The sequence below is a fragment of the Globicephala melas genome, chromosome 1 (genome assembly GCF_963455315.2).
Source record: "Globicephala melas chromosome 1, mGloMel1.2, whole genome shotgun sequence".
Classification (NCBI taxonomy): domain Eukaryota; kingdom Metazoa; phylum Chordata; class Mammalia; order Artiodactyla; family Delphinidae; genus Globicephala; species Globicephala melas.
Genome location: NC_083314.1, coordinates 186,664,499 through 186,725,446, shown reverse-complemented (window position 1 = coordinate 186,725,446; position 60,948 = coordinate 186,664,499). Strand labels below are relative to the sequence as shown.

Below are 60,948 nucleotides of genomic sequence, written 5' to 3'. Positions count from 1 at the left end.
CGTGCTCCAGCGGCGGGGGTGGGGTGGCCTCCCCCACTCGCAGCGGCTCCCCACCTGCCACACCCAGCGCTACCTCTAGGAGCAGGCCTGCAGGCGCCACGTGCCAGGTCCCGCTGGCCCGACCCGTGGCCGGGCCCCCAGCTCTGCCTTCACCCACCGGGGCCTCGGCTCAGGGCCCGGGGCACTGCCTCCTGTCAGTGAGTGAACCCCATGGCAGGAGGGCAGGGCAGGGCCAGGGGGGGCAGCTCCGGACCCCCGCCCTCAGCCCCAGCCAGCCTGCCCCATCTGGCGGGCCGCCCACTCCCTGGGGGGCCTCATTAGCTCCCGAGGCTGCGACACCCTCACGGCGCCCGTTGGTCTAAAAGAATCAGCATCTTCACTACGAGCCTGTTTTACCAAACCCATTAATCACGACCTTACAGTCCTGTCGCGGGGCTGCAGGGTGAGGTCACAGGGCGGGCAGGGGTCACGGACGGGGCCTGCTTCCTAAAAGGAGACGGGAGGGGGGGCACCGGCACGGAGGTGGCAGGAGGCCAGGATCCTTGCCCGCAGGCTGCTTCCCGCTCAGCTGGTGCCCAGCAGGGGCCGGCAGTGCAGCGTGATGACACGGTGTCTGACTCGGGCTTCCAAACCGCTTGGCAGACGGCTGGGTGACCACCCTCCCCTCCTCTGATGGCAGAGCCGGGTCCGAGCTGGCAAATCGCGTTGCTTGTCTCCGTATGGCCTGGTGTGGACACGTAACCAAGCTCTGGCCAATGAGGTGTAAGCGGCAGTGGGAGTGATTCCCCCGGGAAGCTGCTTAGAAGCGAAGGGCCCCTCGCTCCTTATGCTCCCCCCTTCCTGCTAGCTGGAATAGGGGCATGATGCCCGGTGCTTGTGCAGCCCTCGAGGACCACGAGGGGGTGCACAGAGTAGCAGAACAGGAAACAGAAGTGGGAGTCCCTGGCAATCAGGGATGTCGCCCCTGCCTCTGAACTTACGTGAGCAGCAAACGTCGATGGAGTTGGAGCCACGGCTGTGTTGAGAGAAGCAGCGAAGCCTCGCTGTTAGCGTGTGGTCTGCCCAGGAAGAAGCCAAACGCAGCAGGCACGCGGTGAGCTCCGTGCCCTGAGTCAGCTGGAGAGACGGGCGACCACAGTGGAGCTGCCCGGTGAGGGCAAGGGGCCCAGGGACAAGGCCTCGGCGAGAGCCGTCCTGTGTCTGGCTCTGTGGCACGCGTCGGTCATGGCAGGCATTCAATAGCGCCCGCGACTCTGGGCCGAGAGGGAAGCCGGACGTTTCACTGGACTCCTCTGCGCGGGGGTCCCTGTAATTCGCTTCAGTAGAAACTGTCACCTCAGAGATTTTCTGGCCCAAGTTTATCTCAGGACTTGTGCTGAATTATCTTTCGATCTGAAACCCTCTGGGTCTCTTCGAGACCTGTCCGCGTGGGGATCCTGGCTGAGGCTGGTGCCCCGAGGGCGCGTTCCCCAGGCTTCCCAGGGTCCACGGCGATGCCCCCGCCCTTGGACTCAGCAGGGGCCGCCTTCTGCCTCCGCGTCCTGCACCTCACGGCCCTCGCGCAAGTTAGCACACAGGCAGAGACAGCCACCCGAGCCCCTCAGGCCCCGTGCTGGCTGGAGAAAGGGCCACAGCCGTGCCGGGGTGAGCGTGAGAGGGACGGGTTTATCTCTCTGGTTCTGAGAATACAGAAGTTCACTCTTATGAGGAAAGGACCCCTGGTTTTTGATCCCAGTACATGTGGGCCTGCCCCAGAACTCCGCACTCTGCTTTCCTTTAGGATGAGGGATAAATAAAACTTAAAGAAAAGATATCTGTCCCCATATAGTCATAGAATAAGCCATTGTATTAGAATTAGAAAAGGCTTGGGACTTCCTTGGTGTTCCAGTGGTTAAGACTGTGCTCGCAGTACAGGGGGCCAGGGTTCGATCCCTGGTCAGAGAACTAGACCCTGTGTGCCAAAACTAAGACCCGGTGCAGCCGAATAAATACATAAATATTAAAAAAAGAAGAAAGAGGGCTTCCCTGGTGGCGCAGTGGTTGGGAGTCTGCCTGCCGATGCAGGGGACGCGGGTTCGTGCCCCGGTCCGGGAGGATCCCACATGCCGCGGAGCGGCTGGGCCCGTGAGCCATGGCCGCTGAGCCTGTGTGTCCGGAGCCTGTGCTCCGCAACGGGAGAGGCCACAAGAGTGAGAGGCCCGCGTACCGCAAAAAAAAAAAAAAAAAAAGAAAACGCTTGCTCCCTCCCTAGCCCAGCAGCCCCGTGTCCCCCTCTGGCCACTTCGAGGCTTTGCTCTGCCCACCAGGGTCCCAGGTCCGACTGGGTGCCCCGCAGGCCTGCAGCCCAGGGTCTGCCTTCCTGCTGACGGGGTGCGGGGACCCGAGTTGAAGCCGTTTCCTCACTGGCGGCTGACCGCTCACCTCCTCACGGCAGGGCTGGAGCGTGCACCACAGTACAGACGGAGGACAGACAGACGCAGCGTGTTCACCACCCTGGGCCGACCTGGGCTCCCCGCAACACGTCCGAGGGGCTCGGGGGCAGGGCGAGTGTCATCGTGGGGGAGATGCTCTGCTGCAGCTGTGTCCGTGGGGGGAGACTTTCACCGGGAACGGTCCTGCGTGAACCCGCTCGCACGACGGGAAGCATCAGTGCTATAGGAGGAGCAAAAGCAGAAGGGAGCCCACCTCCCTGAGCTCTGGGCGGCGGGCCCTCTCCCTTCTCGGGGGCACTTTCCGGGTCAGACCCGAGACGGGGACGGAGTGGGGTGCAGGGGCTCTGTCAGCCGTCCTGGAGGTGGACGCTGTGACCACCTCATCTGGCAGAAGAGCAAACTGAAGCCCAGGGAGGGTCAGCTGGAAAATGATGGAGACTCCGGCCGGTCCCCAGATGCTCCTGCCGGGGACCCAGGGCCCTCCGACTTGGCGCCGAACACAGAAGGGTGACGGCCGGAACCCAGCGGGTCTGTGCCCCTCGGCTTCCCTATGGGGCACTTTCTACAGCTCAATGCCCGTGCTGAGCTGCGCTGAGTCCAGCCCGCAGGCCCGCACTCGGCGACGCGGGGCTCGCATTCCGCATTGCACTGAGCCCTCCCAGCGGCTCTGAAAGCCCTCCCAGCGGAGGGCCTGGCGCCCAGTGAGGGCTTTTACACAGAAATACAAGCACATTCCCCGACGACAATGCAGCCAAATTTGCTTCCATAAACTGAGGCGGAAGCAGAGATGGGGTCTCTGGCCAGGCTGGCCCCGCCTGCCCCGTGAGGGAGGCGCCCAGGGCTCAGTCTGGACGTGCCTCACCTCAGCACCGCACGGCCACCCTGTCTGGCTCGGCCCCGGACACGGCAAATCTGTGCCCCGCACCCACCTGGCGGCGCCCAGGGCTGGAATCCTAACTGGAGGGATGGGGGCCCCTTCAAGAGGCTGAGGAGAGGGACTTCCCTGGTGGCGCAGCGGTTAAGAATCTGCCTGCCAATGCAGGGGACACGGGTTCGAGCCCTGGTCCAGGAAGATCCCACATGCTGCGGAGCAACTCAGCCCGTGCACCACAACTACGGAGCCTGCGCTCTAGAGCCTGTGAGCCACAACTACTGAGCCTGCGTGCCACAACTACTGAAGCCTGTGTGCCTAGACCCCGTGCTCCACAACAAGCGAAGCCACCGCAATGAGAAATCCACGCACCGCGACGGAGACCCAGAGCAGCCAAAAGTGAGTAAATAAATAAAAATTTATTTAACAATAAAAAAAGAGGCTGAGGAGAGCATGAGGGCCCTAAACCGAAGTGTGCATGAGTCTGCCCGTCAGGGACCCCAGCCCCAGTTACCAGGCAGCCCTCACAGTGTCGAGGGCCCTGGGGACCAGGTGGGACCCCCAGCAGCTGATCGCTGACGCTCGGCCGGGACGCGCCCTCTGTTAACTCACATGCCCACTCTCCCCGAAGACGCGAGCCCTGGGTTTGCGGGAGGATTCGATCCCTGAGCATGAACTGCAGTGATTAAACCAACTCAGCCCGAGCTCCAGCACCAGCTTCCGGGAGTAATTCCAGAAAGACCCGTGGCGCAGCTAGGCCCACACTCCACGGAGCCAGGTCTCCCCTGCCCGGGCCTGGGGTGTGCGGGCTCTGCCCGACACCGGAGCCACATCTCCACGAAGAACCTGGAGCCAAGCGCACACGGAGGTGCTGCCGGCCCTGTGCTCCAGGCAGGGTGGAGTCGGTCGGAAAACCAGGCGAACACGTGTGACCATCGGGCCCGCAAGGTCCCCACAGAGCCGGGGGTGACCCGGGGGGCCTGGGGGAGGGCTCCTACGCGGTGTCCTGTCCGGGCCGACACAGGCCTCCTGCTGGCAGCGGCCTTGGTGGGCTTGCCACCCTCCAGGGATAGCCCTGAACAGAAACAGCCCTGAGACCAGCGGCCCGGGGGCCTCACCCGCTGCCAGGCTCACAGGGGACGAACAAACTGACTTCACTCTGCGTTCATGGCAACGAGGGCTGTGCACGTGGACAGGCCAGGACAGCGGTGCAGTGGCCCGGACCACTCATCCCAGCCCACCCTGCCCCTCCCCCACCGGGGGCCCTGGGTCTGCACGGCGAGCACGTCCAGCAGCCCTGACGCCAGGCTGGCAGCCCCCAGCCTGCCTTTTAACCCATCGCCACGGTGACGCCCCTCGGAGCTGTCTGGGATGTCTTCCTGGGACGCCCCGTGTCTCCCAGGTCCCCTGTTCTCAGGGATCGACTACACTTCCTCCTGCCCAGGTTCGGGGGCACCGCTGTCACCCCATGCATCCCTGAGCTTGCGCTGCCCGCTGCTGACCCCTTGGTTAACCCCACGCACCGGGCAGGTCGCAGGGGTCTCCCCCGGGGAGTGGGGAGCTGGCATCCGCACTTCCCAGGGCAGCTCTGGGCTCCAGGTCTCTGGACTTGGGGCCGGACAGAGGGTAGGGGATGCACTGAGGAGGGAAGGACAGGGCTGGGCTCCGCTCCACATGGAGCTGGGTGACACCTGGCTGCGGGGACACGGGGATCCAGGGGCCGGTCCAGGTAGGAGGAAGGGCTGAGGTGGCCGCTCGGAGACCAGGGTGGTGGGAAGGAAGGGGGGGCAGGCAGGGTGTCTCGCCGCAGCCCTGGCCTCCCTGCCTCCCTGCCCTCTGCCTGGAACCCCCTCCCTGCCCGGACCCCACAGTCAGAAGGCGCCTTGGTTCCCCCTCCGCCAGACAGAGTGCGTCGTGACCCCAGTGCCCGCAGTGTCCTGGCGGGAGCAGGAGGGGTGCGGGAGGGGCTCGGGGGAGCAGAGTCGAGGAGGGACCCCTCCCCACCCTCATGGGTGTCGCGCGGGGTCACCCTTACTCACAACGGGGTCTGGATGGGTGTCTCTCTGTGACCATCGTCCACTTTGAAAAAGCTGACCTCCAAGTAGGCTGGGAGCTGCGTGTATCGGACGCCCGCGGAGATCTCCACCACCCGGCCGTCCTCACCTTCCCGAAGGAGAGAGAGGGGCTGCCGAGGGCTGCAGGGGCGGGGCGGCAGCACCTGGGTCCCCCCAGTCCCCCATTCCGGCCTCCGTGAGGAATGTCTGCGGCAGAGTGTCCAGGAGGAGCAGGGCGCTGCCAGGGGCCAAGAGCACGGGCACCTCGCCCTCCGCTCACCTTCCTGGGCCCACCACTCCTCTTGGCCCGCAGCCGACTGTCCACCCTCTGCCTACCCGCTCCATCCCGTCCTGGGAGTCCCCACCTGAGTCCAGCTCTGGGCCGCAGAGCACCTCTGTGCCTCTGGCCCTGACTGGTCCCTACTCTGGGAGGGCCTCTCCTTGCTGGCCGGCCTCAGGGCTTCACCGGCTACAGGCTCAGGGCCGTGGGCCCGACTGAGCACACGGCCACCCAGCTCCCACCTCAGCCTGGGGGATGGGCTCCACCCACTCGCCTACATCCCCGAGGCACCCAGCACAGGCCAGGTCACACGCACTCGGGGGCTCGGGGTCAACAACGAGTGCTGACCAGCGCCAGGGAGGGCCCTGTGCAGCCTCGAGTTGCTGAGATCGTAAAAGGAGACACGCAGGGCAAACACCAGCACGTCGTGGACTTGGGGAGACAAGGAGCCAAGTGTAGAGACAACTGTGGTTTGATCGGCTTCTGGTTCTGGTCCAGAGGGCGTAACTGGGACCCACGGACCCTCCCACTCGGAGCAACCGAAGAGCAGATGAAACTGAATGAGACTGTGGTTTTCAAGACCTTGGACGTCAGGCAAGGACAGCAGTTCCCGAAGGATGGGAAACACACGATGGATCCCACAGTTGCCCAGTTCCTGCCCTGAGAGGACGTGCGGGGCTGGTACAGAGCGGGTCGGGTAGAGGCTGGTAGACAGGCCCACGCAGGAGCGGAGCAGAGGGGCACCTCAGGGTCAGTGCAGCACAGATCAGAGCATGAGTGAGGGGAGAACGAGAGGCCCCAGCAGGATGGGAGGCCTGCTCGTCCTGTCAGCCAGGCTGGAGAACTCAGAAGTCAGGGCATGTCGAGCAGAATTCTCAGTAATGGGGGGGTGACTGGTCTTAGACTGAGGCCCCCTGCAGACCCAACAAATCCAAAAACCAAGATCTGAGAGGATTAAACTGTCTCCAAGCAACTTAACTGCGCCCCAGAACATAGGTCAAGAATGCTTACAGGGACACAGGCGTCTCTAGCCCCCAAGGTAAAATTCACAAGGTCCGACATCCAGTCAAAGATTACCAGGCAGAGAAGGCAGGAAAGTATGGCCCATAACAAGGAGGAAACTCAATCAAACTGACCCAGAACTGACACAGTGGAAAAGGACATCATTTTTTTTTTAAGTAGGTTTTTGGGTTTTTTTTGAATTAATTAATTTATTTATTTTTGGCTGCGTTGCGTCTTCGTTGCTGTGCAGGTTTCTCTGTTGCGGCAAGCGGGGGCTGCTCTTCGTTGTGGTGCGTGGGCTTCTCATTGCGGTGGCTTCTCTTGTTGTGGAGCATGGGCTCTAGGCGTGTGGGCTTCAGTAGTTGTGGCATGTGAGCTCAGTAGTTGTGGCTTGTGGGCTCTAGAGCGCAGGCTCAGTAGTTGTGGCACATGGGCTTAGTTGCTCTGCGGCATGTGGGATCTTCCCGGACCAGGGATCGAACCCATGTCCCCTGCATTAGCAGGCAGATTCTTAACCACTGCGCCACCAGGGAAGTCCCGAAAAGGACGTTTTTGAAAGTTATTACTATAACTGTATTCGTGTGTTCAAAAGTTAAGTAGAGACACAGAAGATATAAAAGAGAACAAAGGTGGGGCTTCCCTGGCGGTCCAGTGGTTAGGACTCCGTGCTTCCACTGCAGGGGGGTGCGGGTTCGATCCCTGGTGGGGGAACTAACATCCTGCGTGCCACACGGCCAAGAAAATGAATAAATAAATAAATAAAAATAAAAAAGAACAAAGTTGATTCTAGAGGTGAAAACCATGAGATGAAAAAACACACCGGATGTGATCAACAATAGATTAGATACTGCAGAAAAAAAGAGTTATGAACTTGAAAACACAGCTATGGAAATGATCCAGAATGAGACACTGTGAGAAAAAAGAAAAAAAGGAAGGGAGGGAGGGTGGGAAAGAGAATCCATGGACGGGGGGGCAGCCTGATACATGGAAAATTGGGGTCCCCAAAGTGGGAGCAGAGGCTACCCACTGCTTTGGGTCCCCCAGATGGGGGCAGAAAAATTATCAGAAGAAATAATGGCTGGAAAATTCCCAAATTTGATGAAAATTATAAACCCACAGATCCAAGAAGCTCAACAGATTCCAAGCACAAGAACCACGAAGACAACTACGTCATGTCGCATCACAATCAAATTATTCAAACCAGTGAAAAAGAGAAAACCTGAAACACAGCCAGAGCAAAAGGACATTTGTACAGGGACATGAAAGCAGATCTCTCAGAGAAAACAACGCAGACAAGGTGACACCACAAAGCTCACCTGGAAGATGAGCCAGAATCCTGTATGCGGTAACAATGTCTATCAAAAAGGAAAGCAAAATCAAGATGTACGAAAGCTGAGAGAATCCATCACCAGCAGACACATATGACAAGAAATGTTAAAAGTTAAGTCCTTTGGGCAGAAGGAAAATGGTAGCAGATGGAAATCTGGATCCATGGGAAGGAATGAGGACCAGAAATGGTAACTCAGCAGATGAGACGAACAGGTGAGACTTCCTTTTCTGTTTGTTAAATACTCTTTAAAAGATAAATGACTGTTTAAACAAAAATAATAACAATGTATCATAAAGTTTATTATATACATGAATGTAAAATGTACTAAAACAATAGCATAAAGATTGGGATTGCAGAAGTCAGTTAATTAAATGACATAAAAATCCTAAATGTTTATGCTTCTAATAATAGAGCTTCAAAATACATGAAGCTAAAACTGATAGAAATGAAAGCAGAAATAGACAAAAACACAAGTATAATCAGAGATTTCAACATACCACTGTCAATAACTGATGGAACAAGCAGACAGAAAATCAGCAAGGATATAGCAAACTCGACAGCAGGGTCAACAAAATTCACCTGATTGACATTTATAGAATATGCCACCCAGTTCCACTCAGAAGCAGAATTCACACTCTTCTGAGCCATATTCTGAGCCATAAAACAAGTCTCAAAAAACTTAAAAGAATTCAAGACACACAAAGTATGACTCTAACCACATGGAATTAAGTTAGAATCAATAACAGAAAGATTTCTGGAAAATTCCCAAACACTTGGAAATGAAACAACACACTTCTAAATAACTCTTGGGTCCAAAAAGAACTCAAAAGGAAAATCAGGACGTATTTTGAATTGAATGAAAATGAAAGCACACCATGTCAGAATCTGTAGGATGCAGCTAAAGCAGTGTGAAGGGGGAAATTTCTAGCAATGAACTTCTATATTAGAAAAGAAAGGTCTGAAATAACGTCAGAAACTTTCCACCTTAGGAAGCTAAAAAAAGGAGAGCAAATTAAACCCAAACTAAGCAGAAGCAAGGAAATAATGAGATCAAAATAGGAATTAATGGGACTTCCCTGGTGGCGCAGCGGTTAAGAATACACCTGCCAATGCAGGGGACACAGGTTCGAGCCCTTGTCCAGGAAGATCCCACATGCCGTGGAGCAACTAAGCCTGTGTGCCACGACTATGGAGCCTGTGCTCTAGAGCCTGCAAGCCACAACTACTGAGCCTGCGTGCCACAACTACTGAAGCCCGTGAGCCTAGAGCCCACGCTCTGCAAGAGAAGCCACCGCAATGAGGACCCCGCGCACCGCAATGAAGAGTAGCCCCCACTCGCTGCAACTAGAGAAAGCCCGCGCGCCGCAACGAAGACCCAACGCGGCCAAAAATAAATTTAAACAAAATAGGAATTAATGAAATAGAAAATAGAGAAATCAATGAAACCAAAAGTTGGTTGTTTATCAATGAAACTGATAACCTCTCACTAGACTAGTCAGGAAAAAAAGAAAGAAGACCCCAATAATCAATATTAAGAACAAGAGAGATGGTATCAATTCATTAACTGGGGAGCAAGGGAGTGTTATGAACAAGCTTATGCCAAGAAATCTGAAACCTTGGAAGACACAAAACACCACACTCACTCAAGAAGAAATAGATAAACTGAACAGCTCTATATCCAAAGGAAACGGAATTAGCAGTTAAATATCCTCCCACAGAAGCAGCCGCACAGCACAGGGAGATCGGCTCGGTGCTTTGTGACCGCCTGGAGGGGTGGGATAGGGAGGGTGGGAGGGAGGGAGACGCAAGAGGGAAGAGATATGGGAACATATGTACATGTATAACTGATTCACTTTGTTATAAAGCAGAAACTAACACACATTGTAAAGCAAGTATACTCCAGTAAAGATGTAAAACAAAACAAAACAAAAAAATCCTCTCACAGAGAAAACTCCAGGCCCAGATGGGCTTCATATTGAATTCTACCAAACATATACAAAGATTAACTCCAAATAGATAATAGGCCTAACAGAGCTAAAAATATAAAATTCTTAGAAGAAAACATAGGAATAAGTCTTCATGACTCTGGGCTAGGCAGTCTTCTTAGATATGGCACCAAAAACACAAGCAACAAAAGAAAAAAATAGGTAAATTGGACTTCATCAACACTTAAACGTATGGGCTTCCCTGGTGGCGCAGTGGTTAAGAGTCCGTCTGCCGATGCAGGGGATGCGGGTTCGTGCCCCGGACCGGGAAGATCCCACATGCCGTGGAGCGGCTGGGCCCGTGAGCCATGGCCGCTGAGCCTGCGCGTCCGGAGCCTGTGCTTCGCAACGGGAGAGGCCACAAGAGTGAGAGGCCCGCGTACCGCAAAAAAAAAAAAAAAAAAAATTTAAAATTGTGCCCTTCAAAAGACAACATTAAGATTAAAAGATAAGCCACAAACTGAAAGAAAATATCTGCAAATATATATTTGCTAAAAGACTTGTATCCAGAATACATAAAGAACTTGTATAACTAAAAACTAAGACAAGCAACCCAATCCAAAAAAAAAAAAAAAAGAGGTGAAATATATGAATAAACATTTCTCTGTAGAAGACGTACAAATGGCCAATGAGCACATGAGAAGCTGCTCAACGTCCTTAGTTTTAGGGAAACGCAAATCAAAACCATGAGGAGGGACTTCTCTGGCGGTCCAGTGGTTAAGACTCTGTGCTTTCATTGCAGGGGGTGCAGGTTTGATCCCTGGTCAGGGAACTAGGATCCTGCATGCCGCGCGGTGCGGCCAAAAAATTTTTTAAAAACCCAAAAAACAACCAAAAGAAAACAACAAAGAAAACAAAAATCCATGAGGAGATGCCCCCTGACATCCTCAGGATGGCTACGCCCTGGCAAGGACGTGGAGAAATCGGAACCTTCGTACGTTGCTAACGGGATGGTAAAATGGCGCAGCCACTTTGGAAAAGAGTTTGGCCATTGCTTGAAAAATTTAAACACGAACCTACCCAACCACTGACCCAACAATTCTACTCATAAATATATACCTGAGAGAAATGAAACAGGTTTGCACAAAAACCTGCACAGGAATGTTCACAGCAGCCAAGTGCCAAGGACTGGACTGTCGCCCACGGGCGCAGGTGAGCAAAGTGCTGGGCGGGCAGGATGGGAGGCTAGTGGTCCACAAAGAGGAGAGCAGCACCGCGCACTGGGCGGGAGGGAGGAGCAGAGCGCGACCACAAGTGAGATTCCATCCACACTCAGTGTCCAGGAAAAGGCACTTGTGGTGCCTGGGATGGAGGGTGGGAACAGGGCAGGAATGAGGGGTCTTTCTGGGGTGGAGGAAATGTTCTGAAATGGAACTGCTGTAGCAATGGTCGCCCAACCCTGCAAGTGTACTAAGAGTCATTAAATCACTGGATATAGATGAATTTTATGGTATGTAAATTATGCTGCAATAAAGTTGTTAAAATCAGCCAATCGTGACTAAATATACTCGGCTTATGCTGCACGTCATGCTTCCTACGCGGAGCCGTGGAACCGAGCTGGACCACTGTGCAGGAACGCCTGTCTCCGGTGGTCCCGCCCCGTCCCTCTGGGTCTTCTCTGCTCATGGGGCGGGAAGCCCGGTCGTCCCTCTGCTTGGCCGCAGGGCTGACTGAGCATCTAGACGCAGCCCAGACGGATGGGCGTCTGTCCACCTTGGTCACCCCACGAGGAGCTTGAGAAACCCTCCCCTTGCCAGGCTGAGCGGCTGGCCCGGCGCCCACGTGGCCTCCTCTGTCCTCTGACTCTGAGTGTGTGACCGCCGGGAGGGCCGCCTGTGTGCTCACGCACATGCACACAGATGCACACACAGAGCCCATGTGCTCACACACGCACATGCACCGCACAGCGGCCTCCCACCGGCTGGAGGGCTCGCACACCCACTGCCCTTTCTGCCGAGGCTCCGGCAGCGAGGACTTGGGAACGGGGTGACCTGGGCGCAGCTGGGAGGCCAGAAGCCACCTGTGGCATCTTGTCTGCGTTTTTGCTACTTCAGAACCCGACAGCTGCTTATCCTTCTGAAAAGAATACATAACCCGGCCGCCTTCCTGGAGACACTGACTCGTGGCAACTTCCCCACCGTCCCGCTGCAGCTGGATGGTCAATGTGAAGGAAGATCCCTGGGCCACTTCCATCCCCTCCGGACCCAAAATCACGATCCCTGTGGCTTGTGCTGGGGAGAGCAGAGCGCATCTGTCGTGGGGTCAGGGCGGTGAGTGCCACGGGTCTGCATCCCGCATCCTGAATGCGCTGTGCAGCCGCTCAGGCCTGACCGTGTCCCAGCGGGGGTGGGGGGGCGCATGGATGGCACAGGTGTCAGGGCTGGGGGACCATCACTGACGCCGTGACCTTAACCTCGTCCTGAGGGCCGGCTACAGTGATTTGAAGTGGGTCATCTCAGAACTGACCTGATCACGGTAGGGGGACGGCAGAGCTGAGGTGACGGCCCAGCAGTGCCCAGTGCACCCGGGGCATGTTCCCGCACGGCCTCCCGCCCACTGCTCGGACCCGGGCCCTGCATTGCGTGCGTCTGAGTCAGCGACCTGATGTGTGCTGGACGAGGCTGTGGCTGTCTGCCAGGGAGCTGGCCTGGTGAGCAGGGTCCACCCGCAGCTCTGAGTGAGCAGCTGCACCCGTGGACCCGGCACCAAGGTTCTGATTGGTGACCCGAGTCCCTGGAGTCTAACAGAAGCCCCCATGCCCGGAGGCAACACGGGGAGGGTGAGGCGCCAGCAGAGGACCCTGCAGGCCACAGGCCACCTGTGCGCACACTGCAGAGCAGAGAGCTCAGGGTGGGGGGCGGGATGGAGGCTGTGCAGGGAGGCCAGACGCCCAGAGCCCCGTGGGTGGGAGACCCCGAGGCTGGGAGCCCTGCTTGAAGCAGGACCACTTGGGTTCAGGGTCTGACGGGGGCCTCTGCGTGTCACGAGCCCCGTGAAACCACAGCAGAGCATGTCTCTCCCAAAAGGGGATTCTAGGTTCCACTCCCTCCAGCCCCGCTTGGTCCACACCTCCCGCGAGACTGCCCAGGGCCACTTGAGAAAGGACACGGCCAGACCCAGACGTGACCCCACAAGAGGACCCCACGGGGCCAGCGGCAAGGCCGGGGGCACCTACTCACGGGGTGGCCATTGATCCACACCCCTCGGTAGACGCCCCCGGAGCAGTGGGCCACGCTGCCCTCTCCACTGAACACGTCACCGTGCCACTGTCCCCGTGGAGAGAACCATGGGCTCAGACGGGCTGGTCTCCCTGCCGCACAGCCCGGCGGCCCACCAGGCTCCGAAGGCCCCTGGGGACCTCCGCAGAAGGCGCTGCCCTTTGAACTTTAAGAAGCCAGGAAGTTTGGAGACAATGGCCCGAATACAAAATGCAAAGAAAATATGGCTCCAAAGGGCACACTTTTTAGCACGAAACCCTTTTAACACAAAGATACTGCATTTGTGCAGAGTCACGGGGGGCCGACTGTGCAGGCGAGCGAGCGGAGGCTCGCGGGGTCGAGGGGCTGAGCGTTCCGACACGCTCCTTGATAACAGAAAGGCCAATTAAAATCACACTGGGAACCCGCACAGCCGCACCCTGGGGGCAGTGCCAACTCGCTGCACACCCCGACTCTGCCACCCCATAATAAGCCTGCTTTGTAAACGATACGCACGACCGAGCGGAAGAACGGTGCCAAAGAGCAGGAAGACTGCTTTCCTGGAAAAGTTCGAGATCTTAATGGGGTTTTATTCAGCTATGAATTACTCCTAGTGGAAGAAGCATTAGCCACAGGCGCGTTTTGGTTCGATTCACTCTTTGGCAGAAGGTGATTGGGCTCCTGCTTTCCTGCCCAGCCCTCCGAGTGGCCCGAGGCCGCCCAGCAGCTGGGGCCGGACTCCGGTTGGCGGGAGCCCCTCAGGCCCTCGGGAGGGGCCGTCTGGCAGGTGGGGCCTGTGGGAACGGCCCCTGAAGAGCTCAGACACCCCAAGATCTGGGGGAACAGGTTCCACGGCTACTTGGAACACACGGTCGCTGTGTTCACATTACAAGGTGACAGGGAAGGGGCCTGGCCGCGGCTCCCCCTCCAGCCGGGGCACCAGACAACTGCGGCGCCCTGGTGGGTGCATGGCAGCAGCGGCAACGCAACAGCTCGCGGCTGCAGGAGGGGCCGGCTGCCAGCTGGGGGTGGCAGTTGGGCAGAGGCGTGGCTGTGCCCCCCACGGGAGGCCTGGAGCCGCAGGGCAGCCTCGTCCCTCCAGCCCCCAGACCCAGAGAGCTGAGCCCTCTGGGCCCACACTCGGGCTGCGTTCCCGGAAAGCTCGGTGCCAGCACGGCTGACATCGCAGACGGTCTATCGACGTCCCCTAAGACGTGGCTCACGTCTGCAGGCAGCGTGCCAGGCCAAAGAGGGGGCGAGGCCGCAGGTATCACGCCAGAGCGGGGGCCCCGTGCTGCCGTCCTGGGAGGGGCTGGGGAGCCCCAGAGTCACTAGCTGACCATCCCTGGAGCCAGTGCGGACTCCAAGCAGCAGCATCTGCTGGGCTTGCTGCCTGGTCCCAGGAAGGGGTCCTGTGCACAGCTGTGCATGCATGTGGGCGTGTGCACCTGCGTCTGCTGTGTGGTGGAGGCAGCAATGCTCAGTGATCGCGATGGGCAGGGTGACCTGGGGGGGAGCAGAGCGGGAGGGTCCTGGCCGAGCTGGGCCATTGTCTCTGAGTCTGGGTGGGGCCAGCCCTGGGGGGCAGGCAGCCGCCCCCCACCCCCAGCTGTGTAGAGCACACTGACGTCAGAGCTTCTCCCAGCTCGAGCCCCGTAGTCGGTTTGCTGGGGTCAGTGGTGCTCCTCAGAGGTGAACGAGTCGCCGGAACCCTTCGCTTCCCTCACGCCGCCGTCCCCAGGCCGGAGAAGTGACCGGTTTCAACTCGGGAAGCAGGTCTCACGGCCAATCGAACGCACCTCTCAGGAGCCAAATCAACTCACCACTCCGCCCCCCCCCACCCCCGCCCTTTTACGTAGAGGTTCATGCCCTCGTCTGAGGCTCCGTGCTGTGGTGCCTGGGCAGTGGGCCGGTGGCCCCGGGGAAGGGTGGTCGCCTCCAGAGACAAACACCCCCCTGTGGGGCCCGGCTGCCTCCCCCGCACACCGCCCCCAGCTGAAGCTGCGCCCGCTCTGTGCCCGGGACCAGTGTGCTGCCCGCCCGCACAAGCGCAGGCCTCACCCCTGTCCTGGGCAGCGGTGCTGGGGTCACCGCCCCTGCGGGGTGGACGGGGGAGGATGCCCAGAGGCAGGTGGGAGACGGGGCTTCCAGCCACAGGGAAGTGGGGAGCTCAGTGCGCGCGCACGCCCGACCCCGTGACACGGCCTCGGCCTCTGTTCGAGCTTCTCCATCACGTGACTCTGAGCGCTCCCGCCAAAGAGGGCCGAGCTCTGTGGCGCTCCGCGGGCCTCTCCCAGCGGCCTCTCCCTTCGCTCTCAGTCGTGGTCCCGTCTTGTCTGTCTGTCTGCTCCGGGGCATGAGCTTCCCAGGGCAGGGCTCCATGGGGACAACTAGGGCTCGAATGAGCGCGGGCTCCTCTCCAAACAGCACGATGGCCACTGGGGCCCTCGACCGTGTCGGGGTCCACGTCTTTGCACGCCCTGCCCGGCCCCTTGGCCCTCTGCGAAGGTGCAGCGTGGGTTTTCAGGAAGAAGGCAGGCAGGGCCTAGGGTCGCCTGGGAGCCAGGAGCAGACTCAGGAGGGTCCAGCACACAGAGCCTTGGAGCATGGCCTGCGGGCGCACGGGCTGCCGCGTGCAGACAGGCAGTGAACGTGCCCCTCAGACCACGAAGCCCCGGCCCACTCCGCCCCGCTGGGTGTGAGCAGGGTCAGGCTCCCCGCCAAGTCACTGTCCAGTCCTCGCCATCCAAGCATTGACAGACCGCTTAATCGCTGACCGACCGCTTAATCGCGCTCCCGTAATCTGAGACCCCCCACCCCAGCTCAGGCTGCAACACAGCACTTTCCCAGGACAGATACACGATACACTCCAGCAGTGTAACTCATCCAACAGCGTAGAATCTAATTAATGTTACAAATCATGCTTTTGAAAACCCTGCCCTTTCTCAGTCAGCTGACACGCACCAGCGCGCGAACAAACACGTGTTAACGCGTGGTTGCGCCTGGCGGCTCTTCCTTCTCCTCCCCGTGCAGGTGAGGACCTGTGTGTGCTGCCGCAGTGCAGGAAGATGGGAGGACGGCCGGGCCACCCTGCACTCGAAGCACGGGTGCGCGGGGTCCCTGTTAGGAGAGGCCCCGTGGGGTGAGTGGGGCACACCTTGTGGCCGGCGGTGGCTGAGGCAACCCCAGGGCCTCTCAGCTCCAGGATAGGGACCTATGTGCTCAGAACTCCTTCCCTGGTCCTTTCTTTGAAGAGCACGGAGTCGGGGGTGGGACGAGGGGCCGCTTGGGTGCCCTCCCCACCACACACGAGTTTGAATAAATTGTGAGAAATACACACCTGACTCTTCTCATTTCGGGAAGCACTTTCTAGTTAACAGATGCTGTTTTTCTTTCCCGGGAAAAGTGACGGTGCTTTCCCTGGAATTGCTTCTACGGTTGCGTTGTCCTGTTGCGTTTTCAGGCGCTCCCAGGCACACTCTGAATCTCCGCCCCGGTCAGAAGCCCACCTTCCCAGCTCACCCATCTCTTCCCCACCTCCAGTCCTCTCCAGGGCACCGGGCTTTGACCGACCACACCAGGAGGGGCCGGGGCCCGGCTCTCCACAGCATCTTCTTTGATGGCATCCAGTCTGGAGAAGGTGACTTCCCACTGTCACCAAACTCCCTCCTGGAGCAGGTGAGGACTTTCCTGAGGCCACGGCTCCTAGACCAGGGAGGGGCGTGGCCCCGGGTCACCTGCCTGGGCCTGCGGCTGCAGGGGTCCGGGGTTTCCAGCTTTCGGGGTGGCCTGCTGGGGCAGCAGTGGCCACACAGGCCAGAGTGTTGGTGGCCCCTGCCCATCATTCTCTGCAGACACAATGCCCCTCACTTCCCAGCTAACAGCAGGGTCCCTAAGGTGTCTTTGACCTCCACGATCCTGGCCTAAGTTCCCTGGATTCCAAAGTGTGACAAGCTCTGCTGATGCAAATGCAAGCTGCCTTCACACTCTGGGTCCTGACATCCGTCTGCGTAGAACCCCACCAGGAACGTGGGGCAGCGCTGGTTCTGCTCTGGCAGCCCAGGCCCCTCCTCCCACGATGTGCCAATGGGCCCAGATGCTTCTCACGGTCAGGCCCCCATTCCTGGACTGTGACCTCCCGGCCAGGACAGTGGCACAGGGACACGGAGCCCCTGGCATTCCTACAGATGCACAGGTGAGGAGAGGGGAGGCTGGGAGCCACCAGCAGGTGAAGATGCGCATGAGGCCGACCACCTGCTCTGTGTGGTGAGCAGGTGCGCCGCCCAGCAGGCCTCCCTTCGAGAAATGCAGAGAAACGCCAACACGAGAAATGCAGCCAATGCACACGGAGGTGCCCCGGGACGGGCAGAAGCGCAGCTGCTGGCGGCACCACGGAACAGCCGCACAGGTAGGAATATTCCATGTGCACAGAGGCTGAGGCTCACTGGAGAGCACCCCTCTGTCCCCTCCGCCAGGTGTGCGCTCGCCTCCACAGCCCACAGTCTGTCCCCAGGCTCCACGGAGGCGGCCCCGGAGGACGCTGCTCTCCGAGGGGCTGCCTGATGCCTGTCTCTTAATCACTTCATTGGCACCGCGGTTATTTAAAAAGCAGGAAACATGGGACTTCCCTGCCGGTGCAGTGGTTAATCCACCTGCCAACGCAGGGGACACGGGTTCGAGCCCTGGAAGCCCAGGAAGATCCCACATGCCGCGGAGCAACCAAGCCCGTGCGCCACAACTACTGAGCCTGCGCTCTAGAGTCCACAAGCCACAACTTCTGAGGCTCGCGCGCCTAGAGCCCGTGCTCTGCAACGAGAAGCCACCGCAATAAGAAGCCTGCGAGCCGCAACTACAGAAAGCCTGCGTGCAATGAAGACCCAATGCAGCCAAAAATAAATAAATAAAAAAACAAACACAAAACCCCCAGAGAACACAAGCGTTGGGGGAGGATGTGGAGAAATTGGAACACTGGTGCGCTGCTGGTGGGAATGGAAAATGGAAAATGGTGTGGAGGTTCCTCAGAAAGTTAAAAATAGAATCGCCACGTGACCCAGCAGTTGCGCCGTTCCCAGAATTGGGAGCAGGATGGTGCTCACAGCAGCGTCACTCACAGGCGCCAAGAGGTGGAGACAGACCGAGTGTCTATCGATGGACGAGCAGCCGGACGCAGCGCGGAAGGAACATCCGCACGGCAGAGCAGGAGCCAGCCTTAAAGAGGAAGGAGGTCCCGACACCTGCCCCAACGTGGATGGACCTAGAGGACACGATGCCGCGTCAAATGAGCTAAACACGAAAGGACACATCCTACATGACCCCACTTCTATGAGGTCCCGGGACGAGATCCATAGAGACAGAAAGTAGGAGGGCGGGGCCGGGGGCTGGGGGAGGGGTGGGGAGTGAGTGTCTAATGGGGACAGAGCTTCAGTTTGGGGAAGAGAGAAAGTTCTGGAAATGACGGTGGTGATGCCTACGCAACAATGTGAATGTGCTTAATGCCACCAGGCTGTGCACTTACAAATGGATGAGACGGCAAATTTTATGTTATGTGTATTTTGCAATAAAGTTAAAAAACAGAGAAAGCTCTTTGCCTAGTGAAAGCTTGGGGACAGCTGTACCCTCATGGGAGACATGCCAACTCCCTCTGGCGGCTCCATCTCTCCCAGGTGACCCTTCATGCCCAGAGGTCACAGCTTAGAGGTCAGGCGCAGGAGGCATCCCCACAGCACGGAGAGGCGGGCCCTGAGAGCTGGGAGCTCCTGTGCCCACACCGTCGGGACGCTGTTTGGGGCGCGGGGATTCAGGGCCTGGCTGTCCTCCCGGGGCCCTCAGGACATGGTCGTGGCTGCGACTGTGGGTGGGGGCAGCGCTTCCTGACCGCGGGGCTGCGTGGCCCGGTGCTCAGGGTCTGGGTCGCGCGGCCCTGAGAGGCTGGGGCATCGCTGAGCAGCGGGAACGCAGGCGGACGGCCTGAACCCCGGGGAAGGACCCTCGTTCACCTGCAAAGCGCCGGGGGGACGAAGCCGCCAGCCCCTTGCACTCCGCCGGCTCCCGCCTGACATCCAAGCCGGCTCCCGCCTGACATCCAAGCCGGCGTCCACTGGGCATCCGCTTGGAGGGACGCGGCTCTAGCTCCGCAGCCAGCGGAGGAGCCCCCTGCAGGGCTGGGCAGTCGGCAGGGCCGGGTTGCCCCCTGGTGGATGGCGGCGGGGAACCCCCAGCCCCCCGGCTGAGCAGCGACTTGCTGGGGAGGCCCGAGCACGGCCCCCAGTGCCCAGGCCGCTGATGCGGAGGCCCTGGAGGAGCCCAAACTGCCTCTGGGGGAAGGGCATGCGGGGTGGAGGGTGGGGGCGGAGGCTTTCGGGATTCTCTGGAAGAAGGCGAGGGCTCGGCCACCCCCTGGTTTGGGAGGCCGCCTCGTCTTTGGAATGGTGGTCGAGAGAGTCGGGGAGCCAGAGGGCAGCTGAGGGCAGTGCCAGCACTAGAACTGCGACCCCATGCCCCCAGCCCGCGAGGTGTGGACGCTGTTGGGGGTTCCGAGCGAGGAAGATCCTCCCAGGTCCCCCTGCGTTTCCCTCTTCCGTGGCAGCTCTGGAGAATTCAGGCCAGTGACTGTGGCTGCCCAGGATGAGCCCTAAAGCCTGGCCCCATGAGGATAGACAGACGTCCCCCTTGGGGAGAAGAAGCAGAGCTCTGGCCGGGGCACAGCGGCATCTGCAAATGGGCTCTGGCGCAAACTGCCAACCGCAGCGGCCCAGGCGGCACCCCGGGAGTGGCTGGCTACCCAGACCAGGACTTGCGGTCCCAGGAGGGGCCTGGGAGGTGGTGTCACCTAAGCAGAGCTCTGCGTTTTACAAGCAGGTAAGGTGAGCATGCCGGGGGGAGCCTCGCAGCCAGGGCAGGACTCCACACTCCCCAGCAGGCCACTCCATCTCAGGAAGTGCCCTGGCCAGTTACCAGTTTACTGCCCCTCAGCCCCCAAACGACCCTTCCTGCCCGACTCTGTGCTCCGGGAGCTGGACCCTGAAACGTGTCGCTTTGCCAGCTGGTGCCGTGCTGGGCGCTGCAAGGACCCTGCGGGGAAGAGGCTTCCCTCGGGCTCCAGGGTGCCCACTCCTAACCCCTCAGGCACAGGGGTTTGTCCTGGGCGAGTTCCTCTGTGTCCCAGGGTCTCCTGCACACGCGGCCCCGGTGGCTGGCAGCAGACGCCCAGGGAAGCTCCTCCAACCCAGCGGGCTGTGGCCACACCCCCTGTCTGCAAGGTCTGAGTCTCCGGAGGGGCTGGGCTTTCCCTCATCTCCTGGGACTTCTTTCCCAATCTCCACTCTAACTTTCACATGAGAAACTTGGCAAAGATATGAATTCAGCTGACAACCTAATTCTGCAACCCACACAATCAAATTGTTTCAGCCCTGAGGCTGTGAGAAGTGAGAGACTCTCAGGACCGTGGCTGGAGCTGAGTGCAGACCTGAGCTCCCGTCCAGGACACCAAGGACCTCGCGCCGCCGTCACTACATCCACAGCCACGTGCAACCCTCGGCTCCCGAGGCCCAGATTCAGCTGGCGCATCACAGCCGAGCTCGGTGGCAGCTCAGTCACTCCCAAAGCTACCACGTGCCACAAGTCACATCTCCCATGGCCTCAGCCCCACGCGGTCAGGCCCGAGGATGCAACCAGGCCGGTCCCCACCCCATCTTTGGGGGCACCTCCTGGGGCCACTTTCGCATTTGCTTTTGCCATATTCCTGCTTTCACCCCTTTGGGTATTTTGCTGTCTTTCACTAGTTGATACTTTCACGTTCAATCACTGGTGTGACTTCTGTCTTCCGGTGGATTCTGGTTCAGGCATCACCACCATCCACCTGACGCTTGGGCCAGAAATGCAAGGACATCTTCGCTTCTGCTCTTGTCAACCAGTCCAGTGTCTGTGCCTCCAAACCCCCCAAATTTGGTTCCACACCCCGTGCAGGCCGCCATCACCTCTCTCCATGAGTGAGAACAAGAGAAGCCTTCCAAACACAGGGATCAGGTCACCAACTCCTTCCAGCACTTTCTGTGATGTGTAGGATAAAACTCCAAGCCCTCGTGGCTCCAGGGCCTATGCGTGGGACTGCCTGGACCTCCTGCCTTGCCTCCCCTGACCCCTGCTCTGGCTACGCAGGCTTCTTCCTGCCTTGGAGCCCAGCCTCGCCCTTCCGCTGCCTGCAATGCCCTTCCCTGTGGTCTCCATGCGGCGGCCCCTTCCCATCCTTCAGACCTGGCTCACGCGGCATTCTCTGGCCCCTGGCTGCATCTCTGCAGGGCCGGCCAGGCCCACAGGCCGGCGTGCGGGAAGCGCAAGGATGGCGGATTCTGGGGGCCCGAGAAGGTCTTCCCACGTGCCTGAATCTCTTGGCCTCGTGGCACCTAAAAGCCCCCATCAACCCGAGAGTAGCAGCTGCGACATGATGGGGGGTGGGGCACAGAGCCCTGCTCATGAGGAGCAGGGAGGAGTCCTCGCCTGCTTCCCCAGGTTATCGAGGGCACTGGGACCCCACGGGTATCTCCTCTCAAAAAGGCTTCACCAGGCCATTCCCACAGGAGAGAGTGTTGGGTCATGGGGTGTTTCAGGAACCAGACGGGACGGAAAGGTGTTAGCGGGTGGCCCTTAAGCTCTCTGAACCGCATCTTCTCATCAGCGAAAAGGGAACGGTGGCCGACCCTACCTCGCAGGGTCAGAAGGGCAGCACCTGGGCTGCACCCCGGGCGGCACCGGGAGCAGAGGACGCCCGGCCGGTGGGTCCAGTACCTCATAGATGGAGCCGTCCGCATGGCGCAGTGTCCCATGGCCCTGGCGCTGGTCCCGGACCCAGTCGCCCTCGTACTCATCTCCGTTCCTGAGGGACAAACGCGGAGGCTGCTCTCAGGCTGGGAAGGGCCAGGTGGCTGTGTGACGCACACCGGCTCCTCCGACTGGGGCTCAGCACGCACCCCCGGGACCAAGGCAAAAATAGGCCCAGAACAGATGGCACAAGCTGTGGCCTTGCCAGGGCCCGGCCAGAGGGGCAGGTGGCCTTGGCGCCCGGTGGCGTGCAGTGACGGGAGGCCCCGCTTGCTGGGCCCCAGGTGGGAAGGTTTGGAGAGGAAAACGGGAAGGAAATGGGGGGGCCTGCAAATCCCAAGGGCAGGATTTTGCACGAAAACTGCCTGGAGTGTGAAAGACGCCCAGCACTGGGCCCGAAGCTGAGAGCCTGCGCGTGTCACCCGACTCGGCCCCGCTCCACCCTCGCGCCCACCCGACCTCCTCACCTGGTGTTTCACTGGAGGAGGGGGACGGATGTTCTTTCTACTAAATACACACAGAACCAATGTCAGCAACTGAGGGAGAAATTGCAGGATCATATGAAAAAATCACAGACCGTACTTTCAGGGCTGGGTGTTCGATGGGGGTACGGCCCACAGGACGGCGGACTCACCGGAAGACCATCCGCCCTTGGCCGTGCCGCTTGTTGTCGTGAAATGACCCCCAGTACACTTGTCCATCTGCGTCCACCAGGTGCCCCTGTCCTGGAGGCAGGCGAGAGTCGAGGGTCACCTCGTACCTCCGTTGGGGGAGGGGGGTGTCTAGAAGAAGGATGGGGTCGGCACCCCCTGTAGCTGGGCCCCATGGGGGTCCCCGGCCCCACAATCCGATCTGGGGCGGCCTGGCAGCCACACGCAGCGGGAGCGGCTCTGAGTCCAGCTCTCAAGGTCCCGAGGGAGGGTGGGGGCGCCCGGGGTCCCCAGCATCGGAGACTGAAACGCTCTGTTGTCCGGCTGGGGTGGTGCTGCCGCGCGGTCAAGGCCAGCTCGCAGGTGCGAGTTCACGCTGAGGACCGACAGTTGTGCAGGGCCTCTACCACCTACTCAAAGGGCCCAAAGGCCAGAGGAAGTGCTCGTGAAGACACGGAGTCTCAGGGCCTGGACACTCGGGAAGGGGGGCATCCTGACCCCTCACGGGAGGCCTTGGAGGGGTCAGAGCTCCGCCCGCGCCGGCATGCTGTCGGGGGCTGGGACTGCTCCGCTCGCTCCGGCGACCCCGGGGCTCTGCCTGCTGCTCCCTGGAATGTGGCCTCCTGACTGGCTGGGTCCCACAGGACGTGGAGGAGGTGACTGAGCCGAGGGTCAAGAGGACCCACAGCGCTGGTTGAGCCACTGCGACCCTCAGCGAGTCCAGGAGACCCGCCTGGCCGAGCCCAGGCCGACTGCTGACACGGGATCGAGGGCGATGGCAGAGTGGGGACCTGAGTCACCAGGTTTGAGGGGCTCGCTGTGAGCCCTGCGCTCCGAACCTCACCGGACCGGGGAGTGCACTCGCACCCAGGCCCGCCCAGGCCCCGAGTCAGGATCTGGGGAGGGCTGGGGTCCGGGCCCCACAGTGTCCACCCCGAGGCCGATGCCTCACGCCTTCCCACGGACCCCGGACCTTCTCTCAGGCTGCAGGAGAGCTCCCCTTCGTAACGTCCGCCGGCTTTGTACTTCATGACGCCATGTCCTTGGGGTTCTCCCAAAACAAACTGTCCGGTGTAGGTGTTCCCTGGTGTGGACGGGAGGCGGGAAGCCGTGTCCAGGGTTAGACTCGTTTCCTGAGTCCAGCGGGGTAACCAGTAGTTCCTGCCCGACCCTTGGGCAGTGGTAGCAGAACACGGTGTCCCTTTATCTCACCGCTCACGCTGAACAAGGGAAATGGGACTCCCTCCCTCCCAGCAGTGTACGTGCAGACTCCATCGCAAGGGGACCCTCTCTGGGGCATCTGTGTGCTGGGGGCAAAGGCCCCGCCAGGCCGGAGTCCGTGGTGTGAGGCTTCTCTCCGCTGAGAACCCAACACTCGCTTGCCGGTGGGGGTCTGAGGTTCTGCGGGCAGCAGTGTGGCCACCCTGCCCCAGGCTGGCACGAGGCCATTACGAGACACCTTAGGGAAACCAGGGGTCCCCAGGTTACTGATGGAAGTGCCTTCTGCGCCCGGAAGGGAGGGGCCAGCTCACACCAAGGTTGCTTCAGGAGGAAAGCGTCGGGTCAGCTAACCTGTCAGGGCCCAGTGCCGGCAGCCCTCTCCCGTGATCTCTCCGTCTACAAACTCGCCTTCGTAGTAACTCCCGTCTTTAAGCAGAAGTTTGCCCTGACCTGGTGAAAGACGTCGTGCTGTCAGGCAGTGGCTGGGAGTGGCCGCTGGGGCATGCGTGTGGCCAGGCTCGTTTCTCAGGGACGAGCACGGAGCCGTGAAAGTCTCTGCGTTTGGCTCCATCTCTCGTCCAGCACGTGCTCTCTGCAGGCTCACCCACACATGTCCACCAACAAGAACGTCCGTGAAACATGACCGAAAGTCTTCCTGCTGTTCTGGCCATCGAAAGTTCAAGGACCCCGCCCCAGACCTCCTCAGAGGGGACTCGACGGCCACCTCGCCTCTGTCAGTGCAGTGACAGAAGGAGAGAGAGTGAGTCTGTGGCCATAGGGTGACACTGAAGCATACATTTCAAAAAGGAGGAACCACTCTGTCCAGGCCAGGAAGAGAAACAGAGATTTCAGCACAACAGTGAGAAACATCCGTGGGGCAAAAACATTACAAGAAAAGCCAATAAAAGTCAAAAGTCTCAAAATATAGAAAACAGCCAACAGATGTAAAAATAGCTCATGAGAAAATACTGAAAGATCAATCCTCCAGCAGAAAACCAGGCAGAGGATGTGAGCAGACAGAACACCAAACAGGCACAAAACCATGAGTGTAAACTTTGGAAAGTTCAGGCCTGCCTCTGGGGGGACTCCAGGGGACTTTCGCTTGATACTTGCTCTCCTCTGCTGCTTAGATTTTCTACAAAAACTGGCAGTCTCTTTATCATCAAACAAAAAAGAAAAGCAGATTTCATCAGCACCAGGGGAGCTGTCCAGGCCTCCAGCGCTGCAGGATGGCCCCTCACGGGCACTAGTGAGTGCTGAGGGCCCGGTGTGGCCAGCACCTGTGTGGCCCCCAGATCGGCAGGGACACGGGCCATCAGCGGCATGGCTGCAGGAAGAGGCCACAGCCCATCCTTACCATGTTTCCTGCTTCCTTTCCATTCTCCTTCATATCAAAAGAAAGAATTCGGGTAAATGAAGACTCCGTAACCTGAATGTTGAAAGGAGGGCGCACAGGTTAGCAAGAGACACAGGTGACCTGGCTGATGACCAGCAAGCACTGAGGTGCAGGCCGTCCCGGGGGCTTCTCCAGGTGTCTGTGGCTTCACCCCCAGTGAACTCCCCTGCCCACTGCTCCCCAAAGGCTCAGTTTGGGTCACGACTCTCCCTGTTCATCTATTTATGCACCAGACACGCTGAGCACCTACTCTGTGCAGAGAGGCCCCGGGGGAGGTACGCTAGGAGTGAGCGCAGGGTCCTTGAAAGGAGCGTGCGGGTTGGTGGGAGGGTGGATGGGTGTGCGCGGGGGTGGGGAGCCTTCCTGAGAGGGAACATTTGAACTGAGCCGAATTAGCTGGGGGTAAGCGAGGGCACAAGGGGAAGAGCCGTCCTGGTCATCTCTCTGCAGGGACCTCATCCCCCCAGTGGCCTCCTGTGCCCTCCAGACAAAACCCACACCTGCATCCAAGGAGGGCCTGCCCATCGTCACTTCTTGCCACTCAGCTGCTGGGTGCACCATCCCCCAACTCCAGTAGTTTCCACCAGCCCCCCTATTTCAAGGCCAACTTGGGGCGAGCATTTCTAGGGAAGCTTGGGGTTGCCAGACTCTGGTATCTGCCATAAACGAGGCTCGGGTTCTACCTGAAGTTAAGAGATGTGGACTCGATTTCTACGGCCCCATTTTTTTCATTCTATGAACAAGTTCTATCAAACCTCCTCTGACCGCGCGTCGGGGACGTTGGGAGGCGCGGTCAGAGGAGGCGACCCCTGCCAGGACGCAGGGACACCCAGGCTCGACTCGGTTCCTGCCGGCTGGGTCTCCAAGACACGGCCGGTTCTGCTACTCTGGGCCCGGGACCCCGCCCATCCCCCGGGCACCGGGACACGCGAACGCGCGTCCCTCCCAAATTGGGGGCGACAAGGCTTCCGGGGGTTGCGGGCTGGGCTCGGGGGAGGCGCGCGTGGGGAGCCCCGCTGGGCTTGGGGGTTGCGGGTTCTGGACTTCCTGAAGTGAAAGTGCGTGTGCGGGGACACGCAGCGAGCGCCCGGACCTGCCCGCCTCCCTCCCATCCGGACCGAGGCCCGGTAGGGCGCAGTCGGCTGTTACCGTCCCGCAGTGGCCGAACCGGCGGGTCTCGGCGCGCCAAGCGGGAGCTCGCGCACCCATCACGGGCGGACGCCATCTTGCCTCTAGAGTTTCCCTTAGCAACCTCATAGCACTCCTCCATTGGCTCGTTGGTCGCGAGGGGGCGTGGCCTCGGGCTCAGTCTCTGGGCGTTACCAATCTCTGGAGCGGAGCTGTCTGGGCCCGGAGCCAGAGGACGCGACTGCGCTTGCGTAACGCGGCGAATTTCCGCCGCTTACGTCCCTTCCGCCGACGCGACCGCCCCGCCAACGGCCTGGGCGCCCGCACCGGAAGCGGAAATGGTTGGAGGCTCTCGGCCCCGCCCCGGAGGCCATCTTGAAGGCCCGGGAGGCGGTGCCGCTCAGGACGGAGCGGAAGTGTTCGGCTGCGTCTTCCCGGACCGAGCGAAGCGCCGGCGCGGCAGCCCCTCGCGTCCTCCTTCCCGCGGCCCTCGGGAGACCGCGCTCGGCCGCAGTGGACCGCGAGGTGCCGGCGGGTGGGGTGGGGCGGGGCGGGGGCGGGGCGGGGCGGGGGCCGGGGTGTTGGGGGCCGCGCGCGGGGCCGGGGCCGAACGGGGCCCCTGGGGTCGCCGCGATGACCGGCTCCCGCCCCCCGCTGGCGCGTCCTGGAAGGGGTCGGCCGCCCGGCCCGGGCCGTGGGGCCTCGGTGTCCTCGCCGACCCAGGGCGGCCTGCGGGATTTGGGTAGGAAGCGTCGCGGTGGACTTGGGTGTCTTGAGGTCGAGTCCTGGCCATTTTGCGAACCGAAGGTTCCGAGCGCTCGGGCCGAGCCGCCCGACGGCGCCCCGCGTGCTGGGCCCAGAGCTTCCTCTGGAAACTTGCCCTGGGCACCTGGGCTTGGGAGCGTCCCGGGGCGCCTGCTGCTCGGTCGGGTGGGTCTCACTTTAGGGGATGTGTAAGGCGGACCCCCCGGGGCCCCCGGTTGTGGTGGTGCAGGTACGGCGTGGTCAGGGCCCGGTGGAGACGGGAAGGTGGTCACGCCCAGGGGAGGGAGCAGCCGGCGGCGGGGCTTGGCCGAGCGCTCGAGTGGATGGGGTCTGGAAGGGCATTTCAGCGGAGGGAACAGCATCAGAGGGCGAAAGTGTGGAAAATTACCACGCTGGGGACCCAGGAGGAATGGGGAGGGGGATGAACGGAGAGGCAGTGGGAGCCAAATTGTGGGTGACCCGTGCACCGGGCGGGACTGTCCTCAGTGTAATGGGAGCCATCTGAGGAGGGAGGTCCACTCCACAGACAGGTGCAGTGATGACTCTGGAACTCTGTACGCAAATCTCCAGACGTGATACTTCTGGTCTCTGCTTCGAATGGTTTTGTCTTATTTTTGCCTTTGTTTTCTTGAGGCTGAGCCTGAAGCAGTGACAACCAACAGAGAACTTTCCCACTGCGAGCTCTGTACCGGGCCCTGTGGGCCGTGGGACTGGCAGTGGACAGACAAGGCTCCCCCTCAAGAAGTTTGCGTTGTAGTAGGAGGCAATAGAGAGAGAAAGCGGAAAGCAATCAGAAACGATCGTCACACAGAATAAAACAGGGTGACATGATGTGAGGGACCGGCACCTGTTGGACAGTCACAGGGGGCCTCTCCCGAGGCGGCGGGCTTGGAACAGCAGAGGGAAGAGGACCGCAGGCACGCAGCCGTGTGAGGGTTGCCCCGTTCGGGAACAGGTCTGACTCGTGTCTGAGGGAGACCCACTCCCTCGGTCGCCCTACGGGCCAGGCCTGCTGCTGATGCTAACACGGCTGGCCGCTCACTCCCACAGCGGCCCGGGAGGGGCCTACGGTGCTTTACAAATCGGAGTGGGGCCGGCCGAGGTGGCCTGCGGGTCACGCCATAGACAGGCCGTTTGACTCCAAAGTTCACGTTCTAAACGTCGCTGTACGCAAGCTCAGCCATGGTGTGGAGCCGTGTGTCACCACGTATGTCGTTTGCCAGGTGATCTGAAGTTTGCTGTTTTTTTTTGGGAAGATTTTCCACATGTTCAGTTGAAAGAATGAGACTTAGAAGCAGTCATTTCTACTTAGGGCGCGTACTTCAAAGGAATACCCAGGTTTTTCTAATGGTCATCTTCATGCCTCAGCTCAAGTAGAAGCGTTTTAAAGGTAAACACTTTGGCCATAAAGAAGTAAAATAAGGGGTAGTTTGTATGGAGCCGAAGGATAAATGATGTTACCGATGTAGCTCTCTGCTGGCCTGGCTCTGGCCTAAAGAGGGTGGCTGGCTGTCCTAGGTAACAAGTTCTAACGTAGCCACTTTTAAAAAATGGAGTTTTTCCCACCTTCTCAAAAGACAGGACTAGGAGTTCGCCTGTTCAGTTCAGCCTCGGCTCCCCTGAGAGCAAAGGGCATTTCTCAGCCTCCTCCGTGGTACTCCGGGCACTCCTGCACCCGCTGGCCTAGCTGGCCTCCTCCACACGGTGGCTCCAGGAAATGGCGTCACTGAATGACAGACTTTTCAGCACACATGTGATGACGTGTGTGGTGGGACTGCTCAGGTTATTGTAATACCTGAGTTGTACAGTTGACCCTTGAATAGCACAGGTTTGGACTGCATGGGTCCACTCACGTGTGGATTGTTTTCACGAGAAAAGTACTGCGGTACCGCACAGTCCATGGTTGGCTGAACTGCGGATCCAGAGGCCGACTGTAAGGTATACTCGGCTTGTCGACTGCTGGGGGCCGGCGCCCCTAACTCTGCATTCTTCGAGGGTCAGCTGTAACGGGCACGTTGTTCCACTTGGGACCCGGGATCGCGTCGTGAGCCTGCGGACTTGCTCAGTGCACGTGGCGAGGACGTGTCAGCGGGCGTGGGTTCAGGCCCCAGCCCCGCTGTGCGCAGGCCGGGTGTTGGGGCAGCTCGGGCCGTCGGGAGCCGTGGTTTTCTGTCTGAATGGGAAGGGCCGCTGTGCCAGCGGGTACCATCTCCCCAATGAGGAAACTGAGCCCGCACAGCCATGCCACTCAGGGGCCCTGGAAACAGACTCCGAGCTGGAGTCCACTTCTGGTCCCCAGCCCTGCCGTGGTGCCGGATCGGGAGGGAGCTGCCCGCAAGTTTGCGGGCAGGGAGAGCTTTGCCCCGGCGTCTTCACCAGCTTTAGGCTGGCAGGGCCCTCCATCCTCTGCATCCTCTGGTCCCGAGGTTCAGGCAGGGGTGTGTTGGGCTGCAGGAGCTGAGGTCAGGGCTACTCTTAACTTTGAGAAGTGGCTTAAGCTATCTGGGGCTTGATCCTCTGTTGTGGAACAGGGGTGACGATGCCCTTGGCTTCCCTTAGTGACCTGGGTTCTCACAGGCTAGATGCGCATGGAATCGCAGGGCATGTTGAAATGGTCAGGAGCAGATAGGATTACCTCCACGCACAGATAAGGAACTGGGACGCAGACGGATGATCACCTGAGGATCCTGGTCATGGAGTGGGGATCGGGTCTGGGAGGACTTGGAGGTGCACAGCTGGCACCGTGGGCAGTGGCCTGGACAGAGGCCAGGGCGGGGCCTAGAGAAGTGGGGGCACCGAGGGGAGCCCGAGGAGTGGCAGGAGGAGGTGCTGGAGGCTGGCGAGCCCCGGGGAGGCTTGGGCGCGGTGGCCCGTGCTGTGGACCGGCCCCGGGAGGTGGACACAGAAATGGGGCCAGAGGACTTGGCCGTCAGTGAGGGCGGCTCCTGGGGACCTGCCGGAGGAGTGTGAGCCAGGTGACATTAGCAGGAACGAAAGTCCACCCGGTGCTGCTGTTTTGCATGTCACATGCCTTCCTGGCTCTCCACCAAAGCGTGTCGCTGGCTGGTTTCTTTTTTCTGGGTGACTGGTAGTAAAGACACACAGAAGGAAGCCACGGCGTGGATGAAACAGTGAATGCTGAGGAAACCTGCTTGGTGGTGTGGATGAAAACAGGGCAAAATGATCCAGTCCTTGAGTACTTTTTATTTAATTTAAAAGTATGTTGTATTTTTCTTGTATACAGCATGTCAGAAGGTGACAGTGTGGGAGATTCCGTCCACGGGAAACCTTCTGTGGTGTACAGATTCTTCACAAGACTTGGACAGGTTGGTTTTCGGGTCACTGAGTTGCAGAAACATTTAAATGAGACTTGACCCTGGGACGTTTCCCTGGGGCATAAGTGTGCTGGCAGACCCCGCAGGGTGGGCGGCCCCTCCCTGGGTCTCTCATTCACCCTCTTCACCCTCTCAGAAGCTTTTCCCATTGCCGTGAGGGTGCTGGGTCTGCTGAGTTTCAGGCCATGTACTTGTCTTCTGTGTTTTTTTCCAACAACTTTTAAAATGTGAAAACCATTCTTAGCTCCTGGGCGGGATGGACCTGGCGGCCCCTGCTCTGCCCTTGCTGTCCCCTCGTCCAGACACCCATGTCTGCGTCCCCTCGGCCCCTCTGTCCCTGGCCCAGGCTTGCGCTCCGTGGCGGGAATACCCCTTGGGGCTGCAGCGAGGCCTGTGAGTTCCGGAGGAAAGAGTCTAACTCAGCGAAGAATCGCACAGTTTGGTTCAAAACTAAAACTGTATTGATTTTTTAAATTAAAAACTAGCATCTGGAGAAGTTCCTAATTATTGAAGCAGGTGACGGGCACGTGGAGGCTCGTTCTCACGAATGGTTGAAATTTTTCATAATTAAAATCTCAAAATTAAATTTAGACTACACACGTGTATATTAATTACACACACATGTACACGTGTATGTAGGCACACGTGTGCACATATGTGAATCTAAGGATTAAGGCAGTCAGCTCTGCGGCTCCTGGGCGGGCTGGGACCGGCTCCGGGGGAGGCGGGCTTTGGGACGGGACCTCGGGTGGAGTCCCACATGCAGGGTGGTGACATTCTCCTTTCTCTGTCCCATCCTCTCTGGGGTTTAAGTTCAGTCTCCCCACGATGGCCCCTTGGGCCGATGCTGTAGGACTACGTGCTCCAAGAGATGGTTCTGTAGTAGTTTTGCTTAAGGGGTGGACTTGCCTCAGGAAACACTGCAAATGTTGGATTAACTGTAGTCACCGCTTAGTGCCATTGACTTAAAATCTGAGGCAAATGCTGGCAAGAAGTGTGCTCTGCGGAAGGAATCGCAGGGTCTCTGTAACTTGGGCACTCTCCTTCCAGATCTATCAGTCCTGGCTCGACAAGTCTACGCCGTACACGGCTGTGCGATGGGTGGTGACGCTGGGCCTGAGCTTCGTCTACATGATCCGAGTTTACCTGCTGCAGGTCGGTGGGGGGTGGCAGTGACGAGTCACTGCACTGTGGTGTTGGCTGGGGTGTTGTTTTTCCTTCTATCTCTGGATTAGGTGGGTTTATGGTGAAGGAAAGGGTCTCTGAAGATAATTTTACAGCTAAGCACCAAGTATAAGAAAGACTTCGGTGACTGTCTTTAAATGTTTACATCCCGTTCTGAGTTCCTTGTATTCTGTTGCTGGACTTCCCAGGACAGTCTCGGTGTCAGCCGGGCCTGGTGAGGTGACAGCACTCTCCAGTGTCCTCGTCTGCACAGGGGACCCTCTGGCGCTCCTTGACCCTGCCTCGGGCGGGACTTACGGGGGCTGGGGACTCTAGGGACAGAATCACCCGGACTGGCCACCCCATTCCCTGGGTGCCGTGAGCCGTGCTGGTGTCCGAGGAGGGCCGGGTGGGGTGACCGAGGGCGGCACGGCTCCTCCAGGGGACGGACGCCCTCCCCGCACCTCTGGTGAGTGCTGGGCTCCTGGACAGGAGTGCTCTGTAGACCCTGAGAGGAGGGCAGCTCATGCTCCCTTCTGTCCAGAGGAAGGAGGCTGAGGCTTCCTCCCCCTCCTTGAAGGCAAGCGCCCTCCTTCCAGGCATTTCCCAAGGGTTAGGAGTGCGTGTGTGCGTGGCTGGTACTTCACCTGCTGGATGCTATGCTGCGTCCAGCGCTCTGGGGAATTCTCACCTGAGCTAAGCATAGAGACCTGTCCTTGGATGGTATTGTGTCTGTGTTCCTACAAGGAAGCCTAGCCCTGGCTCGGCGCAAAGGCGGTGGGGCCCCGGTCCAGCTCTGCAGCAGGGTGCGGTCTGTGTTGGGTGTCCATAACTGATGTTCAGTTTGCTGTGATCGGGTCTAGATTTTTTTAAGAAACTGGACCTTGGTCCATTCTCAGTGGAATGAATGACCTAGAAACCTTGACTTGGGGGATTTGGGCGGGGGCGGGTGCATCTCGTACGGGTCGGTTCTCCTGTGCTCTGAGCTGAGTCTCTACCCGACTTGGCGTCCCTTCAGACTCAGCCCGCCACGAGGAGCTGTGTGTTAACTCCTCCTTGTGCAGAGTTAACTCAGCTGTTAACTCTGCACATTTAGGTCTTTGTTGTTTGACTTGAAAACGTTTTAAGGTAGAAAGGGCTCATCTTGTTTGCGTGAAAATGTTTAGGCTTTTACAGTTGGTCCTGCAGTGCAGCTGTGGTTCTGATCGGATGAAGTCTGTCCTCTAAGAACGAGTCATGTGGCACGTGTGCCCCTTTCTCTGTGTCACCTGAGGGGGGTTTGGGTCCACGACACTTTGCTGACTTGGGCTTGGTTTACTGATTTTCCGGCTCTGGTTTTCTTCTGGGCAAACGTTATGAACATTCCTGACACAGTGTGCGGTGGTGTGAACCGCCCGCCGGAAGGAGCTCGAGCCCCAGTGTCTCAGGCTGGTCCGGAGCCTGCATCTGGGTCAGGCGCCCCTGGCCGAGAGCAGGGCTTGTGACCCGGGTGTGCAGGTCGGGTGTGAGGCTTTGTGAAGCACCCCCGTTTCTGCTGCCTTCCGGGGGGCTGGTGGCTTTACGTTCTGGGTGCACCTAACTGGACCCTTGAAGACGTTTGCCGTGTGGACCTTGGCTTATCCACTCTCCAGACCCACGGTGCAGTTTAAGAGAAACTGTCAGCACGGATGCCCACTGCACTTCCGTCACTTGTTACGACTCCATGTCCTGGTTCAGTCCAGACAGGGAATGGGTTCAGGGTGGCCTCACTGACCGTTTCTCCTTCTCTTCCAGGGTTGGTACATCGTGACCTACGCCTTGGGAATCTACCATCTAAATCTCTTCATAGCTTTTCTTTCTCCAAAAGTGGATCCTTCCTTAATGGAAGATTCAGGTAGAGTAGAGACTGTCCACTTTGCTCTGTTTGGGGAGAGTTGTGGGTTTTCTATACTTCCCAGGATTGCTCCATTTTCTCTGGAAACATTTGAAATCTAAATTTTGGGGACTGTTCTCTGGGTGCTTAAAATGTACCTGCAACTTCAGTGATCCTGGCAAGTTTGTGGAACGACTTGCTAAGCCCTTGTGACAGTCACAGGAGGCAGGCGCTCCTGTCATCCCCGTGTGGCAGAGGGGGAAAGTGAGCCGTCAGGCTGTGGAACCTGCTGAGGTCCCGCAGGGGCGGGGGGAGCCAGGGCCTGCTTCCTGGGTAGCTGGCCCGTCCACGTCCCCTCCACGCTTGCCTGTTAGGTCCCTTTCTCACAAAAGCAAGCTTCCACGGCGGCTCCACATGGCTGACTGAGGCCACTGGCCCCCCAGTGTCCCCTGAGGACGATGGGTTGAAAGGTTCGTGGCTCTGGCTGCTCCTGGCATACCTGGGCCAGGTGGGGGCCTTGGCACACACCTGCTGGGCCAGCTGGGGGCGGGGATGGCTCACGACCGGATGCTGAGGCCTCCATTCCGGCGCGTCGCAGCCACTGTTGGGAAAACCCGCCGCAGCTCCTGTGGAGCCCATGGAGTCAGAGGCCCAGTTGTTAACGGCAGAGGCACGCTTTATGCAGCCTGTTCACATCACGATGGGAGCCTGTGTATTTTTTTCTGTGGAGTATTTGATGAAAATAGCAAAGGAAACAGCCCTTTCGTTTGGTGCTGCATTGGGGGGTTAGGAAACAAGAGGCCCTTTCAGTGGGCCTCAGTTTCTCCATCTGTTAACTGGGGAGGGAGGTGGCTTGGGGGCCTCAGCCCGAGGCCCGGCTCGCGGCTCATTGCAGAGGGTGGCCGTCCTGAGCCCAGTGCCCCTGAGAGTGGATGCACAGCTCCCGCCTGTGTGCTCTCGTGGGCTGTGGACTTTCATCCTCCCTGTACCTCGTGTTGTACAGTTGACACGTTCCTGAAAATCGGCGTGTGGTTGAATTTTTACGTGATCGCTTAAGCTGGTCTTAAAAACAATTCTAATACAGATTTTCTAAAGCAGTGAATCGGTTTCTAAATCAACTGAAGGTCCCCATTTTATGTCCGGTTAAAGGATGTCAATCTGTATGTCACGTATCAGGCCTGCTGGTTCACAAGCTCTAGGGAACCTTAAAAGGGCAGCGGTGGAAACGACAAGGTGCACTGTGTGCCTCACCTCCGGGTGACATTCTGCCTTTCAGATGATGGCCCTTCGTTACCAACCAAACAGAATGAGGAGTTCCGGCCCTTCATTCGAAGGCTCCCAGAGTTTAAGTTTTGGTGAGTCACTTCCTAACGGTGGTTGCGAAAGACGCCCGTGCCCACGCACGGCCGTGAGACGGGGGCAGGCGCTTCGGTCCCAGCGAGCCAGCAGCTTAGACTCCTTGGAGAAACGCCAGTTCTGTTGTGTTTCCTCGTTCTCAACGTTGACTCACCCAGAACGTGAAGCGTGCCTGCTGGGCGTGGAGGGGGGTCACGGGGCCTTGTAGTGCCCACCCCCCTCCCAAGGTAACACTGCTGCACCTCGATGCCGCAGAAAAGAAGCTGCTTCTGGGGAGGCGGGTCCCGGGTATGTGGCACACTTGGCCTCGGGGGGACGCTGCTTTGTGCACGGCGCCCCCCCGGTGGCCCGAAGGGGGACCCGCTCTCTCCCCACTCGGTCCTCGGGGTGGCCTGGGCGTCCCCAGGCCTCCTGGAGGCGGTCACGTGTGTGTGACGCTGTGACAAGTACGAATGTGACAGGAGGATGGAGGTGACCCCCTAGTGTGTGTGTGTGTGTGTGTGTGTGTGTGTGTGTGTGTGTGTGTTGCGGGGGGGGCTGGTCTGTGAACGTGTCTGTCCTGTGTTGTCACAAAAGTGAAGGCAAAGAGCTGCCGCCCTTCAGCCTGTCCTCCTGGTGCAGGGGTGGCCGTGCAGGCGCTCGGTGAGTCCCTGTGGGATGAGTGTGAAACGCTGGGCCCAGGGCTGCCGGGGGAGGGTGGGCAGTGGGCAAGGCCGGGTCCTGCCCGCCCTCTGAGGTGGCCTTTGTTCTCTAGGAAAGGGAGACCAAGGGGGATTTTAAGGAGGGCTGTGACCCTGATGGGTTGGGCCCTAAGCCGGAGGGAGGGTGGCCCTGAGGCCTGACTCCACCTGCTTCTCCTGGGGACACTGCTCGGCCACTGGGGGATGGCCTGCTGGGCGTGTGGGACTCAAGCCTTGAGGCTCGGGACTGGATTTCTAGACGTGGGCCCCAGCAGCACATGGGGGGCATCTGCATCCCCCAGCTGGTGGCCTGCGCAGTGCCGGGGCCCCCACTGCTGTTTTACACTTCTGTAATTTCAGAAAACTTCGAGTGTCCAAGGGACTAAGAACGCTGTGTCCGTGGTCACACGTAGTACGTCAGACACGCCACACGCAGCGCCCACCCCGCTCCGCAAGTGGAGACCCACACCCTCCTCGGGGCCGCCGTCCGGCTCTGACCTTCTCTCCTTCCGGTAGGCACGCAGCGACCAAGGGCATCCTGGTGGCGATGGTCTGCACCTTCTTTGAGGCATTCAACGTCCCGGTGTTCTGGCCCATCCTGGTCATGTACTTCATCATGCTTTTCTGTATCACGATGAAGAGGCAAATAAAGGTAAAAACCCAGATGATTCTGCACCGTGAGACAGTGCCACCCAGTACTGGTAGCTTTGGGAGAGCCGGCTCGGGCCCGAGACACGGGAGGGCCGTGTGGCCCCTGCTCTCCCTGCAGGTCGATGGGTGTGGTGCTCGCTCCCCGCCAGCACAGCACAGCCGGTTAACACCCTCCGGTCTGGCACATCATACTGCGGGACAGTCGGGGCCCAGGACCTCCTGGACGGTGTGTCCTGCCAGCATCACCCTAGAACGGGCCTGGCCAGACAGGGTGGTGCGGCTTCATCCTGGCCTCCCCACCCGCCCAACCACCTGGGCCCGGGTGCCACCCATCCCACGTCCCCAGCTCAGTAGCGCTAGCCCGTCTGGCACACAGGGCGTCACGAAGCCCATCCCACACCCTCAGGGTTTCCAGCAGCTCGGCTGGCTCCGCTGGGCAGTGGGGGGACGGGGGCGTCTGCCGGAGCTCTGGCTCCACGCCCGGTATGTGGAGAAGGTGGGGCTCAGAGTTGGAGGGAAGGTGGGTCACGGGGAAGCCGTGCTGAGACGCGTCTGCCTGTCCCCAGCACATGATCAAGTACCGGTACATCCCGTTCACGCACGGCAAGAGGACGTACAAGGGGAAGGAGGACGTGGGCAAGACGTTCGCCAGCTAGACGCGGCCGCGCTCCGCGGGCCCTGGACGGCCGCAAGCTGCTGTGACGCCGTCTTCTTTCCTCACATAAAGTAGTTGATTACAAGGGAGTTATTTTCTTTTTAAAAAGGAGCTTCAATTATTTGTAACTGAAATATCAGGTTCTTGAAGAAACTGGCATTTAAACCGAATCGCGTTGATTTATTTTCCAGTGCCGGTCAGGCGTCCAGACGCTGGCCTTGCAGAGGGCAGGCCGGGTGGACAGCCGTGTGGGCTGGGGGGCGGGGGCGGGGGGCCGGGCCCGCGGAAGGAGCCAGGACGCCAGCTGCTGCCTCCCAGGACGCTCACCGTGGCCCCGGAGAACGCTCGCCTGTCCGTCCGGCGCGTGGAGGAAGGAGATTCTGCAGCAACTCTGGGCTCTAATGCCGGTTTCCGAATTTCATCTCGCTAGAGATGTGTTGAGTTGGCCTCTATCATGATGACTCAAAACTTCGTTCCTAACTACCACGATTGCTTCTGAGGGCCTGGAATTATAAATATATATATATTTTAATTGTTTGAGATTATTTTGACACATTTCTTTGATACGTGAAGGGTTGTTTTAACTTAAACGTGTTCTCATGCAGCAGCCCCTTTTCAGATACACCTGGCAGGAGCAGCCAGTTCTGTGGCTTTTAACACATGGCTTCCCACTTTCTACAGGGAAACAGCTCTGACCTGCATGTCAACTTTTTTGATGTGATAAAAACCAATACTCGTAAACATTTTACCGAGTGACTTTTTAATTCCAACTTCATTAAAGACAACGTCCCTGCTCTCCTGTAGTCTTCATCTAACCCGCTACGCCTCCGGCACTGTGAGGGCCTGGCGGGGGAGTGCGGCCTCCCTGGAGGGCGGGCCGTGCTGCTGAGGCCGCGGCCCAGACACCGGTGGTCTGTTCCCACTCCCTGCTGCAAGCGCCGTTTCCATCTGTCTGCGGGTTTCAGACATCGAGTGTTTACCGCCTGGCTTTTCTTTTGCCAGGTTTTGCATAGCTGAAATTGAGCTCCTCTTGCTTTTAAGAGGCCGTATGAAGACCATTTGTGTACCCGATCCTGAATTCTAACTTCATGTGTAAATGATGTCCAAATCGGTACTTTTATTACCACATTGTGGCACCTGAGGTGTTCAAACTCTAGACTTTTTTTTGTTTTGTTTTTCATACTGTTTCCCTGGTAAATGCACAGGCCTGAAATACGGGAAATTGCAGGCACTTGGTGAGTGTAAGTAAGGGGTTTTGGGAACCGTGGAGCCTCCCCTGGGGCTCCTGCCTGTCTGGAGCAGGGCCCACGGTCACGGCCTGCCTCTGGGGCTGACCTCTGCTCACCGAGGAGTCTCTGTTCCTGCATCACCGCTCCCACAGAGTCACATGGAGGGAGAAGCGACCTGTAGGGGCCCTGGGAGGGCCCCTTCCACACGGGCTTCCGTTCACCTCACGGCGCTAACACACCAGCACTTCTGTGGACTTGCTGTTGTAAGGATGCCTACGGCAAAGTCCTGTCTCTGCACAGCTTAGGTAGATGTAAAAACCTGAAAATAACAAAAAAGGTGGCAGGAAGTGTGTTGGACACAGCAGTGAGCCGGTGTGTAGGCGAGCTGGCCCACCACCAGCTTTGGAGACGGGTGGCCTCAGTGGGTCAGGCTGGCTGGAGCCCGCCAGGCGCTCCAAGCAGGAGGAGACGGCTCGTGTTCAGAGGCCAGGACACACACTTCCATTTTATTTTTAAAATTTATTTTATTATTTTTGGCTGCATTGGGTTGGGTCTTTGTTGCTGAGTGCGGGCTTTCTCTAGCTGCGGGGAGCAGGGACTACTCTTCGGTGCAGTGCGCGGGCTTCTCATTGCAGTGGCTTCTCTTGTTGTGGAGCACGGGCTCTAGGCGCGCAGGCTCAGTAGTTGTGGCTCGCAGGCTCTAGAGCGCAGGCTCAGTAGCTGGGGCGCACAGGCTTAGTTGCTTCGCGGCATGTGGGATCTTCCTGGACCTGGGCTTGAACCCCTGTGCCCTGCATTGGCAGGCGGATTCTTAATCACTGCGCCACCAGGGAAGCCCTCCATTTTCTAAAACGGGAAACAAACTTGACATTTATTAGAAGGCACCTGCCAAACGTGTTAGGGGGAAATCACGGCTACTTTCCGGGAAGGGCTGTGCCCCCTCGCCCCAAAAGCCAGCTCCAGTGACGAGGGTTAAGGTTTGTGGGTCGTTTGGGCTGGAAGACTGACCACGCTGGGAAGGCAGGCTGCTGGTTTCCGGCCCTTGTTCAGTCCTGGCCCGTCTGGCCCTGCCCTCACTGTGTGCCTGGTATTGGATATAAATGACCGGTTTGGGGAAGGGAGGGAAGTTCTGTTTAAGTGCTGAGCTGTCTGGCTGGCAGCCCTGCAGGCCTGCCCAACCTGCCCTGAAGCCATTTCACGGCCAGGTCCAGGTCCAGCGCCTGTCCTCCCCGGCGGCTGGCACAGTATCTTCTGTGACAAAGAATAAAAGACTTGAGAATTTCATGATTTCTGTGCAAGTACAGTCAACTTGTCAACCTTGAGAATAAACTTCCTCCTGACATCAGGAAAGACTCCTGGGTTCCTCCCTCCGTCGGGTCAGCGGTAGTGCCGCAGGTAGACCAGCTTCTGGGGGAGGAACTTCTCCCTGCAGAGGGGACACTCCATCTGTGGGGGGAGGAGGAAGGTCACGGGTTGTGACCCCTACAACCCCGGGGGTCCCTCCCCCACTGGCATCTCCAGTAAAACACGGATGTACACACGTCTCCATTAAGACAGAAAAACATTTTTTTGAGATGATGCAGGCAGTTGGGGAGCAGGGCAGGGACGGTGACCAGCGAGGAGATGGCCAGGCCATGGGTGACTTGGGAGAAGGGAGGGCGCTTGGCCGCGGAACGACCGTGGCTGCCCTGAACCTCTTGGAGTTTCTGGGTGTGAGCTCACGGGTCCCCTGTCCCCACCCTCAGGGCCGGGTCCCTCCTGGCCCGGGAAGGTCAGCCCCTTGCCTGCCAGGCACGCGTGTGCCCCGGGGCCTCGCAGAGCGGCCTGGACCCCACGGAGGAGGCTGCAGCCGCCGCGCCCTGCAGGCCCTGAGGAAGGCTCCTTGGGCAGCGTGTGGACAGGACATCCCAGTAATGAGGCGGGCTTGACCTCAGGCCCCAAGGAGAGACGGGGCGGGGGTACACGGGGGCCCGGGACCGGCCCCTCCCTGAAGCCAGCGCAGGAGTAAGGTGGCAGAGCTCTCTGCTCTGGCCCCCTGGACCCCACACCCTGAGATCTCAAGGCCTAGCAGGCGGCTCTCGCTCCGAGGGTTCCCAGGTGGGTGGCTGGGGCCTTCCTTTTGGGAGCAGAGCTGTCACAGCAGGCTTCCGGCCACCGCAGCTCCCTGCCTCCATCCCAGCTGGGGGCTCTTAAAAAAATAGCCCCCCACCACCACCACTGAACAAGCGTGGCTGTGGAGGCAGGCAGCGGGCCCAGTGCAGCGGGGGTGGCCCAGGGGCCTACGCTCAGGACGCTCACCTTGGTGTCGGCCCAGTGGGTGATGCAGCCCCAGCAAAACAGGTGACCGCAGGGCGTGGCCGTCGAGTACCTGCGCTCCTCCAGGCACAGGGTGCACAGCGAGGTTCTGGAAACTGCTCTCTCTGCGTAGCTCCTGGCAGGAGAGGGGGGACGATGGGACAGAACTGAGCCTGAGTTCCGTGTGGCGCTGGGTAGCCCCCGCCCCGGCACAGCCCTGCGCACCTGCGGTGGGACAGGCCACGCTGCGGCCTCCACTCCCTCTGGGCGCGCTGCCTCTGCCGGAAGCCGTAGAGCTGCAGGCCCGCGGCCAGTGCCAGGTGCAGCAGGGACACGAGCCCCAGCAGCCTGTAGCTGGCACGGGCCCGAGGGTCCTCTGCGAGCGGATGGCGGACACGGAGCTGTCAGGGACCCGGGGAGGGGGGCACAGTCACATGATCCGTTGGCGTGAGGCACTGAGTGGCCCAGGGGCCAGGCCTCCCCTGTGGGACGAAGCCAAGGCCTGCCCTCTGGCTGCGGGATGGGGCAGCAGCGCCTGGCAGGCTCTGCGCTGGGCGGCAGCTGGGGGGGCGCAGCTGGACAGCTCAGGGCCTCACCCCCAGCGGGAGCCCAGCATTGAGCGAGGACGGCCACGAACCTCGAAGCCTGCAGTCACTAGGCTGCAGGCAAGGTGTTGCGGGGAGAGGGGGGACGACGAGGCCCCCAAGCCTCATAGAAAAAGAACTGGGAAGCCTGAGCAGCGGCGCCCAGTGGGATGGGAGGGGCGCCAAGCGTGGCAGACCCGCTACTCAGCCCCGTGGGAGGAACAGAAGCTCCCGCTTCTAGCAAGGCACCAGACTACCCGGGTGATGTTCCGCAGCTGGGACTCCCGGCCACGTCCCCCAAGGGAAAGCTGCTTGCCCCCCGCTTCTGTCTCCTTCCCCCCCGGGAATGGGGACAGTCAGGTCAGCCAGACTGGCCAGAGCCTGGAGCCCGAGGGGCAGGGCCCTGGTTGCCTGTGTAGGAAGAGCCCCGTGGCAGCCCCCAATGCCCTGACTGGGTTGAGCCCGTGTTTCTAGGCCCCTCTGTGGCAGCAGCTTAGCAAACACCCTACCTAACAGGTAGAGCAAACGCGGTGAGGACTGGGGCTGGGCTGAGGAGAGGGGGTGCACGTGCCGGGACAGCACTGCCAAGGGAGCCTGGAGACCTCCGGGGAGGCAGGGGGCCCGAGGGGAGGCCCTCCGGGTGAACCTGGGAGCAAGGGCATCAGCTGAGACTCCTGCGGCGGGCGGAGCCCAGGGGAGGCTAGCGGGGATGCTGGCGGCAACAGGGTCGCTGTAGGGCCGCCATCAGGGTGTCCCTACACCTGACCCTCTGTCAGGGCGGCCTGGAAGGGTGGGCACGGGGCCCAGGAGCCAGGGCCCCAGGCCTGCGCTCAGGGTACAGAGCGGGGCGGCCACGCGTGCTGGCGGCAGGAAGACAGACTCGCCCTACCCTCAGGGTTTACGGAAAGCAGACTTGCGCAGGTCTTTCAGCAAAACGGGACCTGGCAAGACCCCCGTTTCCAGTGGAGGATTTCAGCTCTGGCCCTGTGACTGTGCTCGGGGACGGAGGTCCCCTGCAGAAGAGCGGGCCCAGGCGGCACCTGTGACTTACGTAGGTGATGCCTGTGAACCTCTTGGCCAGGTGGTAGAAGGCGCCATGGATGTAGAACCAGGCGACGTGGAGACGCTGGAGGCACCCGAGGCCCTGCCTGAACACCAACACAGCCCGCAGGAGCGTCCCCTGCTGCTGCTCCGTCAGGGCGGCCGTGCACCGGCGCATCCAGCGTCTTGTCCCTGACTGGCCATGGGCACCGGGGGCCAGGCTGCCCCGTGAGGGCCAGGCGCCGTCACCATCGGCCTGCAGCTCGTGCTCCAGGTGGAGCAGGGCCTTGTCCAGCAGGTAGGGCAGGACGGTGTGCAGCGCCACCAGTATCCCGCGGCGCAACCTCGAGGGCACTCGGCCCTGGGTCGGGTCCACCTGCAGGATGCTGACGTACTCCTCCCCGAGGGTCTGGTAGCCTGTGGGGAGAGGGACCGGTGAGAGAGACAGGCAGGGACCTGCCAGCGACTTCCGTACTGGGTCCCTACAATCCTCATAGCCCAGGCCCCATGACAGGGCTCAGCGCTGGGACCCCTCTAGGGCCACGGGTTCAGCCATGGAGAAACGGTCCCAGACAGTTGTGACAGGGGTACGGCAAAGCTTCCAGAGGCCCCAGCCTGGGCTCAGGGTCTGGCCTCCCACCTAGGGAAAGGGTTCGGGGTTCCCTCCCTCCCTGAGGCTGCATGCGGCCCAGCTCCGGGGGCACTGAGAAGCACCTCCAGAAGCTTCTCACTCTGCTGACAGCCCCCCTCCTGTCCTCTGGGCTCGGCGTGTGTTGTGGGCCTTGAGATCCTGCCAGGGGCTGCTACCTGCCAGTGTAGTGAGGCCAAAGTAGGCGACATCCGACACCAGCTCAATCTCTCTCCTCCACTCCAGCCACTTCTTCGCACCTGAGAGGAGGAACCACGTCATTTCTGAGGGGTTGGGGCGAGGGTGGTGCAGCGTAAGGATTAGGAACAAGCCTCCTTCCTGCTGCCAAGGCCCAGCCCCGTCACCCTTCCACGCGGCTGATACTGTCCTAAACCACACTCTGTTCTCTCCCTGGCCTCCTGTGCTGTCCACTCTGCTCCATCTGTATCTGCCTCGCCTGGGCCACTGAGTATCCTGAGAACTTATCAACCTGTAGCCACCTCCCCGTCCAGGACCCGCCTGGGCAACTGCTCTAGAGCCCAGAAGGGCCACAAGGACAGTGTAGTACAGTGACCAGGAGCTCAAGCCGAGACCACCCATCCAGCATCAAATCCCAGCTCCCCACACTGCTGGTTGTGACCTCAGGAAGTTACAAGATCTTTCTGGAATCCCCGCTTCCCTGTCTCTAAGGAGGGGACTAGCAACAGGTCCCACTCACAGGGATGTGTCGAGAATAAAATGAGTTAACGTTCTGAAGCACGAAGAACAGTGTCTGGCACAGAGTAAGTGAATGTGTTAGCAAAACGAATACACGGGCCATTTGTTTTGATCGTGTCGTGTCCCTCTCCTGCTCAAAACCTGCCCATGGCTACCCGCCCGAGTCTACGGCCCAGCCTCGCTTCGGCTACTCCGAAGAGGAGCCCGCTGTCGTCTGGAATCCACCCCACGCTCTTGCCCCTCCACTGGGCTCCGACGCCGCTGCTCCACGGGAGACTCCCCGTGTCCCCAGAGCCGTGGACTCTTCCACGCCCGGTGCCCGGCCCCCACCCCCGCCCCCGGCAGCAGGGGGGCAAAGCCCGGGGCGCTCGCTCCTTCCTTCGCCTCAGGTCTTGGGGGGGCGAGCAGGGCCTGGCCGAGCCTGCGGGGGGATGACCGGAGGGCCTGAGGCTCGTCGGCCCGCTTCGCGCCCCCGCGGCCCCGCGGGGACTCACCCGCGAGGCTGTGCAGGGTGCCGCCCGCCGCGCTCCGCAGCCCGCCGCGGTAGTAGTCGTCCTTCTGAGCCGCGCGGACTACCTCCGGGGGGCTGGCGGCCGCGGGGGCCATGGCCTAGGGTTGCGGGACCGCGGGGACCGTGGAGACCGGGGAGATCGCGGTGACCGGGGAGATCTTGATGACCTGCGGCTGCGGGAAAGCGGATAGCCACGCCCACGCGGCGGCGCCTCCTGATGGCGCTGGCTCGGTGTGCGGCGCAGACCTTGTGCGTCACGGCGCGCGCGCGTTCCGGGGCGGGGCCTGCTGCGGGGCGGGGCCTGCTGGGGGGCGGGGCCTGCTGGGGGGCGGGGGCTGACGGGGACCAGCGCGTGGTAGGGCCGTGGGTTCCGTGCGCGGTCCGTACGGGGCGAACGCGGCCCGGATGAGGAGCGGGCGCAGTGCGGGAGGGGGCGGGTGCGCGGGGTGGGGGGTTGAGCGGCGCAGGGTGGCGAGCGGCCTCGGCGACAGCCCCCAGGTACTGCGAGAGGCATCAGAGCTAGAGGGGGCGTGCCGACGCCCGGTGGGGAGGCACTTGCCCGTCCCCTGGGGCCGGAAGTAAGGAGGGCGCTCGTCTCCCTCCCTGCAGTACCCTCTGCGGGGCGCTGGCACCTCGTGTGTTCTCATCCCCGCGACCCCCACTGCGGGCCCAGGAAAGGTGCTCTGCGGCCTGGGGCGGAGCAGGGAGCTCTGATTCTTGAACCGCGGTGTTTCTACTGGCGGCTGCCCAGGCCCCACAAGTGCAGACCCCTGACCCCTCCCAGCTGCTCTCAGAGAGGGGACCGAAGAGGGCCTGGGGAACTTAGAAGGCCATGCACCTGAGGGGACGGAGCTAGGAGAGCCCGGCGCCCAGACACAGGCCACGGCTGGACTTGAGCTGCAGCCCAGGGCCGGGGGAGGGGCCTGGGGGGAGAGCAGTGGGAGGAGGCAGTGGGGGTGCCCTGAGGGCTCTGGGTCTGGAGCAGGTCATGGCATCTGTATGTGTGCCCCAGTGGAGGGGGTGCAGGGATACCCCAGACAGACCAGAGGGCCCTGTCCTGTGGGCACTAAGGGGAGCTGTGGGCCCAGCAGGAGAGAAAGAAGGCAAGTGGGCTGAGGGGGCGGGGGAGCCACGGGGCCCCCCTGACTTCGGCCCGGAGGGCGTGTGTTGAGACAGGCTGTAGCCCTTGGCCTCACTTCTCCCATACCTGGGCGTCAGCTGTGGGCACGTGCACAGGCTGGCACAGCTCAGCGACACAGAACCAGGCCTTGGGGACAGGCTCAGAGCTCGTTGGGCCTCCACCAGGGGCAGGCAGGCACCTTTTAGAGGGAAGGGGCAGGACCTGCGTGGTCCCGCAGTGCCTCCTGCTACCGAAGCCCCCGTGTCGCTTTGGAGCGGTGCCCCTGTCTGTGTATGCAGTTTCCTAGTCGCAGAGGCCACCTGTTGCTTTGGTTTGCAGCCAGGGGTGCGCCCTCGGGCGGGGGCCAGGTGGAGACCCTGAGGCCTCACAAGTTCCTGCCTAACTAACAGGCTGGCCCCTGAGACCCCCTGGCCTATGGGCTTGCACAGATGGACGCAGTGTCCACCGGCACCGAGTCAGATCTGGAAGAGGTCTTGTCCCCTTCCTCAGGGTCACCGGCTGGCTCCTTAGGGAAGCCTGAGGGGTGGGGCCTGCCCAGGGCACCTCCCCCACTGGCTGGTCCCGGCTCCCTGCCCAGAACTGCACCTTCCCAGTCTTCTAACCAGCACAGCCGTACTGGGCAGGGCAAGGCCAGAAACAGTTACCGAGCGTCTGTCCTTGGGGATGTGCGGCCTGGGGTCCAGCTGGGTTCAGATCTCCCCGGTGTCCTCACTTGCCTCTGGGCTGGTTGTTTGGGGTTGCCGCTGGTGCCCCAGGGCCCCTACTGTGACTTGAGTTTGGGGTCAGAGCCCAGAATGGCCAGCAGATGGTGCCGTGGGCCCATCTGCTCCACCACGTTAGCGGGTAGAATTATGGATTGGGGAGTGAATTTCACCCCAAAGAGTGAATCTGGATCAGAACCAAAGGAGAACAGAGTGATGACTCGCCGGGTGCAGAGATGGCCACACGGCCAGGCGGGGGAGACGAGGTGGTTTCAGAGGGAAGGCGGGTGGGAGGGACAGACAGGAGTCTCTGCCTCATCAGAAGTCAGCTCTCCGGGTCCCCTGGCAGCCAGGCAAGCCCGAGCCCTGTGCGCTGCCCGCTGTGTTCTCTGGCTCTGGAATTCCAGATGGGCTGGAGGGACGAGGGCTCTTACTGGAGGCCTCACCGTGTGACTTCTGTCCTGGCTCCTGGGACAGGAAGGGGAAGAGCCGTGTGGACTTCGGGGAAGCGGCCACCCGCGCCGGGCAGAGGTATCTGACCGGGGTCCAGCCCCAGCGTGGGGCCCTGATGGCCACTGCTGTGTACAAACCGAGCGTGCTGAGCCAGGAAGCTGCTGTGACCTCGGCCGTGTGACCTCACCCACTGGGACCTCTCACACGCACTGTCTGACCTCCGGGCCTCAGTTTTCTGGTCTCCGGAATGGAGATGCCGATATTAAGCGTATACTCTGCGCGCATCAGCAGACGCAGGCTGAGTCTAAGCTCGTACCGCTCGCCGCACAACAGGCCGATAATAGAGAGGTGAGTTGTTGGGACAAGGCGTAATGACTTTATCTGGAAAGCCAGCAGACCGAGAAGATGGTGGGCCCGTGCTCCAAAGAACCACTGTGCCTGAGTTAGAATTCAGGTTCCTTTTGTACTAAAAGGGGAGGGAGTAAAGTCAAACATTTCCTGGTTCCCGTCAGCCCGGAGGCGGTGTGTGAATTTCTTCCTCCCTGCAGTCATTCACACGTGGGCCTGGTCAGGATGTTTCCTGCGAGCTAAACAAAGGTATTTTAGCTTAATGCTCACTACCTGGGAAGCAGGGTTCACAGAGATGGGCCATTATGCAGAATTTACACTTACAGGCAACATCCCTGTAGTGATTAACTTATAGTAGAATACAAATGTTCTTCCCGATTACATCACCACCAAATTCATTCACTTCCTCCCATTGTCAGATTGGTCCCTCCTCCGGGACGTTCATTGAGCCTGGCCTGGAGGGTGGGCATGGCCCTGCTGCTCCCCTCACTCTCCCAGCTCCCCCACTCATCTCCCACCCTCCCACAGCCCCACCCAGCTGACTGGTGGGCAAGCCAGTGGCCAGCTGGTCTGTGTCCCTTTCCTGGGAGGCCGGCTTCACCCAACACGGGCTTCTTGCTTGGGTGGCTGCTGTGCCGTCGAGCCTGGCTCAGGAACACCTGTTGGAAGAAGGAAGGAGGGGCAAGGGGGGCCAGCTCGAGGCCCCTGATTCTAGCCAAGGCAGTCTCACTGTGTGACCCCTCCCGCCCAATCCCAGGGCTCAGGGTCATCCGAGGCCGGCCGGACACCGGGCTGGGTGCACCCCTGCCCTGGGACTGTGGGGTGGGGTACTCCCAGGCAGAGCCTTCGCTGGACCCCTGTGTATCCCCATCCTATAAGGAGGAGCGAGTGTTTCTCGCTGTTGGAGAATGGCAGAGGGGTCACCGAGGCTGAGATGCCCACCCAGTGGTGGGGGTGGAGAGACACGGGTTGCTGGGCACCAGCCTTGCTGCGGGCCTGCGTCCATGACTGGGCAGGCGCCTTCGGGGTGTGGAGCAGAGGTGGGTGCTGCTGCCCTCTGTGGGGCATAGGGGGTGGGCAGCTGCAGTTCCAGCCCCAGGCCTGGGGCCGGACTAGCCTGTTTCTCCCCTTCCCTGCAGCCAGCGCCTGGGGGGTGGAGGGACTGGGGAAGAGCCCGCTGCTCCCCACTGACCTTTAGGGCGCAGCACTCCTTCGGGACAAACCTGGAGAACAGGCTCCTCCAGCTGGCAGTGATGGCTGGCTGGGAGGTCTGGGAACACACCTCACCCCAGCAGGCAGCCGTGGAGCTGGCCCTGAGGTGCGTGGGGCGGGGGTGCAGTGGGCACAGGGTGGGCTCGGCCTGCCTGGGGTGGGAGGGGTCGTGGGCATAGGTGGGCGGCCCCCCAGAACCGAGCTGGGACTCCCACCAGCCCCTTGGGCAGAGCCCTCCCCCAGTGCAGGGGTGGGAAGGCCCTGCTGCGGGACCCAGAGCAGTGCCCTGCCAGGGGCTTGTTAGGTGGGGCAGGACAGGGGCTGCCTGGGGCTTGGGCTGGTCTTGGAAGTAATGTCAAGCAATTTCAGGACACAGGGGCTGGCCAGGGACTCTGCCGGTGGCCAGGACCTGTTGTCCCTGTGCTGGCCTGGGACAGGCAGGCACGATTCCTGGCCCAGCGGTGTGCTGGGACTCCGGGGCGGTGGGCCACTGTCGGCGCTTCAAGGGGGCGGGACAGGAATCTGGAGCCTGAGGGGCCAAGGAGGGAAGGGCCACCATCCATGTGGCAGAGCTAAGAGTCAGAGCTCGGAGAGGCCCTGCCTGGTCCACAGCAGGTGCAGGGTGAATCCTAGGTCTGTCTGGTCCCACGTCTGGATCCCAGCGTCTTTGCCTGATGCCAGGGTGGGTGGGGGTGGCGTGAGTGCAATCATCATCTGGGGCTGAGCTCGTTGGTAACTAAGGCCTGGACACTAAGGGCCCAAGGAAGAGGTGATCTGGGAGGACTTCCTAGAGGAGGAGGCTTTGCACTGACAGGAGAGGGAGGGCTCCGTCCAGACCAGAGGCCATCCTCCCCGCCTCCCCTGGGGCTGGAGGGAGGGGGGCGAAGCCAGGACCCTGTGGGGTGGGGCACCCAGAAGAGTGAGGATTTGTGGGCACCAGGCAAAGCCAGGGCGGCCTGAGAGAGGCCGCTGGCTGGGCAGGGGTGTTGAGAGTGGCTGGCGCAGGTCACCCACACGCTCGCCTCACTCCAGCCCAAGGAAGGGCATCCATTCGGGGCTCCGCATGTGGACGAGCACAGGGAGGTCAGGCCTGCTTGAGGGCTCTTCGTGGAGGGGGCTGTGCTGGACGCTCCCTGGAGACGCCCTCCCCCCATGTCACTGTCCCCATGCCGGCATCCTCCTAATGGGGGTGGCCACGGGGGCTGCCACCTCTGTGCTGGTCCTCACCTGCCAAATGGAGGATAGAGAGTCTTACATCCTGGGCCGGGGAGCCCCCGGGACCCACGCGTGTGTGGCGTGGACGGCGTGGGCCAGCCCGAGGCTCGCTGTGGCTCCTCTCACGGGTGGGCCCCGGGGGCTGAGCTGCTCGGGGTTTGCTAGGAGGTGGCGTGGGGGCCATGGGTGGTAGGACCTCAGAGGTTTGCAAGCATCTCAGCAGCTGCAGTGCTTGGTCTGTGGACTCGGGTGACGGTGACGAGAGTCCCCGAGGGCGTCTCCTGTCTGGCTCCCTTGTCTGTTCCCAGCGGGCGCCTGGCGTGCGGCAGCGCTCAGGGTGTCTGTGTGGACTGAGCTCCGAGGCCAGAGTGAGTGGACAGGCCCCAGTGCTCGCCGGGAACCCGAGGCCACGGCCTGCCTTGCCGGCGCCCCGCCGGCCAGGGCTGGAAGGAACCACCGTGCGCTGGCTTCCACCTCTGCGTCCACGTGGTTCTGACTTTGGTTTTGGGGGGTTTGTCCTGATTTACAGCAACTGGTAGCTGCCAACGGCCAGTGGCTCTCACGGCCCCTCTGCCACCTCGGGGTGTTTACTTTCAAAGTAGAAGAGCCGATGCTATTGAAAGCCCACAGCCTCCTCACTTCAGACGTGAGAGTCGGGAAGCAACCAGGGCCTGGGGGCTGCAAGCATGCGGCACGGGGGCTCCCCGAGGCAGAAGCGCAGGAGCCTGGCTCGTGTGGCCCAGCGTGGCTTGGCATGGCCCAGCGTGTGGCCCGGCGTGGCCCGGCGTGGCCTGGGGCTTCTCCCGCAAGGCGCTGTGTGGAGACAGTGGCTCCCGGTCTGTTGGAGGCCAGGGGTCGGGGTCCCCAGCAGGAGGCTCCGGATCCCCCGCCCGCCCCCTGCCCCGTCCCCAGAGGCCAGAGCTGAGTGGGGGCCCCAGGGTGCATCTTTAGTTTTCTCCCCCTGGGTGTGGCAGCTCTGGCCGGTACCCTCACCGGGTGCCAAGTATGACCTCAGCATCCCCTGTGCTCCTCCTTCATCCAAACACCAGTCCCCCTCCCCGCCCCCCGCCACCGCTGCCCCTCCAGACACAAAACTTCTCAGAGGGGATGCTCCCTGTGGGTCCCCCTCCACTCTCCCCACCATGGGATCCGCTCCTGTTGGGGGTCCCAGCAGCCCCCGTGCCAGGCCCCCAGGGGGGTCCTCGCCTTCCTCCGAGAAGGCATCTGCAGCGGCCACCCCAGCTCGGGGCTGTTCCGGGGGTCTGTCCTCTCTGCCCGGCCATGAGTTTCCCGCTGAATTTCAAGAGACAACAGACATCCAGGGGAAAACGGAGGGGCGAGCAGGTACCGGCCTCTGGATGAGAGCGGTGGACACGGCTGGAGGCCGGCAGAGGGAGGGGCTGATGCCCACCCGGCACTGGGGCGTGGGGTCACAGCTGGCCTCCCCTGGGGGCGTGAGGACGGTGGGGGAGGAACGGGGTCGGGGGCCTGGCCGTGGAGATGGCAGAGCCGGGAGGAGCCCAGAAATGCTTCCCCCAGCTCCCTTGGGGGAGGGAGGGGGCTTCTGTCTGAGGAAGCTGGGCTGGGACTGGGGACTCCAAGCCAGCCCTGGGCCCCAGGGGCCAGACGGGCCCTTCCGGCTGCAGGACCTTTGCACCTGCTGCCCCTTCTGCCTGAGGCGCCCCCCCCGCAGATGGCTCTCCTCTAAGCCCCTTCGGACCCTCCCCGACACTGGACCTCTGTGGTGAGCGAGACCTTCCTCCCTGCCAGTCTGGGTACTACTGTGGGGTGAGGGTGGGTGCAGGGCCCCTCCAGCTGCCCCTGGGGCTCTGGTCAGGAGCTCTGTGTCCTTGGGTTAAGGACGCAGGGACGCAGGGACATGCCCTGTGCCTCCCTCCTCCTGGCCGCCTACCCCAAGCCTTGACTTACCTCTTGCACTCAACAGACACCACCCCGCCCAAAGACTCAGGATTCCATTCGGGGCCGCGGGGAGCTGGCTTCTGATGGAGGTGGTCCAGGCAGGACCTCTGCTGTCCCTTTTGGGGCCCTTCCTCTGGCCCCGGGGGGCAGTTTGACCCATTTAGCACCCTCCCACACTGTGACGTGGAGACTGACCTCGCCACACTTTGCAGATTCTCGCGGAGCACGGAGGTTGGCAGTGATGCTCTCATGGAGAGGGTGGGGCTGAGGCAGGACAGAGGGGCTGGAGCTGCCGGGAGGATCGGGGAGGGGCTCCCAGGGCCCATCTCTGTTCATGGGGTGGACCCCAGTGATTGCAGCCCGGCTCCTGTGGGGTGTGCTCCTGGCGCAGGGGTGGGGAAAGTGCCCCCAAGGGCAGGGGTCCCAGAGCGTGAAGACACGGAAGGGTCTGTGCCCACCTGCCAGGCTGGCTCCTGCCGTCTCCTGTTGGGGAAGGGCTCTCTGCACCTGCTCTACGGGCCAGGAAACCAGAGCTCAGGGAGAATTTCTTGGCTACGAAGAGGCAGGCTTCAAACCGAGCTCTGACCTGGAGACGCCCACTTCCACAGCAATCTCTTCTGCAGGCCTCGGGCACAGAGGGCTCTGGGGACCCTCCTCTTCTCATCCCGGCCCTGCTCGTGACCGACTGTGCGTGGTTGACTGATCGTGTTCACCCCATCCCGCCCCCTCTTGGGATGCGCTCTGATGGGTGCTCAGTGCGCACCTTTTGTTTTAGTTACTTTTCAGAATGCATACTGTGTTTTGTTGCACTTACCGTAAAAGTTTTTTTAATACAATTTTAAAGGTTGTACTCCATTTACAGTCATTACAAGATACTGACTCTACTCCCCGTGTTGTGCACTATATCCTTGTAGTCAGTCTTACCCCCAATAGTTTGTGCCTCCCAATCCCCCATCCCCACATTACCCCTCCCCCCACTGGTAACCGCCCGTTTGTTCTCTACATCCGTGTGTCTGCTTCTTTTTTCTTATATTCACCAGTTTGTTGTATTTTGTTAGATTCCACATACAAGTGACATCATAGAGTATTTGTCTCTCTCTGTCTGACTTCCTTCACTTAGTGTGACAATCTCTAGGTCCGTCCATGTTGCTGCAAATGGCATTACTTCATTCTTTGTTATGGCTGAGTAATTTTTATCTGTTCATCTGTTATGGACATGATGGACACTCAGGTTGCTTCCACATTTTGTGTTGCAATTATTTTTGATCTATATCAATGTTAGCGGTGCAAAGGTTTTGGTCTCTGGACCCCTTTCCACTCTGAACAATTGTTGGGGACCCCGAAGAGCTTTGTGTCCAGTGGAGAGAGAGCTGGCGAGAGCCGGCTGTGAGATCTCCAGTAATTCTGGGAGCTGGTTGTTAAACACAGCCATTATTAAAATCAAATTTTATGTAAACCATATAAGTTATATAAAAGCACAGGCAATCAACACTCAGAACTTAGCACTTCCTAATTATTCACATCTTACTATATTATCCATGTTCTTGTCTAGATAGGGTTTGCGTCTGTTCCATCTGAGGACTGGAAATCCCAGGGGATGGAATGTCGCCCACTTCTTCCCAACTCCACGCTCAGTAATCTCACGGGCATAGCTTGCAATTGGCTGCGGTGGGTGTGCTTCCACCACGGGCATCAGCAAACACCATCCTCAGGGCTTTCCTCCCCCGAGAGGTGGTTGGTCAGTCTCGCCCAGCACACCCCTGGTTATGATCACCTGACAGGTAGATCATATGATCTACCTGACAGGTAGACAGGTAGATCACCACAGTAGAACGTAAAAGTGATCATTAAAAAAAAGTTACGGATGAGGCCTTACTAAAAATAACAATCAACTAACAATCAACTAATTACACATTAAGAGAAATAACAGTTTATAACTGGTTTTTTCCAAACAAAAAATTCAGTGAGAAGAGTGACATTTTTTTACATTGTTGCAAATCTCTGTCGTGTTTGGGTAGAGAACACGGCATTCCATCTGTCCCAGCGCGTTGTGGTGAAGACTACGGGGAAATGTGCCGACTCAGGTAACGGTGCTCCGCCAAAGCTGAACCAATGAGGGCTTCTTGAAGGGAGCTGAGATGTGAGAGTTGCATCCCTAGCAACGCCATCAGGGGCTCTGTTACACTAACACCCACTGGTCTGGTTTTCGCTTGGACAGGATCTTCACCTGTGAGTGATTTTGGATTATCCTGTCTCGGTCATCTGGGAAATACTGGTGTGCTGAGTTCGGTGGATTTTCCAAATGTTGACACGTTTCCTTAGAGCACATGAACACCACCGCTCTCAGGAGAAAAAGCCTTCACTGCTCGGAAGCTGTCAGACTCACAGTGGTGGATTCAAGTTCTTCCAAATGCCGACGTTCCCTTAAGCTGTGGCTTTGACCGTTGGAGACAGATCCGGTCATTTTATTTATTTTCTTTTGAAGTGGCGTGCTTACTTCACTTGTTTTTGAGGAAACTTCTGCCGGATGTCTGCACACCCATACGGCATAGCCAGTTTGCCAGCTGTTCTTTCGGGTAAAAAATGGTGTCTGTGGGCTGTGTCCGCGACCAGTTCGGGGCCGGCAGCTCTGTGTGTACTCGGGAGCCCTTCCCCGCGGTCTCGAACACAATACTAGAAAGATTCGAACCCAGAGGTGGGGTTTAATCAAATTTGTCACTCTTACTGCTCTGTCGAGGGCGGGCTCGGGGACACGGCGTTTTCTTTGTTTAATCCAGAGCGCGCAGTGACGCAGGAGGTGATGCGGCTGTGGTCCCTCCGCCTTGATCTGTGCAGAGTGTTACCCAGTGTTGTGCAAACGTCAGCACGGGGAAGGAGAGTGGAATCATGAAAATAGTTCAGAACTCGTGGGCCCCCGAAGCTTTTGGGGACCCCTGGGGTTCCGTGGGCCATACCTCGGGAAGCAGTGCTCTGTGGTGTGGTCTTGGTCGTCTGCCCCCTTCTGATCTCTGCTTTCTTTGCTCGGCACTGTGCTCTCAAGACGCGTCTCTCTCCCGCGAGACACTCTTTCTTCCTCCTTCTAGTGCTGTGTTGTTCCAAGTGTGTGTCCCCAACCCTGGGGCCTCCAGCTCCCCGACCTGACAGGGCCGCCCTGGATATCCGCCCCCCCGCAATCCCTTGGGGCCTGGAGCAGAGCGGCTGGGTCCCAGGCTGCATACATGTGCCCTGGCTGAGTGATCCCTGCTCTCACCCAGGACTTGCCCTCAACCAAAGCCCTTCCCTCCTGTCCCCGGGCAAGGGTCCTGCTCCACGAAGCCCCCGGACCCAGACGTGTGGCTGCGTCACCCAGTCACTCCCGCCCGGCCTCGCGGTCAGGGCTGCTGCCATGTGCGGCCTGGCGGGCCCTGGGTGACAGCCTCTGTGCTGAGCTCTGGCTGGCTTGACCCACTCGAGGGGGGAGGCCGGGCTTGTCGGGGTCCAGCCTCCATCCTCTGCGTCCTCATCTGCTAGGTCCAGGGTGTGGCACCTGGACCTCCTAGGGGAGGCTCTGGCAGCAGGTGGCTCCTGGTAGAGGGTCCAGCTCCAGACTCGCAGGCCACGGGGGAGCCCTGACCTGTTGCCCCGTCATCAGGGCTCCTCCACCGTGGACCCCACTCTCAGCCTGGAGGCTGTGCTGGGGTGGCAGGGATGCGGGAATAAGCAGGCTCTGTGTGGTAGGGGGCTTCGGGGGAGGCTTTGGGCAGTGAGGGTCCCACCTGGGGAGGAGACTCTGCAGGCAGCTTTGGGGGAGCGGGGAGGGGGATGGGCAAGGCTGGGGTGGGGGCCCTGGGCAGCAGACGGGCCAGCCTTTTGATTCCGTGCTGTGTCAGCCCTCGGGGGCCTCGGGCCAGGTGTCCAGCCCGGGGTGGACACCAGGGGGCACCTGGGCAGAGGGTCTAGAGAGGCTGGATGTTAGAGGCCAGGCCCGGTGCAGCCACACCCGCTGGGCTGGGGTTGGGGGGCTGGGATTCTTCTCATGCCAGCGCTGCCAGTGGAGGATGTGGCAGCCCCACGTCCAGGGCGCTGACACAGAAGGTGGGAGGCAACAGGGAGAGGGTGGCTGGAGGGGGGCTCGCGGTGGCCCCGTGGCACTCTCACTGCGAGCCCGCTGCTCTGTGGAACATGGTGAGGGGGCACCGCAGGGTTGGGCTGGAAGCTGTAGCCAGTGTCCAGGCCGGGAGGCCGGGCCTGAGGGACACCTAGGCCCCCGCAGCGGGCGACGGCAGGGCGGGTGGGCGCTGTGGACTCACCAGGAACTGCTCGATGGCAGCCACTCCATCCTGGGGCCTCGAGGCTGGGCACTGGCCATTCTATGGAGGCAGGCCTGCCCGTCTGGCTGTGGGCGGCGCCCCCTGGGCGCTGGGCTCGGCTGGGCCACCCTCCGGCCTATCCGGGCCTGTGCCGAGGGCCCTGATTAAACGGTCGGCCTCTGAGGGGCAGGAGTCCCGTGAACCTTTCGGCCCTGTCCCCCGCCGACCCGGCCTGGCTCTGAGTGATGTCACCGTGACTGCTCACCCGTGGGCAGTAGCCAGTTCCCGGGCCTGACACTGGCATCTGGGCCAGGGTCTGAGCAGAGGCTGGAGGCCTGAGAGGGGCGGTGCCCCTCCTTAGCCCGGGGGTCAGCCTGTGAGAGGAGGAGGGGCCGAGCTGGGGACGGCCGGGCAGCCCCTCTGACCCTCAGCCCCTCCCCACGGGGCCAGCGTGGCTGGAAGTGAGGAGTGCCGTCAGGGGCCCCGGCGTGGCTGGCGGGGGGCGCCGGGCGGCTTGGGGCTCACGGGCGCCGGTGCTGCCGGGGCCTCAGCTCGCCAACCGCTGCCCTCATGGCCCTCCGTGGCCTCGCCTCTGCTCCTGGTGGGCGCTGTGGCCTACTTAGGCCCGACTGTGCCAGCCCAGCCCGAGCCCCGCGCCCGGCCCCGCTCTGGCAAACATGTCCGGGCACAGCTCCTGGGCTCCCGCTGCTGCAGGAAGCATGCGGCCTGCTTGGAAGCCTGGCAGTAGCTGGCTCAGCGGTCAGAGCTGGCGCCGGCCTCTTGGGCTGTGTAGCCAAGGGGCCGTGGTGGTCCAGCCACCTCGGGGGAGCCACCGCAGGTGAGCCCGGGAACCGGGCGGCGGCCAGGGGGCGCCCAGGAGGGGAGTGGGCCTGTGGAGGGCTGTGCGGGCCCAGCCGGGCTTGGGTGGGCAAGCGGGGGATGCGTGGCATTGCCTCTGTGCCCGTGGGACGTGCAGGACCCCAGGGAACTCCTGGGGGAGCAGGGAGGGGGATGGGCAAGGCTGGGACGGGGCCCCGGCTGTCGGGCCCTGGTGGGTAGCCGGTTCCGCGTCTGCTGCTGGTCTTGGGGGGCTGGGCCAGGTGGAGGGCTTGGGGGCTGAAGCCTGCCAGGGTGGAGGAAGGGCAGACCGCCACGGCGCCCTCCTTCCCGGGTGGCTGGAGAAGGGCCACGAGGTAGGGCGGCTCTGAGGGGCCCTTGGGGAGGGGTGTTGCCCCCACCCCCGCGGTTTTTCCCACCTGGGCAGAGTGTGGCTCCGGGTGTCCCGACGTGCACCCGAGGGCCGGGCCGCAGAAGCTCCGTCCTGGGCACGTCAGACGTGCTCCAGAGCCCAGCGGCCAAGGCCCCCCATGCTGGGCCCAGGGAGGAGGCCCAGAGGAGGGAGTGGGCACAGAGGAAGTCTCTGGAAGGAGCTGGCCTGGGGGAGCGAGGAGGGCGTTGGTGGGGGAGGAGCTGCAAAGGTGCAGCAGGGGGTCCTGCGCAGAGGCCAGGGTGGGACTGAGCCTCTGTGGAGGCCACGTGGAGGCCGGGTGGGGCCTGGGCCCACTGGGGGGGGGTGGGAGCCCAGCCAGACAGCCCGGGGGCCGATGGCTGCCTGGGAGGCCAGCGTGGCCTCCACCCACTGCCCAGACCGAGTGGTGGCTGGAAGGGCCTGAGACTGCAGACCTGGGGGTGACAGTGCACTGGGACCTGAGGGCTGGAGGAAGGGCTGAGGGACCCACCTGAGCCTTGGGCTCCTCCTGTGGTCCGTGGGGCCCCAGGGTGGCCCAGGGCTGGCCAGTGCATCCAGCACCGTCACAGCAGAGGGGGGCTGCCGTTCTCTGCAAAGTGACTCCTGTGTTGCCTTTGAAATTTATCAAGCTATGGAACCAGTCCCGGCACAGAGAAACAGTCAACACTTCGGTGATGCAGCCATTGATAAGCTCCCCCGCCCTCCGGCTGCACCAGCTCCTCCCCCCAAGCCTCAGGGTCCCGGGTGGGGTCGCCCTCCTGCCAGACTCCCTGCCAGGCTGCCCGGCACCCCACCTTGAAGGGCTGCTTGTCGGGGGACGGGGTGGATAGTGGAGCTGGGCTGCAGTACAGCCTCCTCTTGCACTCCGGCCCGGCACTAACCTGGATGCTGGACAGGCCTCACTCACCAGCCCCGCTGCCCCTGCCTCCCTAGGAGTGATGAGCGGAGACCCAGCCTCCATCCCGGCAGGGGACGCTGGGGCCCTCGGGGCAGAGGGACCTCAGAGCAGCCTCTCCCTGCCTCCCTCGGATGGCCGGCCCCAGCTGGTAATGCAGGCCAGTCCCACCTCTCACCTGCCGCCCCAGTGCCGAGAGCCCTCGGTCCCTCCACGATGGTGCCCTCGCCCGAGGACCCAGGCCCCGATCTGGAGTGCAGACGGCCTTTCCTGAGAACGAACATTCTGCTGTGGGTGAGTGAGGCCGCCGGGTAGGCGGCAATGCCCTTCTGGGCTCAGTTCCCCAGCGGGTGTGACGTCCTGGTCCCACCTGGGGTACAGGGGGCCCCGCCTGCTCCTCCAGGATGGGGGGCCGCCACGGCCTGCCAGGAGTGGGAGTCTCCCGGCACAAGGGGAGAAGCACAAGCAGACTTATTGGGAAGGCAGCTTGGAGGCTGCCAGCTCCCCCTGCGGCTCCGCCCGGCCTGGTCAGACCTGTGCGAGCCCTGTGCTGGCTCGGGGCCTCAGCCGGTCTCCAGGCCTCTGTGTCCTGTGGCCTGTTGGCGGGGACACTTGTGGCCTCTGGAAACGGGCTGTGTGGGTTGGGGAGCCCGCTCTCTCTCTGTCAACTTTAAAAACCATGAGACTATAGTATCCAGACTGGAAAGCGCACAGACCTCAGGGGTGCAGCTGGGTGAGGTCACGCGCTCCACTCTCCAGATTGGGGAGGGGGACGTCCCACCTGCCCTGGGGCTGCGCCCCCGCCCCCAGCAACCCCTGGCTCACCGTGCTTCTCACGTCCAACACCCAACATTTGTTTGCTGCATCTCGACTCCCAACTTTTGGAATCACACAGGTGCGCAGGTGGACCTGGCCAGGTGCGAGAGGCCCTGCCTGAGGGGAGGGTAGGTGCCTGGCGGTGCCCTGGTCCTCCCCGGGCAGCCCAGGCTCCACGTCCAGCCAGAGAGACCATGCCCACACCGCATGGCAGACTTCCATACCAGGCTGGGCCTGGGCCTGCGGGAGGTGGGGGGCTTATCCCCTCCCCGCCCAGGGCACCTGGCTACTCTCTGCCCCGAGAGTCTAGCGTGTTGGGCTGAGTTGGAGTCGAGGCCGCCGCAGCGTGTGCCTACCCCGTACCAGCCCTGGGCCTGCCAGCCCTGACTCAGAAGCTGCAGGACGAGGGGGGAGCTCAGTGCACCTGGGAGAGGGGATGGGTTGAGCCGGGGGGCAGCCCAGCACATTGGTGGTCACAGACCTGTCTCTGGCATCTCGGCAGTGTTTCCTTCTCAGGTGTGTGGTTGGGCCGGGTGCCTGGGGATGGTCAGAAGGGGTCTGGGATCTCGCCCACCTGGAGTGGGAGACCCCGGGGGGTGCGAATTTCTGGCTGGTTTGCTGGGCCCTCTGCTGAGCGGCAGGTCCACCTCTGGCTGGGGGGCGGGGCGGGGCGGGCAGGGGGTTCCTTGTGGCACCTCCTTGGCGGACACAGCCGCTCGTGGGACCCTGACTCAGCTCTTCTGGGACGGTCCCGGGGGAGGGTCTGCATGGTGGCCAGCCAGCACCAGGCTTGTGGGCATGATGACAGGTCTGCACCTCAGTGGGGTGTGTGTGTGCATGTGTGTGCGTGTGTGTGTGTGTGTGTGCGCGCGCGCGCACGTGCTCACGCACAGGAGGCCTGCTCTTCCTGGGCGGCCGAGGCCCCAGGAATGCGCGGTGATGGCGAGAGCGTGTGCACGCCTGTGGGCATTCGTGCTCCCGCCCCCGTGGGCCCCGAGCCGCAGGGACTTGCTCCTCCTACATTCCCCAAACGCACCGGGACGGGGCAGGTCTCTTCTGCCTGGGTGGTGGGGGGGGTGTCTGTTCAGAGGCGCTTAGTCCCCTGCCTGGGTTCGGGGCCCTGCTTTTCAGCTCAGTCTGGAATGGACGCCAGAGGAAGGGGTAGTTGGAACAGAGGAGCGTCGGGGAAGGGAGGCTACTGGGCCGCTTCTCTGGGGAGCGGGACGGACGGAGCCTGTAGTTCTGGGCGTGCGGAGGGGCTATGATGTCGAGGAAAGGAGGCTCCACCCTCAAACTACCGACCCCTTCCCCTGCTGCCCCCCCTCCCCGAGCTCCCTGTCCCCCCCATGCCTGGCTTGCTGATGCTGACGTCAGGCTAGGTCCTCTCCTGGGTGCGGGGCTGAGGGCAGGGCTGGGGCTGCCTGATCTGGCCCTGGAGTCCTTCCAGAAGGCTCCTGAGGCAGCCCCTGTGAGCAAGGGCGGTGTCCCAGCCACGAGGGCAGGGCAGGCCCTTGGGCCGGTGTGTGCTGGAGGCCGCCTGGGGACAGTTGGTCTCCTTGTGGCCAGGAGGCTGCTCCTTGCGTTGGACTGAAGCATGTCCGGGCTCCTCTGCGCCGCAGTGCCTGCCCTCGCTGAAGCCAGCTCTGTCCCCAAGCGGCAGACCGGGCGGGGAGTGGGGGGGCCGCGGGTCAGAGCGGTGCCCAAGAGGCGTGGGCCCGGGGGCCGCTCTGGAGCCCTGGCTACATGGGCTCTGGGGCCGGGTGCAGGTGGCACCAGTGACGTTACTTGGGGCCACTTGCGTCCACGGCGCCCACGATGGGGGCAAGCCCTGCTCCAGCCTAGGCAGTGAGTGTGGCTGGTGTTCCCGTGGCGCTGTGGCTCTCATCTCGGCCTTGGGCCCTTGGCCCAGAGCAGAGCGTGTGCACTCTGGAGAGAAGCCAGCTCCCGCTGGGCCTGGGTGGGTGGACAGTGTGGGGACTGGGTGGACAGTGTGGGGTCCAGGTGCACGGCTGGGGCAGCAGGACGGCCACACCCCCACTGTGCCGTCTTCTCACCCCGTTCTCCTGCGTCCCTGGTAACCGGGTTCATTTAGAGCTACTTAATCCCATTCAACAGGCCGAAGGATGGGAGAATGCAAATGAGCTGCCCTGAGGCTATGGATTTGGGGGTGACGTGGGAGGTGCCCGGGGCCTGGGTCTGGCCCCTCACCACACTGGGTCTTACAGCGCTGGGGCGCTGGGCCGTGTGTCTGAGTCTGACTGAGTCCTTATTGGCCTGGGGCTGGAGCGGCTGGGCGGCTGTAGCCTCTGGGCCGTGAGGCTAGGGGAGGGGACTCGTGTAAGTCCCCACGGCAGGAGTGCAAGCTCTGGGGCCTTCACAGTGTGTTCGGATCCGCTGCTTTCCCTGGGGCTTCAGTCGGCTCTATGTTGGCCTTGCCTGTATTTCTTTCTTCCTGGCTGTGGAAGCAGGACTTGCTCCGAGGAGATGCTTTGGAAAGTACAGAACACAGCACCTTCCTTGAGCCCTTGTGTGCGTGGGTTTCTAACTGCTCCAGGTTACCAGCTGCGTCTCTCTGTCCCCGCCCCCACTCCCTCCACAAGCCCACAAGCCTGGCCCTGGGGGCTTAGACCTGCTCGGCCCCCCTCTAACCTTGGCGTCTTCTTCTGGAGCCTGCATTTTAATGGCCTCCTCACTGGTGGCCGCGGCCCTCGGGCACTGCCGAGCGTCCAGGCGCATGGCTGCCGTGAACCACGTGGCGGGGAAGACGTGTGCTCGCGCCGTGCTCTGTGCCTCTGGCTGTGTCCTGGGAAGCGTGGCGGCCTTGGCATTTGATGTTCACCGAAGCTCTCTGAAGCTCCCGCCTTCATCTTCCTGGGCAGCCTT

General features: G+C 60.9%; 3 protein-coding genes across 4 annotated transcripts; 1 reads left to right on the top strand and 2 right to left on the bottom strand.

The window, feature by feature from the left end:
* Positions 1-3,749: 3,749 nt before the first annotated feature.
* On the bottom strand, positions 3,750-26,532 carry MORN1 (MORN repeat containing 1). The gene is given in 10 exon segments (XM_060284109.1): positions 3,750-4,378; positions 5,343-5,466; positions 12,075-12,185; positions 13,130-13,229; positions 21,939-22,023; positions 22,603-22,693; positions 23,592-23,702; positions 24,191-24,289; positions 25,197-25,268; positions 26,385-26,532. Coding segments are annotated over 10 exon segments (1,236 nt in total). The 5' UTR covers positions 26,506-26,532; the 3' UTR covers positions 3,750-4,056.
* A 199-nt stretch (positions 26,533-26,731) lies between these two features.
* Positions 26,732-37,361, top strand: RER1 (retention in endoplasmic reticulum sorting receptor 1). The gene is made up of 7 exons (XM_030880980.2): positions 26,732-26,888; positions 30,373-30,454; positions 31,514-31,618; positions 33,401-33,500; positions 34,756-34,834; positions 36,032-36,167; positions 36,733-37,361. Exons 2-7 carry the CDS (start codon positions 30,374-30,376, stop codon positions 36,820-36,822), a joined length of 591 nt encoding a protein of 196 aa, XP_030736840.1. The 5' UTR covers positions 26,732-26,888; position 30,373; the 3' UTR covers positions 36,823-37,361.
* Positions 37,362-38,444: 1,083 nt separating this feature from the next.
* PEX10 (peroxisomal biogenesis factor 10) lies at positions 38,445-44,037 on the bottom strand. 2 transcript variants are annotated; one of them, XM_030880965.3, is made up of 6 exons: positions 43,810-44,037; positions 42,778-42,858; positions 41,981-42,387; positions 40,571-40,746; positions 40,349-40,481; positions 38,450-39,496 (listed from the first exon to the last, which is right to left on the bottom strand). In XM_030880965.3, the coding sequence occupies exons 1-6, from the start codon at positions 43,919-43,921 to the stop codon at positions 39,428-39,430; spliced, it is 978 nt and encodes a 325-aa protein (XP_030736825.1). In that variant the 5' UTR covers positions 43,922-44,037; the 3' UTR covers positions 38,450-39,427. The 2 variants fall into 2 exon arrangements, with proteins under 2 accessions (XP_060140056.1, XP_030736825.1); XM_060284073.2 differs by lacking the exon at positions 40,571-40,746 and having other exon boundaries at positions 38,445-39,496.
* Positions 44,038-60,948: the final 16,911 nt, after the last annotated feature.

Coding starts and splice junctions, on each gene's coding strand:
- RER1 (XM_030880980.2), top strand. CDS start 30,374: ATGTCAGAAGGTGACAGTGTGGGAGATTCCGTCCACGGGAAACCTTCT. Junction 31,619..33,400: donor TCCGAGTTTACCTGCTGCAG/GTCGGTGGGGGG, acceptor CTTCTCTTCCAG/GGTTGGTACATCGTGACCTA. Junction 34,835..36,031: donor CTCCCAGAGTTTAAGTTTTG/GTGAGTCACTTC, acceptor TCCTTCCGGTAG/GCACGCAGCGACCAAGGGCA.
- PEX10 (XM_030880965.3), bottom strand. CDS start 43,921: ATGGCCCCCGCGGCCGCCAGCCCCCCGGAGGTAGTCCGCGCGGCTCAG. Junction 40,482..40,570: donor CGTGGCCTGTCCCACCGCAG/GTGCGCAGGGCT, acceptor CTCTCCTGCCAG/GAGCTACGCAGAGAGAGCAG. Junction 39,497..40,348: donor CCCACTGGGCCGACACCAAG/GTGAGCGTCCTG, acceptor CTCCCCCCACAG/ATGGAGTGTCCCCTCTGCAG.